The sequence below is a fragment of the Tetrao urogallus genome, assembly GCF_951394365.1.
Source record: "Tetrao urogallus genome assembly, chromosome: 9".
NCBI classification, from domain to species: domain Eukaryota; kingdom Metazoa; phylum Chordata; class Aves; order Galliformes; family Phasianidae; genus Tetrao; species Tetrao urogallus.
In genome coordinates, this window is record NC_136822.1 from 19229925 (window position 1) to 19286876 (window position 56952).

Sequence of the window (56952 nt, forward strand, 5' to 3'; positions counted from 1 at the left end):
TATATTAAAATACTGCATCTGTAATAGGGTATGAGGTAAGTGCCCTTGCCCTCAGTTGGAGATTTGAGAGAGTATGATGGGGGGAGTCATGAAAGAAACAAATGAAACCATGCAAAGTAAGTACAAGGCATGAGAGAACGGCTCTAAACTGCAAATTCCCAGCAGCTGCAGTGATAGCACAGAAGGTTGTTGTTGTACTCCCTCCCTGGATGCTTAAGGTCACCTGAAGATCCCAAACAAACCCCTGTGTTTTGTAGCAGTAGTTTTTGTTGGTTTTTTTTTGAGATTAATACACAGTGTCCTAAATAAATGTTTTATTTGAAGTAAAAATTGTGCACAAGTAAAGAGAACGATTACACAACAATGTTCAAGACTGTATTCCATACAAAACAAGAAAGTAGCAGAGACAGCATGAACGAGCAGAGCACCCATAAGAACCTAACTTGCATCCAAAAGGGTCAGCCCACAGAAATACACCACACTTCTGATGCAGAAACTTGCTTCAAAATTCAAAGCCTACTCAACTGTTCACATGCCATATCCCTTCTGAATACTTAAACAGTTGCTATCATGCTCCACAATGAAAAATAACTTACTACCATGGCACTTAGGAGAAAATTAAAGTTTAACAATGGATGTACAGTCATTACAGATATTTATCTCAGTGGCAATAGTTAGATGTGTAAATAGAAAAAGTATATTTTCTGTGACACTATCTATAAAAAGTTTTGCTTTGAGCACAAAAGGCAGTGCTCTTCTGTGATGAGCAGCAGAAATCCCTTCCCTACGTAAAGCTATTTTGCTTGATACTGTACATGAAATTAAGGAACTGTACAGAGAAGGCTTTTCTTGCTTGCTTTCAGTAACTTCAAAGCTTACTATCAATTAAGTCCCAATGTCTTAACTAGTCACATGAGTGTCAAACACATTTATAACTGGATGCAAGCAGTTTCATTTCACATGAAATAATAGTGTTAAAGTTATCAGCTGCTCTTTAAAAGTAGATTTACTCTGATATTTTACATAGGAAAGCATACAACTTGAAGCCAAGAGAACCCAACTTTCAACAGTGCAGAAGTTTAACGCTTCCCTGGAACAAAGGTCCCTCCAATTCATTCCCAGTTTTGATAAATTCAGCCTTTTTGGTTCCTACTCACCTTGCAAAGAAAAGTACACACTAAGTATCACACTGTGAGCTACTGTGCTTGTGCAGTCTCTCCCCTTGCAGCTAACATATAAGTGAAAAAAAACACACACTTGAAGATCCATGCTGTGAATTTACAGTTTTACCACACAAAGATTTTTTCACAGAGACATTGCCTAAACAGAAAGCTTACTAAAAGCTTCAGATAAGGTTTGCTAACTTGCCTTTACAGACACGTAAATCTGCTTTAAGTAACACTAAGTTGACTTATAGCTCTTATTTATATAAATACAGGTTCTTTTCTTCAATGTCTCTTAATCCCTTTTCCCCAAAAGTAAAAAAGTGGTACGTTTGGCATTTCTTCAGCCTAAGACATTCAAAGCTATTCCCCAAATATTAAAAATAAGAATTAGCTGTGCAGTATATTACACTGTTTGCTAAAATGAAATGTAATAATCATACCTCCTAAAGCCCCAGTTTGAACTGTTCTATTTTTTGTAATTGCTTTACTATTAGCTTCGAGTCTACTACCAACACTAAAGGTTTGTTTGTTATTACAAATAACTACTGTAAGTGGAAAAATTAAGGAAGTCATTGTGGACAGCACCTATTTTTTTCTAGATGTGCCTTTTCCACTGGCAACGTGGAATGCATTTCCATCAGTATGGCAGTAAGATTTCATAATAACAACAGAAAAAGGATAAATGGTAAAACAATGCCCTTACCTAGGCCATAGCTGTAACGCATGCAGTTCTGCTACAGTAAGACAGAAATTGTAAAAGCAATAAATAATAGCATGAGGTCCTACATTCGTCAGTTTTAGCTGCCCGTTCCTGCTGAATTGCACTCTGCAGATTTTAATTTTTAAAAGCATTAATTGAATTCCATTTCTACCACCCACATCCCTCATTGAAAGGGAAAGGCTCAGAAAGGCACTCTGTATCAGACTGTGTACACTTCCCCCCTGTATCACTGCAGAGTGAAGCCTGACTCTAATACTGAGTTAAACACCACCGTTAGGATGGATCAACGTACCTTATGAGAACAGCCAATCCTTGACCTATTCTGCTTCCCTCACTGTCATTTAAATCTGAAGGGCAATAATATAGCTGTAACTTCTGTATGTAAGAACAAGGAAACCATATTTAGATTTAGAACTACAAGTCATGAGATCTTACTTGTCTCGCTGGAATAGTAGAATTCCTTTAGCGATATTTCATTATGTCCTCTGATGCAATTTGTATTCTTAAAGTAGTAAAACAACTTTCCTTTATCAGAAGGCTGCACTGGCAGGTTATACAGCCAGATCCCACTGTTCAGTCAGGAACCCCAGAGACCAACTTCAAGTTTGGCAAGACTTCTTGAAAATTTACATTTTAAGTATTCTGGCAGCCCAAGGTTCAGCATAACAATTGCCCCAGGTGATAATTGATATAAGAAGAAATTTTGTGAGTCATTCACACTCGGTGGCAATGGTATGATGATTAGTTACTCATTTTATGCTAGTGCATCCAAATGAAGAGATCTTTATCCATGCAGAAAAAACAGAGTAACAACTGGCACAGTCCAGAAATGGAGAATTCAGACGCATTCCTCAGCTGACATCAAAAGAGGATTTATGTATTCAAAGCCTTCAAATTCAGACTGGTCAATCTTCTTCACAATATCGCTGTTAAGATTAAAAACAGTTGTTAGTTTAGCACAATTACAAGTCAGTAGTATCAGTGACAGTTTGTTTTTTTACCATTTACACCTGTACAATAGACTGCAGTTGAAAACATTCCCTTCTCTCTTTTGTGCCTCCCTTTCCTTACAGTTAGTACTGTTTTCTTCTAGGCCCTGTGGCAGTAACAAGCACACCACCCTGAGGAGCAGCAATTTGGCAGCTCACAAGCAGGAGTTCTCCCACAAAACACTTCGGAAGCTTTTCCAAAACATCCAGTTTTTAAAAGGAACTGAGAACACTGGGATGCGACACTGTTCTTGCATTAGTAAGTTCCCTAACTTACTTATATTATGCACCAACACAGGGATAAAGAAGGAATTTGGATTTCAGACTTAAATAAGGTGCATATGTAACATTTAACACTTGCTGTTTCTGCTTACAAATTAACTTGCACAGTACACAGAACCCAATACCAAACCTAAAGATCACGTATGGTGGTTCAGTCAGGACAGAAAGGCACTTCCTATACAATCCCAATCAGGACACTCAGTAGGCAAGATACCACAAAACCCTCTGCCAAAACCAAAACATTACCAAGCATTATATCAAGGCTTTTCAGTCAGGACATGCTCACTCGATTACTAACAACTGAAAATACCCAAACAAAGCACCTTTTCTTATCCAGAGTGTCCAAGACAAATCCAGTCTAAATCCAACATTCCAGAAATATCACCTCTTTGCATAACACAGAAATAAACCGCGTGTCAAAACCAGGTTTTTTCCTTCACACATTCAATTCCTTGCAAGTGACACCACTAAAATTTGTAAAATAGCACTTAATCATCCTTCTCCAAACTAGAATTCTTTCCCAGTGATCAGATTTTTTTACATCATGCCACAGCACTATATTTAACCCATCCACACCAAGTCTACAAGGAGGAGGCAACAGACTCTGTACTACAAATACAACCAACTGATGAATTTATCTAACCCCTTCACTCATTAAAACATCTTAATTCCTGCATTACTTACTCATCATCTGGAGTGAGCTGCACAGGTTCATTGGTGAATTGGGAATCAAAGTTATCCAGACCAAATTCTCCAGATATATTTGGCTTAAATGGAGGCACCACTTGCTTTTGTTCCATCTAAGAATAAACACACTTAGTGACATCAAGAATGAATTACAACCTACAGAATTATTTTTAAACAAGGCTAGAAGTTACTCATTCCATATGCTTTCTGAAATACTCTACTGTACTCATTGTACGTAAAAGAGGTTCTGTATTACGACTGTGGTATGCCAGTTAGCAACTTAAGGTTTGTCATGGCTTTGAAGTTTTGTGGCATCTCCCGCAGTCAAATGTTGTCACATCACTGCTGCACACAAAGAAGAGTCCAACAGGCTCACATACCAGATCCCAATCAACATTGCGAAAAAACGGATGTCCCTGGATATCTGCAAATCCTGTCTGAGGGTGGCAGCCTAACCGCTCCTTTGGATCCTGTGGAAGAAAACGTTTCTGAGTGAGTGCCATGGCAATGTTATGAATGCTGTGAGACATTGTGAATTTTCTGTTAGAGGTGCACTGAAGAACTAAGTTAGTGTTATTTATTTTGTAAAATGCTCCAATTTACTTCTGAAACAGATGCGAATATATAGAAGTCCAAACTTGAATAACATATAAACAGCCACCCCACCTTTACTCATTTTTATTCTAGTGGCTTTAAACGTTTCAAAGCAAGTGAATTTGATTCTCCCTCCTCAACAGGCAGCTTGCCTATGCCAAGTTGATTTGAGACAGTAACTGCAAGCTACTGATAAATACAGCTGAAAGATTACTATAACACTTCTCTCCACTAGGAGGCTGTAACACCACGCTCTCAGTAGAAGCAGAAAGGAGGAAATGAGTCAACTTTAAAAAGGACAGCTCTGACAAGTCTCTTAGACAAGGGAAAGAGCTTCTCTGATTGTTTATAGATGTCACACTATCACAAACTACAAGTTTGTGCTACTAAGCTACAAACATCTTTAGGTACCCAGATAATTTGCTAAGCTTGTTCAATTTTCCAAATTAAAGAAATTATTTAGAACATTTCTAAACCTTTTAGTTTGAAATTTACTTCCAACCCTAGAATAATAATCTAAAGCTTCAGATTCAAAGACAAGTATTTTAAACAAGCTTCCCAGCCCTGTTAGAATGTTACAGGATTACATATTTTGTACCTTTTTTCTACATACAGCAGCTAACGTAGATCTGCTACACATCAATTAGTCCACAACCTTCCTACCTTATTAAGGAAACTTTTCAGAACGCCCGCTGCTTTAACAGAAAGGGATCGAGGAATTCGGATCTGCTTTTCCAAAATTACTGCAAGAAACCAGTATTTACATCAGCTTTTGCATCTTTAAAGTTAGACGACAGGTAAGTAGAAACAAAGTGCTGAAGTACATGAACGCTCATGGCAGTTACCTTGAAAAAGATAGTCTTCTGTGTTCTGATCAGGATTGTCAGAACTTCCCACAATATCAAACGGCGACCTGCCTGCCATCATTTCAAACATAAGGACACCAAGCGCCCACCAGTCTACACTGAAGCCTGGAATTCACAAGAGAAGATACTGACAAAGAAGTTGTAGAGCAGAAATAAAAGCAAGTCTTGCTTTAGTCCTGAAAATGTTTAGAGAAGAATTAGCTTAAAAAAATTGAAGTATTCATAGTCTGAATATCTGGTTTCTATGGACTACCAAATAAAGGAGAGGTAACAGCTGTAAACAGACATTACTTGGTTTGTTATACGCAGGGTAGAAAGAAATTCTGTACAAAGAGGAAATGCAAAAACTTTAAAGGGTGATGCCATAACCTTAACAAAGTCTTAGATTACACACAGGCTTAGTCATTGCTAACCAGCAGCATGTTATCTGGGAAATGACAAAGAAGGAAGTACATGATTCTTAATAGTAGCAAGACAGTCCTTATTCTATTACGCAGCGCTAAAGAAAAGAATCCAGCAGCTAGACTGAGACTGTTTATTCTGTAAAACTTGCTTGTGAAAGGAAGGAAATCTTGTGGACTTCTTCAGCAAGCGTTTGCAAAGACATTTTCAATATTTAAACACCAAAATCTGTGAAAGGGACATTCCTTATCTAAGCTCTTTGCAATACCTGTATTACTATCCCTGCTGCCAAATACAAAGGTCCAAAAGTGAACACAATTCAAGGCAAGCAAGATATATCTTTAAGAGTATAAAAAATGGTTATAAACAATAATTAACTCAGAAGACCCATGCTATTCTTTCAGAGTGGCAAAAACAAGATCAGAGAGCAGAAGGTGGGATATCTTATTTGTTTGTTGTGATATTCTCAGCCTTCCCTTTGAAGGGTGCACTCACACCATGTTAACTCAGATGGTTCACGTGTCTAACAGAATTCCACCCCTGATCAACTTGAGGGAGAAGCTGAGATGAACTGAAAGTTACAGGTTACATGATAGCAGTGAAAAGCTCAAGTTACCGTAATCTTCTCCTCGAAGAATTTCAGGAGCAATATAGTTTGGAGTTCCACAGAAGGTGCTTGTCGTATCGCCAGGCCGCAGCCCTTCCTAAACAAACAAACAACAGCACTGTCAAAACAAGCTGTGTGTAACTTTCTTCCACTGCATGCTTTCTAAAACTTTTATTTGCCTCCTGTCTCAACACAAAAATCCCTTTGAATTCCAGGCTGGGACATACTTGCTACACAAAAGTAGGTTGCAGCTGACATCTCACGAGGATGGCTTGTACCCACTGACAACAGTTATTAAACCTTTTAGCTAGTCAGCTCCATAACATGCAAGTGGAAATAACTGAGATGCTGTCGAATGGTTCACACGTATAAAGAAACAGAAGTTTCACCTTTTTAAGTCTCTGCTTCTTTTAATTTATGACAATTTCTTAATTGTTGCTTTTACTACTTAGGAAGAAACTACAGCTTACCTTGCACATGCCATAATCTGTGAGTTTAATATGTCCTTCAGAATCTAGTAGCACATTATCTAGTTTTAAATCTCTGTAGATTATCCCTCGTTCATGTAAATAATTCAATGCAAGGCTGATTTCGGCAGAATAAAACCTAGAATAGTAAGATATACTGATTGCCCAAGCAGTCAAACAGACATAAAAAAACCAACAAAACACTCCAGACCACAAAAACAGTCTTGGTGGTACAATATTTTTTAAATTGAGCCCTATCTATTCTATTGTAGTTTTTAAGCAAGGAGACAGATGAGTTGTTTATGATCATACAGTCATTTCTACCCACAGTCAATTATTTTTTCTTAATAATATTCATGTCTACTGACATCAACCCTTTCAACTCATAACCTGAAACAAAACACCTGCAACAAGAACTCAGCATTTGTCTAGACAGCAGGCCATGGTGGTTCTAGGAGAAACATATTAATATCATCAGGTAAAAAATACCACAGAGCAGGTTTTCCATAAAAAAAAAATCAGAATCAGACTGCAGTCATCAAGCGTAATGCAATAATACAAGAAATTTGTTAGTGCCTCCTATTACAGCTCCTCCTTGAAACAAACATACTGCAGCTTGCAGCACTAAAATGAGAATGCAGTTTCCCATTTCTGAAATCCTTAACATCTGGAAAGGGTTTGTTAGTTCACCACCATGATCTGCACTACTGCACTGTGCCAGAAATCTACCTGCTCTGATAGGCATACCTGGCATGCTCTTCTGGCAGTTTTCTCTGTCTCTGCATGTGAAACATCAGATCTCCTCCATTTACATACTCTATAACAAAGAATAACCTGAAACACACAAGAGCGGACACAAATGATTGTATAGAGGCTGAAAAACTTTCTTATCGACTGAATATTTGCATTGTTGCAGGTGTTTCCTGGGCAAAGTCAATTTAACTTCTCCCATTTCTGCGGCAACACAACTGGCCTCACCTTGGAATGAACTCCCAAAGCTAAAAATCAAGAATACAAAGTTTCACTAGGTAGCTTGTTTATTGCTAAAGGAAAGCAAAGGAATCCTTCCCACATTCTTAGCCCATTACAACTACTACTTTGTATTTGTACATATGTGACTATATAGATAGACTAACATAGTTGCTGTGCACATGGCAGAACAGACCCTTTTTTTTCCCCCATTTTCCTTCAGGATCCTCTTAATCTCATTCGCTTATAGTTAATACTGTTATTGCTCTTCAAATACTCTTCTCACTTAACTCTATCAGTTTGCCACCTTCTCCTACTGCAAGGATACTGTTTAAGTGCACAATATTTTATTTGTACTGAAAATTATTACTATACAGAATAGTAATATTGTAATGTCTTCTACATACAGACACAAAAATCAGTTATTTTCATCTCTCTTTCACTGTTTCCCATCTTAAATTAAGGCACAATTTTCCAAATCCTGACTTGTCATCACGGAGTCAGGCAAACCTGAGATCCATTTCCTTACCTTTCTGTACTTCTGATTTCACCTCCCTTAAATCCTTTTCTTTTTTCTTTTTTTTTTTTTGCTCCCTCTCTAGATTGGTCTTTACCTCACACTCTCAAGCACATTTTTTCCCCTGCTAGTTGCTTCTCTTCCTTTCTAGCATCCTTATCTTAACACCCAATATTTCACACATTTTTCGCATCTTTCCAATCTGAAAGCTTAGACGATAAATATGACTTTTGTTCACAAAAAGCTACAGTGATTTACAGCACATTGACTTTCACTACCTACCTACCACTTAATCATTTAAATAGGCTTCAGATGTGCCTAACAGTATGAAATATTTCTTGAAGAAAAGACTATCATCATCTCCTTTACCTGCTTTCTGTCTGGAAGCAAGAGTGCAGTCCAACAAGGAAAGGATGATTTGAAGCCTGTTCAAAGACATGTTTCTCTGTCTGAACCCAATCAATATCCTATTTTAAAAAAAGCAACATTCAGATAAGCATTGTTGTACTTTGTAGGGCAAGTATTAATGACAGTTAGCATAAGGATAAACTGGTGCTGATGAATGTAAAGAAGTCGCAAGAGAGGCGGGTGAAATTAATGTCAGAACTAGAATAAAATGAAAAAGCTCTTGAATAGCAAATCAGTCAGTCAAATCTGTACAGAATACCCTACAGAACCATGAATGAAATCTTCAGCAGCTGCAATCTAACAGCTGACTGCAAACGGTAGCAAGTTTCCACAAATCACTGTGTATGCTACAACCAACCTGTAAATGTGGATGCTTGATTTAAAGAGCAAATAAAGTAACATTGTGAGGTTCTCCTCTGTGACAAAAAAGCAAAAACCCTCACAGATGTGAACATATGAAAAGTAGACTCCACCTCCTTTTTCAGCTCAGCAAGCAAAAATAATAGGAAAAATATGGAATAGTTCTCCAAAACAAGGAGGCAAGAGAAGCGTATTAAGTGCTTTCTGCACGAGTAGTGCTGTAGATGGCATCAATTACAACAGTGACACTGGTTGAATTAATGGGGCTCTTGACAAAAGCCACTAGCACAGGATGACTGCTGTAAACTACGAATCTGTCAATGAACACCTCAAAAGCAGTCATCTGTCTTGTGAACTTCTTGCAATGCATTTTCAAGTAACTGAATGTTTAATGCATAGGTTTTAATTCACGATGCAGACTCAGATGTCTGGCTTCCCCTTTGTAACAGGCATTAAAGCTGTTCAAAAGAGTTGGCTGAGTAATTAACAAAAAGCTTGCCTACCTCATCATCATTGACGAGTTCTTTCTTCACCACCTTCATTGCATAAATGCGTTCTGTTTTCTTCAATCGAACAAGCAGTACTTTAGCATAGCTGCCTCTTCCTATAACCCGGAGCAAATCAAAATCCTGGAGACCCAGACTGGAAGAAGCTTTGCCACTTTCTCTTATGCCCATTGCCTACAGACAGAGACACTTCTGAATTCACCAGCAGGCTTGTCAATTTTAACAACTGTTGTTGCTGTTCTTTAAAGAAAGTTAGCACTTCAAACAGAATAGCACAATAAACACACAAGCAATTCAATTAACACTTGTTATTCTTAAACAGCACTGCCAGGAACAGGAACAGAGGGAAAAGGAAGAAGGCAGAAGAAACATGGCAGATGAAAAACCAATCAAACTGGAAAAATTTGGAACGCTTTCTAAATCAAAGCACATCTCAACCCAAGTTTTAAAAAAATCAGCTTGAAAGACACACATGCAACCATCGAGTGAGCAATCCAAACATGCTCTACGTACTAGTTTTCATTCTGTGATGAGTCAAATTACTAAGACAATAAAATAAAGAGTGACAGAGTTGAAGATCTCTGAATACAGTTAGCATGGTTAAGAAACTTTACCTCTTTTTCTTCACCAACATGATCTAAGCTCTCGTGACTTGATGGATTATATGGAATCACTAGAGATGCAAGGAAAACAATTAGATTTATGGAACACAATACTATTTTCTTTCTCTTCAAAATTTCCACTCATTAGTTGAATCAAGAAGAAACAGTTTAAGTGTATGTATTATCAGCATTCAAAACTGGTTTTTTTTTTTGTTGTTTTTAAGCTACCAAAGTCATTTTTTTTGCAATACTGCAATAACAACTGTTATGCCTCATATAAAGTTGTGATTGTATTTGGAAAGCTATTTAGACTATTCTTGCCATACTGTATCTTGTGCAAAATAACACTTGTTGTTGTTTAACAGATCATTGTCTGTGCTAAAATGGAAATGTCAGGAAATCTTGTTTAATTTTTTTCCTCTGTAATTCTGTTTAGAGCTTTTTTGTTTGTTTAAGGAGGACACTTAAAATACACAGCTTACTGATGGAAAAATGTAAGTAATAACCTAGATTCTTCATCTTTACAACAGCATGTTAAACTGCAGGACACAGGAAATAGGAATTTTTATATTTAAACCCCCTTAGTGTTTAAAGCAGCTGTCCTCTTCTTCTTGCCCAATGAAAAGAAGTAAAACAGAATTTTTGAAGTAATTTGCTTAAAGTTACTGTGTTTCATTTTAAAACCCATGTTCATGTTTCAAAGGGAAGTACTGATCTTACCTGATTCTACGTTGTCTGGATGCACTGATGATGGATCCATAGGCATTATTGGTTCCTGCAAACATGCACAACATTTTTTGTAACAGACTGTGAAAAAGATCTCTGAGAAACATAATTTTTTTTTAGATGAATCCACATAATTACTGCTCTAGTCCATACAGTATAAAAAGAATCACTGTAGCCCTTATTTTACCTATTTTCCAGAAAAGTTCCTAGGAGCTACTGAAGAAAACTTCATACAACAGAGAGAAGGTAGTAGACTAAATGCAAAGTGAGACACAAGATTGCATGTACTTTAGCAGTTTTATTAGCCAAATAAATGTATGAAATAAAGACGTCCAGTCGTCCGCTTTTAACATTAAGCTACAAGTGGCATTCACCTGTTGTTTTTCATAGGGACTTGAGAACTAAAGATGATTGCACCACTTGGGAGAAAGTCCGAACTCTCGTGCCTCACCTTCCTTTCCTATCAAACAAAATAGTCTGATAATCTAACAGATGTTTAGAGAATTTACTTGGACTTCACTCTGAATACGTGAAATGTATTCATGCACATACATACACGTACAGATAAACACTATGTAACTACCTGTCACCTTTCCTTTCACCACCTGACACTGAAATAGACAATATATGTAAGAATTAAGACCTTATTACTGAACAGTTATTCTGCTAAGCATCTCTGGTATTTTCTTGTCACCACAAAGAGTGACAACCTTTTTAACCTTCATCTACTGTGACTGTTTGCAGAGCATATTTTGAAAGCCATTAGCAGGAAACAAGCTCTTCTGTTTCATTTATTATTGCTTTTTAAAGACAACTTTTCAGACAAACCCTACTTACTGGCTGTAGTGTATGACGACCACATTCAGAATTGACCAGTTTGTGACACTTCTTGTGCACAAGGAGTTTGCAATTGATGCATTTATAGCCCTGGCGACCCAGGCCCCATATTCGGTCGCTGCAGATGGCACAGTGAGCTCGCTAGGATAAATCAATAAAACTGATTAAAAGCAAAGGTAAGTAACAGAAACTATTCAGTCACACTTTTGTTACTGAAGAACACAGGATAGGAGATCAGAGAGACCCCTACTTAAGTTACTACTGTATCAGAAAAGTCTATGACAGAACTTTAAGATAGAACAGGCAGATACAACATAGAAAAGCCCAAGAATTACAAATGAACAATAAGCAACAACTGCTTATCAGAAAGAGCACATTTACATGGAAAGGTGCAGGCACAGTCAGCTTCTTCTGCTGCATGTGGACCCGGAGAGACGTGAGTCAACTGCAGGTCAAAAGCAGTGCAGATGAATAAGCAGGCTCCTGTGACCAAGCTAGTTTGCTAGGTCTCATTATCTTTATGTAGAGGAGTCCTTAGGCTTGAAGAGAAAAAGGCAGGAAAGCAAAAGCTTCAGCACACTTAAACCACCAGCTTACAGGAAATGGGAAGATCACCACTCGCTGAAGGACACTCATCACACTACTCAAAAGAACCATGAACACAGGGCACCTACAAAGCAAGTGGGATGGTGCCTTGACAGCCTTTGACCAGGAAGAGGTCAAGGAGGATTTCTCAGAGCATCGTGTTAAAAAAAAAAAAAAAAAAAAAAAAAGTTCAGTGAATAATGCTGAATATGAAGTTAGTGGAGGTAATTTTGAGCGTTATTGAAGCATGTGATTCACAGCTTAGAGAAGAAGGAAAGAATACCGAAGCTGTCAAGGAACCTTGCTTATTTAATTTTTATTTTATTTTTCAAATACAAGCAGCAGATAGCTTTCTTGATGCTTAATCGTCTTTGACTATTGCTTATTGAAAGTATCAAAATTGGCCTATTGTTTTCAGTTGTTTATTTGTCAACATAAGTGGATGTTAGAGAAACGTCTCAGGTTTTTTTTAAGTTATGAAGGAAAACTGTGCATCATAAGCAACTCAAAGTATTCTTAAACAACTGCAAATGCACTTTCAGTTCAGCTATCTAATGCCAGAGCTAAAGTCTGCCCTCTCTGAAGATTTTAAGGGAGCACTAGAGCATTTCTATAACAGAGAGCATAGTTAGAGTATACTGTAAAGTGAATTACAACTATTTACTTTTTTTAGGTGCCTGATTTTATATCGATAAGGTTTCCTGAAACTACAGCAACCCAACATCTAAGTACTACAGACAGTCAACAAGAATTAGAATCAGCCTGCCTTTTTTAAGGCAGTAACGTTAAAATCATAAAAGTTAGACAACCCTGTAACATGGTTTTAAGCACCCAACAAGAGTCTCACCCTGTTAAATCGTTTGGCTTGGAAAGTGTGACCATTTGCACAATAGAGCTTTCGCCACCGGCGGGCGCCACGGCGATAAATGGATTCTAAGAGGAAAAACATATGATTATATCCATAAAAAATATAAATGCACAACTGCAGTATTTTCTCATGGATGCTTCTGTGTAAAGTGATTTGCAGAGTAAAGTTTCACTCCTGCAACCTTGTAGGAACACAACGTGTTTTCTTCATTTTTCCAATTTTGGAGAAAACCTCACGCAGAACACTCAGACCATCTGAAAGTTAAGTCTGCCTTTCCAAAGTTAAAAGGAAGAGTGAGTCAAAAGGAGGAGAACAGCCCAAACAACACAAGCACTTGTTTGCAAAACATGCACATACCTTACCTAATTCAAGGAGGAGCTGTGGGAAGGAGGGAAGAAGGTGCATTTCAGGAACGTGTCCTGATTTATGGTTGCTTGCACAAATCCTCTAGTATCTTAGGTCCACAGCTGCCACCATTTTTTGACTGTTTGTCTTGTTACAGGCATGTCAGGAACCAAAATTGAAAACTAGAATATGCAAAACTATCTCAATTTGCAAAGCTATTTCAGATTTAGTCTGGAACCTTTCTTTCCCCCGTTCAGAAAAGCAGCATTACTCCAAAGTTAACATTTAAGCACACACTGACATTTGTCAAGAACTTGGATGTCAAGCTGACAGATGTGTGTGTGCACAGCATACCCATCCTCTTTTATAAGATGAACATCAACAGCATAGAAGCCTACATTGAACAGATGGAAAATCACCTCTCATGGTTAGTACACTTACTATTTACATTTATTTGTAAATAATTTACATTATTTACATTTAAGGTTTTCAGAAAATACTCCTATTACCCAAAGGTTGGTCAGAAACTGATGATTTGACACCTCATTACAAGTGGTTGCAAGCCTTTGCTCACATTAGTCAGCTAGCAATCTGGCAACTACTACAGACAGGAATAGAATAAAAAACTGCCATGAAAGAGGCAAAAGCAAGGAAAGCAGAGAAGCATGGAGAGTTAACAGAAATGCAAAAATGCCTTATTAACAATGACTCAAATGACAAACAACACTCAAGTTTAACAAAACTTTCTGTTCCTTTTTAATATTTAAGCTGTAGAGACTTGCATTATTAATAGTTATAAGCACAGGAAATCAAACAATAGAATATCAACTTTTTCTAGAATAAACTTATTTTAAGCATGCCCAAACTAAAATGCCTACTTACTATCTTCTCCTGGGCAAGGCATGCCAGGCCGTTCTGGTACACAAGGAAACACTGCAAGAAAAACATTAGCTTCCTATGAATCTGTTTCAGACAGAAGACAGTTCTTTGGGTTAAATACAACATCTGTGTAAGAAGGCAACAGAAACAGAAAGTTGCTACAATGCATTCTAACAGCAAGCAAGAAGAAAAGATGCCACAAAACTCTGTACTGCACATAACAGTGATGCAAGAAAGAAAAACAACGGGACAGCAGAGTAAGGTAAGTTATTTAAAGATGCTAGCAACTAGTATTGATGCTGGTTTCTCATGTGATCAATCACTGCAGCCAGTATTTGGAAATCTGGACTGTAAGTGAAGAACGTTACAGGACTCCAGAACAGCCAAGTATGATCTTGCCTGCATTAGTTCTTTGTTTCCAGTGTATTTAGCCACAGCAGCAGCAGGAAGGGAAAACCTGGTGCACATTTACTCAGAAGCCAACCAAGCAGAAGTAAATGGAGACAATACTGATCAAAAAGCGTAATAATAAAAAACAGAAATACACGTATAGGAGCAGATTAAATCCTTTCCCAGTTTTTATGTATTTTTCCTTTCTTAATTCCATAAAGAATACTGACGAGTGCTGACAGCTAAAGAGTGACCCGTGGTCTTTGGCATCCTTTTGACAGACTGCCACAATTGGCTTTAACTGAGAAAGATGGAGTAGTGCAAAAGACTCCGATAACATGAGGTAAAAATTCCAGGTCTCTGTAGATGCAAACATTAAAAGCAATATATTAAATTCCAGTGTACCGTGAATTAGAAGCTCTGAATCCTTGTTTAGTTCATACAACCGAAATGCCTCTTCTAACTCCAGCTGGGAAGAAACCGTACATGGGTCTCCTGAAGGAAGAAAACACCACAAAACTCAGTCTGATTGGTTTTGTGCCGTTCAACAGCCCCCTCACAGTGGTTGCTAAGATAATTATTGTAGCAAACCAAACCTCTGCGCAGTAGAGTTGCTGTCCTTTTTCATCACATCAAACGTTCCTGTCCCATTTGACAGCCTCGGCACTCAGCTGCCTACCCACTCCGTAAACACAAAGTGGAGAGCGTGGAAGGAGGAGAAGGAACATCCCTATTCATTCAGACTCACTGAGAACCGACAAACCAGTTTTTCTTCATGTGTTTTGACACCTGTGCAAACAGCTTTTTGTTTCTTTTTGACAGAAGAAAGGGAGGCTTTCAAGAGCGTAAGCAGTGCTTCAGATTGCACACAAAGTTTACAGACTAGAAAGGAACCTTCATAATTAAATCTGACTTGCACTTTTTTTAATTGGTGATCACAACTTAGCTGACTGTGGCAAAAGCATGCAACTGATCTTTCTAACACTGCCCTCAAATTCACAACTTCACTTTAAAATCTAATAGGGAATAACTAAAATCTTAATTCACAATGTATTACTAGTGACAGCTAAGTATAAAAATGATGAACTACAAACATTCTTTCAACACCGGATTAGTAATAATTTTACAGTCATCCAAAGTACACACAGATAAAATATGTCAGGAAAGTGTTTAATTTTGACTTATCTACCAAGAAGATTGAACACAAATGCCAGTTTAGTGTCCACCTTACAGTACACATCATGAGACAGAGGTAAGAAGAGATGACCAGATGTAGATAAAATCAAAGTTCATCTAAAAAGAAATCAGATTCACTCCATTTTCCAGTTGAACCTGACCATTTATTTGAAGTGACTGCATTCAAGCTAAATTCCATCTGCCTTTGTGTCATTAAACTCTATGAGAATTATTTAAACATGATGCTCTACACCTGCAACAACTCAGAAGACACATTTAGAACACGACAAACGAAAACCTCAGTGACCAGGCAAATCCAGCTGAACAGTTTAGTCGCACATACGGTCAGAAAGTAGTGAAGAAGGCCAAGATATCATACCTTGTCTTTATTCTACCAGAAGCGTGGTAAACAATTCCATCATATACACATACATGCTTCATTAAAGACAGACTTACTTCTTACTGTAAATCTCCAGACTCATCTCAGTGAAAAGTCCTTGAGATAAAACAGCCAGCTTATTGCAAAATGTCTAACTCAAACGGCACCACAATGCAGCAATTTGCTTATCACCACTGCTCCTTTCTCCTTACTGCATCTGCCTTGTGTATATAGTTTGGGAAAGCTGGTGATAAGCAGAAGAGAATCACAGAACGGCCCAGGTTGGAAGGGACCTCAAGGATCTCAGACTCTCAAGACCACAGCCTTCAACACAACTGCCCATACAGCACTTCCAAAAAGCAACTTGAGTCCCTGGTTAGCTTTGAGCTCTCAATAAACTGGCACTCATCCAATTCTGAATAAGAAACCTACAACAAGGGGAGGAAAGAGGCCTATAAGCACCGCCTATGTTAATCACTGCATACAATTACTAATCACTGCAGACAAATCACTGCCTTTTATGTACTGCATCAAGTACTTAGCTGGCTAAAATAACAACAGCTATTCCATAATTTAGATGTCTTTGGTGTGGCTCAAAACTTATGTTCAGAACACAGCTCCACAAAGAAAATAAGAGCTACAAGCAAGCTTTTCAAAACATGCCTAACATATACACACAGCTCAGAGTGGAAAAAGGGAGAGAAGACTGAACTTTTTTCATCTGATATAAAACACGACGTGGAAAAATGACATGCTGAAGATTAACAAGATTTCAGGGCCAAAATTTCTACAAAAAGTTACTGTACATCACTCAGCCAAGTATTTTCTTGAAAGTACTTCCTCTTTTAAGTTTTATTAAATAGCTTTATGTTATTAGACTCAAGGTTGCTACAGCCGATTCACTCAAAATGCATTTTTTTGTTATATATGAACAGCTATATACATTAATTTGTATCAGTACTTCAGACAAATACTGCAATAAGCATCACTTAGGGTTAGTCTGTTTCTCAAACGCTTCAGGGGAAGCATAAGCATACTTTCCATTTCCTTCCTAGTAAATCCTAGCACTGAATTCACGTTTTGATAGTCACTGAGATTTGCAAGCAAACTACAGCAACAACAACAACAGAAAAACAAAAGTAGAGCTACACATTTCAGTGATTTGAACTAACAAAACTATACTTACAAGGGCACTGGAAAGCCATTACTTTTGGAGTCTAAGTTACTATTACTAAAAACATACAGTTCATGTCACAAAGGGAAAGAAAATGAGGAAAGGGAGAGAAAAAATAGGACGCTGAGTACCATAATGATCACAAAGTTGTTGGAAAGCAGGCAGCAAGAATCGATTTACCTTCTTCATCAATCCATTTCATGGTGAAAAGCTGCTCGTTGTCAAAGGAGCACATGTCTCGAACTTCACTGCACAGTCCCTCAAACGAGATGGAAGGTTCAAAATATGTTATCATGATGTCCCTGAGTAAGAGAAAAATAATATTGAGAAAATGTCCAATGCTGTAATTACACAGCATTTCATCTTCACCTCTAATGCCTTCCATGCACTACTGATATAAAACTCACCTCTTGCCACAGCCCCTTAAAAAAGGAATCTTTAAGCAGTATTAATAAGCCATGACCACCAAGATTCCTCCCTACAGCATTCAGGCTCCATGTAATTCTTATTACTGATTATTTGACATTTATTCCTCACATTATCTGCTTTTGAAAAAATGAAGATTTAAATCCCCAAATGACTTTGAAGCTGTGCAAGTTGTAGCTTTTAAGTACACGCAGCAATGAAATACATTATTCCAGCGGACAGCAAGGAATTAAATGCTGCAATAATTTTGAAGGGCATTATTAATGTATTGCTGGTAAGAACATATACATCTTCTCCAAGTAAGTTCTAATTGTGGGGATGGTTTGAAACAGTCATGGAAATTATTAAACAGCAGATCAGAGGGGAAGAAGTTGCAAATATTTAAAGCACCTTTAAGAAGACACAGGTGATGCTTCCCCACAATGACAGGGAAGGTGAACACTGAAGCATGCTCTTAGAATTAAAGTTTACTGCTTTACTGTTATGCAGAACCGGTATTTCTGTTTTAATTATGACTGAGAGTGGTGCTTTAGAAGCATTACCACAACACGCTGACCCACTGCCCTGGTATTTGCTGGGCCTTCAAGGGGAATAGGTGACTCTGGGTCAGTCCTTTAAAAAAGAATGTCAGAGGTACAGCCCAAAGGAAGGTGGAAAGAAAGAGCTAGAAGCCAGGGCTGTTTATAGCACTACTCTCCAAACAGCTCATAAGCCCACTGTTGGAGCACCGATGTTCCCAGAAAATGCACAGAGATCCAGAGTGCAGGACAGCTGCTCTGCAAACTCCACACATCTAACAGCACGTTACTGACATGCAGCCATCAAACAAAACCCACAAGGCTCTATTAGGAGGCAAAGTCCTAACCTGTATTTCCTGTTTTTCAGGGACCTACATTTTAGGCAGGAGATAAGGCACTGCTTAGCAACTTCAGTGAGTTCCACCTAAAGTTCACCAAAAGATTTATCCATACTACAGTGAACAGCAGAAGTCAGATCTACACAATAGTAAGACGAACCAAACGACTTAGGAACACAAAGCCTTTCAGTATAGTTACAGTAAAAGCCGATACAATCTGAAGGAATACTTCCTACTTGTTACCTTCACGTGCAAAGCAGTTGCCCTATCCAGCACCATCAACAAAGGACACACCAGACAGCAGCAAAATACATCTGGAAAAGCACCCAGCTGTTAGAATGAACACAAACCTGCCTGCACACGTGGCAGAACTCTGGCCAGAGCAGCGACGTTAAACAGAAGGATGGATGTAAATACGAACAAGTGTGCAAGCAACTACAGCACACTGCCTAGAGATGAGAAGCTGGCTTTGCACGACGCAGAATGTGAACGATGCTGTCTTTCCACAAGCTAACCTGGCAATTTTAACTACACTGGTGGCATTTTCCACAGAGATCGGTCTCGTTCCCAGACTAGTTCTGCTATCACTTCTTCAGATTATATGGTGTTTTCCACACCTCCTGCACCTAGCACCACACCAGGCATGTCTTCACTAGGAAAAAGCTGTACTGACTGAACCTACCATACAAGATTAAGCTAAATGTGGTATTTTAAACAAAAATTAGTAAGCTATGTAAAAGAATGATGGGAATGTAAAGTGGGCCACAGCCTGCTGTCTCGTATAAGAAAATACAGAATGCTTTCTCTCACAATGACAAAAGAAAATCCTTTCATTCTGATAAAATCAATGAGTAAAGCTTCTGTTCAGCAGACCTGCCTGCTACAAAGCTATTCTACAGCACAATACCCTTATTTGCCTCCTCAAGACACACACAAGGAACTAGAAAGCAATCTGACTCCAGACAGCCATTTCCACATCTGGATGCTTTAGTTATCTCATCATAGGGAAGCACTGTGTTTTTTACAACTTCTTAGGGATTTTATCTCTCTCTAGAAGACTACCAGCCTCACTGCTACCTTCCCCACGACTTCTCTGCGACCAGACAGCTTTTCTCACTCTTTTTCTTTTGCACCTCACCCACCAGTCACAAGGAGCAGCCCTTCAGCAACACGAACAAAGGGAAAAATACAATGCTGACAGTTAAATGCAATTGAATACGTGTAGCTCACTTCTCAGTTCTAAAGTCAAGCTTCTGTGGGAGGCTGCCACTTGATTATCTGGAGCCTAACACAGCTATCACACATTACATTTGTGAACATACATAGATATCCAGTCACGTATTAATTACATACCCACACATTCATCATACACCTGGGTTAATCTTTTGATTATGCTTAGTGGCAGCTCACTGAAATTAACTCGTGCGAGGCTCCCGGCAAATCCTGCTGCTTGTAAGTAGTTTTTAGAAGCTCTTTAAACTGAGCACACTCCTTTACATTCACTTTACATTCCAGGGGCAACAGAAGACATCGAGCTGAAAAAACGACCAAAAAGTTTCAAGACAAAGAACAGTGTAAACAGAGGATGTGGGAAATCAAACATTCTTCAAAGAACTGTCTTCTGGAAATATCTGTGGAAGTGCATTTTGATTTCACAGTAAAAATGGCACTGTTTCCTTTTCCAACAAGTCTCACCACTCCTGTAAATGCATTAAAATTAAGAAAAGCAGCACCATTGACATGTATTCTGAGAAGACTGCTAGGGGTATTGCTCCTTTGAAACAATACAAACTGTGGGTAAAGGACTGGTATGCCTTTATCTGTACTAAAAGCCTAACCTACATTCCAGCTTACACAGTTAAACCAGTGCAAAATCTATGCCAGCCACTGCAAAGAGCAAGCAGATCTAATCATGACAGAGAGATGGATCAAGTTATGTGTGTGTGTGTGTGTATATATATATGTATATATATATATATATATGTAATCCATGATATTAGTCCTATAGGATTGGTAACGCATAGGTAGCCTATCTTTCTCACTTGCTCTCACCCACTACAACACAACCCTTCCGTGATGTAACAGCCTCTTGTACTGAACTGACAAAAAGCACCTACAACAAATGAGACAAGCCAAAAAGTAAGCTTTTAAAGCAACATTAGAGACCTAAAACGGGTGTAATTATAGATGCTGTGTAAACGCTGCGCATTTGAAACTGCTACACTTCGTCAGCGTATCAGCAAAAAAAGAATGTAAACAGAGGGAACAGTAAATTCCTAGGAGCTGCTGGGAACTCCTGCTACATGCAGGGTGTAGATTACAGGAACTCTTTAAAACAGGTGAGGCTATTTTCAGCATTTCAAGCAATTAGTTCTACAACAAGCGTGGCTTACCTGCGAAAAGGAAATATTAGGGTAAACACAACTTAGTTCCCAACTCTCTGGGAATTCCCACCTCTTATTCCCATCACCTCTGTTTGTTTTAGGAAAATTTTCCTTCCCGGTTTTACATATTTCATGAATTTAAGATAAAGAACTACCACGGCACGGCTGAACAAAACAAAGACCCTTCAAAGAGTTCCTCATGAAAGCTTTTGTCTCGGCTGAGAAAAGCAATTAGGCTCCTGGCCAGACCCGGGCTGTTCTGGGGCTGCAAGAGCAATGCTTGAACCATGCAAGGGCCTCACCACCACGTTCCTCACTTCTATTACAAGAAAATTAAGAGAGATTAACATTTCCTAATTAACAATATTTCCCATAAAATCCTCTAACCGACTGTCATCTTCATGCAGTTCATTTGATGAAAGGGTAAACATCGCCTTTGATACCTGCACTTAGATCCTCAGTCTCCAGCCATTCCCAGTGCAAGTCAACTGCTTCGCTTCGATATTGACTTTTTGACAGTGCTGGTCTGAGAAGCAGGCAATGAGACTGACAGTCAGAGGGAAGTGGAAAGGATAGCTTGTTTAGATCTCAAAACAAATAACTGCCAAGGCATTCAGCTTATCTGTTTGTTTGTTAACCAGCTGCCCATATGACTCACTGTCACGATTAAAAGCAAACCAACAACTGTGTTAACCAAGAGTCAGCAGATGAAACTCAAAAGAAACATTCCAGTGCCTGTGAAATCACTGCCTTATATCTGAAGTGCCACAAACCAGCATTCCAGCCCAGCATAGCAGTTTTCTTGCTCACTCCCACAGCTTCTTTATCTCTGTTCCTGCACCACAGCTTCTCAGTGCTAAGGCAAGAATTTGTATGACCGCATGTGGAAACGACCAAGATTAAAACTGACCCAGCAGAAGAAAAATAAATGTGTTTAATCCAAAGCACTTCCACTTCAGTTCACCGCCCAACCACACGAGCCCTCTTATCAGTTGGTAGCCACATCTTCAAGAAACGGGGGATTGATGAGACCAGAAGGCAAAGATCTGAGAGCTTCACATGTAGTTATTCTGACAGGTTCCACAGGTCCTTTACAGCCACAGACAGTGCCAGCCTGTAACGCTTTGGTCAAGAAGAGCTCCAAAGCAGACACAGGCCAGAAACTAAGTGCTTTACCATGTACTAAACGCTCAGCGTGGCTTTTGTATCTCTCCTTGAAGCCATAAAGCCAGATGTATTATACGTACAGAAAGCCAGAGATACTGTAATCAGAGCACCGACGGTCAGACAAACCTTTTCTCGTAATCCACGCAGGTAGCTGGAAAGAAGCTGCCTCAAACCAAAAACGCAACCGACATTTTTTTCGGGTTAGATCAGCTCGCATCGAACCCACGGACCCGTCGAGGCACGGACCGCCCCGCTGCCCCAGCTGTTCCTGCGGCGCGGGGTGAGCCCGAAGCGCGGCGGCTCAGCCCCATCTGCCCGCTCACAGCAGCGGCCTCCGCTCGAGCGCAGAGCCGCGGAAGGGGAGGCCAGGCTGCGCCCCCTCACCTTCATTCTCTTTCCTCGAACGACGGAGCTCCGCACGCCACCGCAAGCGCGGCGTTGAACGCGGCGCCGACAAAAACCTCAGCCCAGGAAGCGACCACCGCCTCCGCTCCCAGCGGCCTCCCCCCTGCACTCACCCCTTGTAGTAGGCTTTCACGCGGACCTGGTGGGCGCCGTCCCCGCCGAGGCCGCCCCCGCCGCCGCCCGGAGCCGCCATGGTGCTGCTGCCGTCCCGCTGCGTCGGCATCCCCCCGCGGCGGGCGGCACCGCGCAGGGCGGCGGGCGGGAGGGCGGCGGGACGAGGGGGGCGGAGGCGGCCGCGCAACCCCTCGGCTCCGCACGGCGCCGGCACAGCGCAGGCGGAACCACTTGGGGCGGGGGGGAACCGGGAAAAGGCGGAGAGAGAGCGCGGAGCTATGAAGGGTGGTGGGGGGTGAGAGCACGGCCCAGCCCCGCAGTAGGACGGAGCAGCCGCTCCGGGAGCGGGCGGCAGCTCGGTCGCTCCGGGCAGGAGGGTGAACAGCCCTGCGTTGTACCCGGTGCACCCCAACCCACACTAGGTGGGCTTTCCCTGCGGCTCTGAGAGCACACCTGTGGAGCGGAAAGCTCCACCGTGAAAGAGAAGGGGGGAAGCACCAGCAGCAACAGGGCAGCGCGGATCTCCGCGACGGAGCCGAGGCGCTCCGCGTCAGGCGGGGCAGAAACAGCACCCCCGGCCGCCCCGTCTCCCCGACACGTGGTACGGCCCGCAGCACGCCGCGTACGGGCAGCACTGCGCCTGCGCAACGCCGCCTTGGCGCCATTAAGGCGGGTGGCGGAGCGCGCTCAAAGTGGTGCTGTGAGGAGCGGCTTCCGTGGCGGCTGCTTCGCGACAGGCAGGAGCGCTCAGGGAAAGGAGCTTCTCACACACGAGTAGAGATTTCTATTTCTGAAGGCTGGTTCGGTCAGCAGTAACCTCAGCGCGTGTAGTCGCTGAGAGATGTTATAAATCTATACAGTTAATAGTTGATGGGTGGTTAAACAGCAATTAGGAATAGCCTGGCCCAAAGGTGTGCTGGCCTTGGGGGTCACTGCCCAGCACCCGCCTGTGTAGGCATGAGCTCAAAGCAAATGGCTCAAAGTGCTGATACCCAGTTTTGGGGCAGCACGAGTAGAACTTTTTGAAGAGTTCACAGCGTGCTGCTTCACCTCAAGGCCAGGGAAGACAGTATCAGCATTAGGCTGTCAATGACATACTTGGCATAGTGGAAAGCAGATAGAGAGGGAAGAAAAGGTAAACATCCTACTGCAGGTATGCCAAATATGTGCTAATGTGCTAGCGTCAACCAAAAGGAAGGAAAATAGCCTGAAAGTGATCTCTAGAGCTCAATGAGGGCTATTGACATACCAAAACTCACTCCTGCCTGTATGGAAGTGAGGCAGCAGTATCTCCACTCCAGAGCCTAAAATCTTCAGCATCACAACACCTGTGCCCAGCAAAGAGAAAACAGCAATCAATCAGAAACTGCAGATGGAAGGAGTTTTGTAAATAGCTGTGTATAGAAACTTCTGCTTCGGGGTGTGTGGATTGCCAAACACACAACTCTGCAGAGTTGAAAAAGAGGAGACCTTTGTGTGGGTTCCGGCACAGTGTGCTGATCGGAGAAGCACCTTCTAAGATCCCCATTTTGAGAGATCCAGGTGAGCCCTTAAATTAGCCTTGCCCAGTACAGCTCATTGGCACTGGCAATGGAGGGAAGAACAGAAACCAAACATCCAGGGATGGGGCAGGGGATCTGCTGAACTGGTGAGTACAGCCTCCTTAACAGTCACCTGGAGTGTAAGACTCACATGTGGATGCTGTGGTTTGCAAAAACACGTTAGCCCTTTGAGCCTGTTTATGTGACTAAAAGGTTAAAGCAGGCAGTGAGGAATAGGGGGAATGGCCGGTGCAAAATTCCCTGGGCACTCAAAGGAGTAAACCCCAACAATTTATCCAAACTTGGAATCCAAGTGAGTTCAATTGCTGGAGCCTAACTGCTGCATAACCATGCCAAAAAATTCCCCTGTAAGCCCGATGTCCCCACAGGGTGGCACTCTGACCTCTTCTCTCAGGAACAGCTCAGATGGCCCTGAAGTGCCTTCCTCTAACGGGACGTCCTCCGGCCCTTCAGATGGCTCAAACTTCATCTGATAGCTCATCATACTTTAGGACAGATAAGGCAAGTCACTCAGACTCCATTAAGGCAGGCAATGGGATCAAAGAGAAACCCTGGTTTTGTTTGTGTTCCCATTTACCACTACAGATCTGTTAAAAGCAGTCTACTGGACCCTATAGGATGATCCAACAGCAATGCACCAGGTGTTAGAAACTATGATGATGACTCATAACTCCAACAGGGGAGATGTGCAAGGACTGTTAAATGCATTCTGAGCGTGGAGGAAAGGAGGATGGTGGTCCTGTGGGCAGCGTCACTGCTTCACCAGTTCAAACTTGTCTGTAATTCTTTGGAAAGTATTTGCATTTATAAGATGCTTACTAAGATTCTTTCCGTTGTACAGTACTCATCTATCCCACTCAGTTGGTAGACGCCTTTTTTTCAATTCCCTCACATCCAATTATCCCATCTAAAGGTCTTGCTGAGCAGCTGTTTGTTACTTGTTCCTGTTGTTACTCCTGTTGCCTTCCACACGCAGAGTTATTGTTAGATACTGGGTGTCACAATCCGGCACTCCTGCACAATGCAGCAGATTTCTTCCCTGCTCTCACGGCACTGAGCTTTTTTTCTGTATGCTTGGGAACATAAGAAACTTTGAAAATAATGCTGTATGTGGAAACTCTCCATTAACATTGTGGAGCTCTAAAATGCAGAATACGTTCCTTCATCACAGAAAAGCGGTCCTGAATTTGTCCGGATGAGACTTATGTTAGCCTGGCAGGGTACAGTGGCTGTTTGTCCCTATGGAGGCTTTGCTCACCCATGCTGACAATACAGAGCAGCTGCTACTGCCTACAGACAGGAATTAACAACACAGCTGATCGCTTATGGTCAGTTCGGAGGAAGAAGCTGCCTTCCCCATGGCCGGGAGAGACTCAGAGCAGTGAAAAAGCACCGTGAGCAGATACCTTCCTCACCCCGATCACCCACCAGCCCTCTCAAAATAGCTCATCACCTTCAGCTTTCCTACCGCAGCTGAAGCTCGCTCTCGCACGCAGCGCTACAGCAGCCTCCCCGCCTCAGCACGGCGCGCTCTGACGGACGAGGCCACAAGATGGCGGCGGTGGCCATCACGTGCCCCGCGGCACCCAGTGCGCCTGCGCAGCTCCGCCCCCTGAGGGAGGCGAGAAGATGGCGGAAGCGGAGTGAGCGGCTCGTCCGAGGCGAGTGTGCCGGCGGGACGTGCGGAGGAGGGGGAGCGGCAGCGGCAGGCCCGGGCCGGGCTGTGGCGGGGCGGGGCGCGTAGGCGGGGACCCGAGCCCTGACAGCGCTCGGCCGCGGGCAGGCCCGGGATGGGGGCCTCCCCCCGCCCCTCTCTCCGCCCGCCGCTGCGGGGCTGAGAGCGGAGCGGTGGGGCCGGGCTGCGGCGCGGCGGGGCGGTTGTGCCGGGCGAGGCCGCGGCGTGCGGGGGATCGTGCCCGCCCCGCGGGGCTGCCCCGGGGCTTCGTCCGTGCTCTGGGGCCGGGCCGTGCTTCAGGGACACGCTGCCCTGGGGAGCGTGGGCTGGGTGCCACGCAGCAAAAAACAGAAATCTTATTTTTTAGTCCGTTGAAAATAAAACCAGCCCCTTGTCGCTCCAGGTTTGGCACTCCGAGGTTTGGCCGAGGGTGGTTTGTGGTGTAGCTGAAGTGTGGAACAGAAGAGATTGTATTCCAGTGTCTCCCAGGTTCAGGTAGAATTGCTCCTAGAGATTGTGTTTATAGGGAATTGTCACTTTTCTTCTGTGTTCCATGTGGGTGGGAGTTCTAGGGAGAGGTGATGAATGAAATGAGTAAATATTTTAAACGTGAAAAAGCATACTGTTTTCCCCATAGTAACTGCAGAACGTCAACAGTGTTGGCTTTTACTGTGTTGCTTACAGAAAGCTGAAGTTTCTCAGGTGGGAGCTGTGCCATGTGCATGCGCTGTGCTGGTGGCTTCGTGGTGTGCAGCAGCAGATGCTTTCTGACCTTTTTTTGGGTATTTGGTCTTCAAGTCTCAGAACAGGGAGAGAACAAAAACTTTCGAATGTTTCCATTGTGTGTGGTGTAACTTGAAGTTACGTGCTGTTTAATATGGTCGCTATTTGAATAAATACTTCTAAATGCAGTTTTCTGTTGTGCTTTATATATTAGACTTGCTTTTATATGCACAGTGATTGTTCAAAGCCAGAGTTGTGCTAAAGCTCATCCCTCAGCGAGGACCTTTGAGATGCAGTTGCACACAGTGTTGTGAACAGTCCTCGCTCATTTATCAGACTCTGTAAGCTGGGAGTTTTGCCTTTTTGACGTTTTTGAGGAGTTAATGAACAATTTCAGAAGATTGTATTTAATTCTGTCTGAGAACTGGCTACGGTTACCAATACAGCATTGTCTTGATGTACTTTTCGTTGCTGGAAAGGTAGCCTGAGAATTCCATAATGGTTTTCGTGCTTTCTGTTATAAAAGATCTGTCTGTTGAATTGTTAATGGATGCTGGGTTTTATTACTTGAAGTGTGTTTTATCGATTTCCTTAAGCACCTGCCTTTCACTTTATGTGGGGAGAAGCTTTGAACGGTGTCAGTACTGAGGCAGCTGAGTGTTGTTTCAGCCTACAGAGGGCAGGACGTCCCCATGCCAGGGCTGCCAGCTGCAGCTCGTTGTTTGCCATGCTGAGGTGGGACCCGAGGGGTGCCAGTTGGTGCCTGAGGAGGACTGCATGTGCACCTCGGTGCCAGGCCACACCACTGTATGTTTTAAAATAAGACACTTTCGCGCAAAAGGTTACCAGCTTGTATGGGGTGAGCATCTGATTCAGCTACTGCAGAGAGATACGTTGCTCATCTCAATAATAAGTTTTAAATGTGGCTAAGAGGTAAGGAAATTAAACATCCAATGTTGTTAGGCTAGTTTAAACAGTTGTGTAACTGCTGAAACAAGCTAGGCAAGTTGTAGGTGTAAATATTTTGATGTGCCTTTAATGCCCTCTGGAGGAGACAGAATTTTTTTTCAAGGCACTTTTCATCAGCATTGTGTGAAATTCATTTGAAGTGGTTTCAAAAGTGATGTTGTTCTTGTTACGACTGAAGCAGTTAATTTGTCTCTGCTAGCTTGTGCTCTCCTGCAGGTGGATAAGTGGCATCTGGAATACACAACAGGTCTGATTGTTTTACAACGAAGCCGTTCTTTCCTTCACTTCTAGTGGTAGGTTCTGTGCTTTGAAAGCAAACTTCATTGCCACAAGTGTTCATTGTCAAAAGAGAGCAGATATCCATACAGCGATGGGCATGAGGTCTGCTGGGGACCATGCATCCATTGAAGTTTGGCATTTTGTGTAACTGGCAATATGTGCAGTGTGAGTCAGTATGGAGAACTTTTTGGGGAGGAGGATGTTTTCTCTAAGTGTCTGTAAGACGTTTTTGGAGGGGCAGCTCTGTGTTCTGTTTTCAGCAGTGTGAGGTGGAACTCCCAAGTGTGCTCCTGGTAGATGAAGCACCCGGTAGGCCTTTCGTTAAGCACTTGGCAGTGCTGCTTTTTTGTTTCCTAGTGCATTGCAACTCTCTAAATGATTATTTATCCGAGCTCTTCTTTGTTGTAAAAAGGAAATATTTCTCCCTGCCTGCTTCTTTTTAAGCATCCTTTAAAAAGCAATAAACTGTAACTAAGCTATTTCCTGTTAATCGTAATACTGAAAGTGGAAAATAAAGCTAAGATAAACAACCCTTATACATTGAGATATGAGATTCATTTTGGTTCTAATGAGAAAATTTTGGGGGAGAGACTGTATTCTGCAACAGAAAGCAGTTAGGAAAAAGTTGTCAGAGATGCTTTTAGGTATTTTTTTCTGTGACTATTGCTGTATTTTGGGAGGCATTGCTGTAGGAAATCCTCTTTTCAGTACAGTCTCATTCTATTTCCAATTAGAGCGTGTCACCAGTGATTTTAGCCAAGGAATTGTTTTGCTAAAGGCACACAACAGGCAGCTAGTGGCTTCTGCACTGTGCTCTGGGGAAGCAGGACATGGCAGTCCACCTGTGCAGTGTGCTGGAAGTCCTGTGTGTGTTCCTGAATTGGTCTCCTATTGCTCCCTGTGATGCAACTTAGAAGTTCTTCATAGAATGGCCTGGGTTGAAAGGGGCCACAATGATCATCTAGTTTTAACCCCCCTGCTGTGTGCAGGGTTGCCAGCCACTAGACCACATCTGTCTATAAATTCCATCAAGTAATAGCTGACACTGAGTTAATCCATTTGCAAATTATCTGTTGTTCTTCCCCAGTGAGGCTTAGATTTCCTCCTTCAAAATCAGTATGTAATGGCTTTTGTTTGTGAACTGCTTCCATTTCAATTCTAGCAGGCTGGACAAACACTGCTCAGCTATGGAGAATGAGCCAAGCATGACAACATGCTCTGCATCCACAACCACCATTACTACCACCTCCACGTCCCGGACACAGCTTCCACAGATATCTGTCTACAGTGGCTCTGACAGGCATGCTGTCCAGGTACTGGGATGCCAGATGTTGTTTCCTGTCCTGTACAATGCTCTCAAAATTTTGCACAATACTTTACACAAAACTAGTGCACAAAATTAACTTTCCATTCTTAATTGCCATCTTCTTTCTCAATGTCTGGCTTAATGTTTTCATGCTGTTTCATTACTGTTCACTAAATGACATCAGATCACGTAAGGATAGGACAGGGTACAGGCCTGTCTTCTCAAATAATGAGAGAAAAATCTTACGTGGAAGTTTGGTTTTATCAGTATCCCATAAAGGCAGAGATTATTAACATAAAATTTTACAAAGTAATAGTACAGTATAAATTAAAGGTTTTCACTTCACTTATGTTGACTACAGGGATCCAGAGGTCTCCTTGTGTGTGTAACTCTGCTTCTTGGATCCACCCCCATTTTATTGTTCTTTAATTAAGATCACCTGGAATTTTGTATAGCCTGTTCTGCTGGGTTTGATAATGAATCTCACAAACTATACTCATCTTCCAGAAGATGGAACACTGTGTGGGATGTGATCTGAGAGTGTAAGATGTGTACAATATCATTTGTGACACAACAACGCATTGCCCAGGCTTTATTTGTGAACCTGGGTGTATTTATAGTGACTGTGTTTGGTAACTTTGTTGAGAAAAGTGGTGATGGAGCAAACTCAGTATTGTCTAATTGGTGTGGAGAGGCATTATTTGGCTTTACTTCCTCACACAGGTGAATTTCAGCATCGTGTTAGCACAGTGTGTACTTTATAATTGTAATAATTACCTACTGATTCATCACAGGTTATTCAGCAGGCCTTGCATCGTCCTCCTAGCTCAGCTGCTCAGTACCTCCAGCAGATGTATGCAGCCCAGCAGCAGCATCTGATGCTGCAGACTGCTGCTTTGCAGCAGCAGCACTTAAGCAGTACCCAATTTCAGAGTCTGGCAACTGTACCACAGGTGAGAGTGAAGATTGCTGAAAAATAGTGGTTTGCTACTTTCTGGAGTAGGACTGCAATTCTAGAGCATTGTCAAACATAATAACAGGTTAAGTGCCTGAGCTTTTAATGTCTCACAATAATTCAGTGTTATATTTTAATAATTTTGTTCTTTTGAATTGTATCTTCCTCCAAACTATTTGGTGGATTTAGTCAGCCTTGTAGGTGCTCCAGTAGGCGTCCATTCCATGCTTTACTGCATACATTATAATGCATCATGTAAATCATCAAACAGGAAAAGATATGTATATTAAAAATAGACTGCTTCAGTCTTCATCCCATGATTTTTTTCTGAAAGTTAATGGGGAAAGCAGTGAATAGCCATGTGCTTTAGTAGAGTCTGATTCAAGTGGTGAACATCTGGTGTTTCTTGCCACACATCTGGCTGTGTTTCAAGTAAAGGCAAAATTCAATTTTAACTCCAAGAGTGGAAATATAGGTAGTAAATGACAATGGTACATTGCATTTCTGAAGCAAAGCTTTTAATAGCCACGGAACATTGGATTAGATCTGTTCTGAAAACTCAAGCAGTGGAAGGCTTCCTTTGACCTCAGCTGACCGTGGGCTGACAATACTGTCTTGCAGAGATAGGTGGCTGGTAATTATTTTGTGTGAGGAAGCACTAATGCAGGTAAAAACTTCAGGGATACAGCTGTTCACTGGCAGAAGTAGGATGGACTATTCTGTCTTCTTGGCTTCTACTTACATACCTTCTCCAGTAGGTCAAGATAATATATTGATTTATTTTTTGGGATAGATTTATACATGTGCTATTATGGAGATACAGTGAAGAGGTTTAGACTGGGGAAGGCTAAGAAGTTTTGGTATGCAGTCTATTAAAATATCTATATCTAAATCACTGTCTCTGTATTCAGCTGAAGGTCAGGAATAGTGTACTGCTATAGATACTTGTTGTGTGTCCATTAACTATAATTCCAGAAGATATGAGGATGTTCCTTGCAGCATTTATAAAACTTATTTTAATTTTAGAGGCTTATAATAAAAATTACAACATGAATTTTAAAAACAACAGTTTGTAATGATGTCGTATTATAAGTTCTGAACAGCATAGGTGATGAGCTGATCTGTTGGCTCCATTGTTAGCAGTTTGATAAACTTCACCTCTGGTAGTTTTTGTTCAGGTCTTGATCTGTGAGTCTGCCTGAAAGCTGGGAGGAGTTCAAGGCAGTTGACACCCTGCAGATAGCAGCTCACAGTGTGGAGTTCACTTTGAAAACCAGTCCCTCTGAGCAGTATTCCTGCTGCTAGCTCAGAGAAAGTTAGTGGTAGAGAGGAGTTTTTCTGACCGTTTATGCAATATTGTGAACATCACTTGAACATTTTTTGATTTCAGTATTTGACGCCTATTCTTGCTATCTAGGCAAGCCTGTCAGGTGGGAGGCAATGTACTTCCCCCACTGGGAGTGTCACTCAGCAGTCAAGCATGTCGCAGACCTCGGTACGTAACTGAACAAAGCCCTCCATCCATTCTCAACCCCTGTTGGTTATTCTATAACTATCTGGCAGCACAGAAAATACTTCAGTATTTAAGTTTGTGTGGTTAAACAGAGTACGACGGGATCGCCAAATAGCAGAATGATGACTGCAGTAAGTGTTGGCTGCACTTCCAGTGTCTGCCGCTAAGCCTGGTGTGAGCAGTTGTTGCTGGTTGGTGTTGGAGGCTTCCCTGGTCCCAGCCCGCTCTCAAGGGGCGGCTGCGCACTCGACTGTTCAGACTGCTGCAGGAATCCCTCCCTGAGCTCTCATTTCTTGCTGGATTTTTTTCACATTAGTTTCTTTGGTCGGGGCACAGCTGTAGATTGAAATCACAGCAGTGTATGCCACCGATTACAGAGCACTGAATCTAATGAATCCAAGTCATTTCTCACTTATTTATATGAAACTGGTTAAAGTGTTTGTAGCTTTCATTCTTTTATTATCATCGTTTATCATGCATCTTTTATGCACTTTAACTTACTTTGTCCATATTCTAATCATGTGCTCGGGTTTGTTGTTAGCAGCTCTGTGTTCAGTTCATGCTGCATTTATTTAAATAACATCTTCAGATGTGTAATTTGCACAGTCTCCATGTGCAGTTCTACAGCTGTCCTGAGTAGGACTTTGTTAGTCCTACAGACATCCTGCTTATTAATCATGCCCTCAAGCTGTTCATGGCTTCAGTGCATAGCTTCTGTGATGTAATTGTACAGCTTTTTTAAGCTCTCATAGCATTGCTTTGGCTTACAATTGTTAGAAGTCAAATTATTCATTCGTTAAATTTGGGAGAAAGTTTTAAAAGATGTCTGATGTTAAGCTAACAGAATAATTGGGCTTGGATTTTCAAGGAAATCTTAAAATGATCTAAAAGAGCTGGGCACTTAACTCTGTTAGATGTGTTAGAAAAACAAACCAGCTTTTGCCTGATGCCAAAAAGAAATTTTCTATGAGCCTTTAATATGAGATTATAAAGAGCTGTAGTTTCCAGTCATTTTTTAAATGTGTATATGAGGAATCAGTCTGTGTTTGTCAGCACAAGTAGGCATCCTGGTCAAGTTTAATAACAAGCATCTCAGTAGCTGTCAGTCCAGGCAGATAACACAAGATATTTTAATAATAAAATTCAAATGTTTTTCTTAAAAAATGACAAGCTTATGCTGTGTGTTGTATGAATATGTATTTCTATGAGGTGTATTTTTTTTTCAGATTTTGTAACATCATCATTTATGTTTGTTAGTGCTTGTTATCATGTACTGCTAAATATTCCTTTTAGTTTGAGAATGAAAATGTACGGTCTTGCCAGAAACCAGTTTTTTGATGTTTGGCTGAATATGTTCTTGGTATCTTTACAGTTCAGAGCTTTCAACTGACCCTGCCATTTTTGTCAAAGGCTTTCTGGCTTTAAATCCTAAGATGATTGAATTTCCATGACAGAAGCAATATTTTTGTTTCCTTAGATTAACCTCTCCACCTCTCCTACACCTGCACAGATAATAAGCCGTTCACAGACCTCCAACACCACCAGCAGCAGCATTACCCAGCAGACTATGTTGCTAGGGAGCACCTCTCCTACCCTGAGTGCAAGCCAGGCTCAGATGTATCTCCGAGCACAAATGGTAGGTTTTGGCTACAGTCCTTAGGCTTGATGGATGGCTTGGGCTGTTTTTTCTCCCAAAACGATGCTGTTCTTGTTTTGTTTCTGGGAATTGCTTTGGTATTTTTCTTCAGTTTCAGGTGGCGTTAAGAGTTTAGTTACTAATATATGAATATCAAACTTTGGAACACTTCTGAAGTCAGAGAAACAAAAGGTTGCTATAGCTTAGTTCTCCATTTGAAGTCTGCTCATGTAGCCTGGTTTTATATGATTGTTAAATGGATCAAGCATAGGAAAAATAGCAACAGAGCATGCCTCTTTTCTGGCTGTGTGAGAGGGGCGTGCTGGAGTCTATTCATTTTCAGGACATGGCTTTTTCCGATACGCTGGTAACATCAAGAGTTCACTTTCTTGAATTTAACTGAGATTCTCTCTAGAATTTGGGTTGAATGCATAGCTTTGATTCTCTTTAGATCTCTCCTTTTCTTATGAAAATCGTTAGTTCTTCTCATTTCCTATCAGTGTAGTGTTTCTATTAAAGGGCAACATTGAGAAATCTGTGTAGTGATTCTGTTTTTTTTATTGACTACTATCTGTAGGGAATCTGGTACCAACTGATCCCCACCTGCAGTGTGTGAAATTTCATAGGAATGTCCAGCGTTCTACACGAGGCCTTCCATAAGTCTGGTCTTTGTTGTACTGTGGCCAAAGAAATCAGTGGCAATTAGCCCTATTGATATACTGAAATTAGTAACTTGAGGTTGGTTGATTCTTGCAGTGTAACTTAATTAGCATAGTTAAAGTTGATAACTGTTAAATCACATTTTGAGAGATTGGAAGATATTCAAAGCTTTCTTGTATTTGTATACAATACAATTGTATTGTAGGAATTCGGCTACTTTTGACTTTTTTTTTTTTTGCCTTTTTTCACTCACTTGTAGAATTGGAAGGAAAATCTTTTAAAAAATTCTTATATAAAAGCTGAAAATGTGTATTTGTTCTACTTTTCTGAATCCGTAGAACAAATATTTTTACCTTATTCATTTTAAGTTATATTTACTTAACATAGCGCAGCAAATAAAGTTCATCTAAAGAGAAAAGAAAAAAAAAAGTAACTCTTAGAAGTTATACATCATGATGTGTAACACGTGTTTCTCTTCAAAAGTACAGCACTGCTTTTCTTTAAGGTATCTTAGAAGTTTTATTCTGTTACCTGGTATTTTTTCTTGCTTAACAGCTGATTTTTACCCCTGCTACCACTGTGGCTGCTGTTCAGTCTGACATTCCTGTTGTCTCATCATCTTCCTCATCTTCCTGTCAGTCTGCAGCTACTCAGGTGAGCTTGTGTAAATTTCTTAAGGTTGTGTCCAAACTGAGTGTGCCAAAACTGGGAAGTAGGGAAACTTTATGGTCAAGTTTTACTGAACTACAAAAATTAGTAATTATTCTATTTCTGTACATTTACAGTGTGCTCTCTTTTCTGTCATTGTGCATTTAGAGGTGATTGTATTATATGTAAGATTGGGATTCTGGGTATAAAATTTCAGCTTGAGGTAATAAGGGTGAGAGGTAATTATGATGAATAACTTGATGCTTTCAGCTAAACTAGTATTGTTGTTTCAAATTATACACGATCTGGAAAAACATGTGGTACAGCACAGCTCCTCACAGGATGTTAGTCACTGTCTCTTGCTGTGAAAAGCAAACATTTGTCCAATTAACTTTTGTTTTCATGAAAGATCTTCCCTTCTTTCTTAGCAGTTTCTTTTGAAGCTATTAGCAATGGATTTTGTTTGAATCCTTTTGGAAATCCAAGTAAATGACACTGGTTTGAATGTTCTCTTGTTGGCTGTTTTCATCACAGATGTTAACCTGTGCTTGTCTTCATGATTTACTAATTTCTCAGGTTCAGAACTTGACGTTGCGCAGTCAGAAGTTGGGTGTATTGTCAAGTTCACAGAACGGTCCACCAAAAAGCAGCAGTCAAACTCAGTCGTTGTCTTTGTGTGCTAACAAACCTGTAACCAGCACCAAGGGCATCCAACCAGAATCCTCAGACAGCAATAGAAAAGGTGACAGCCCAGTGCCGGAGTGTCGGAGTGCCCCAGTGACACGGACATCAAGCATACATCAGTTGATAACACCAGGTAAGTTGAGAGCAAACTATAGAACTGAAGTAGTTTGGATGTTGTGGTTATGTCTGAATCTAATGCTTTCTGTCCAGGTTCTTTCAGTGTTCTGCAGTCACAGTACAAATGCAACATAGCAATGGCAATATACAGCTGAATCTCCGTGCAAGCATAGTTCTTGTTACTGGTCACCGTGCGTGCACACTTAAGATGAAGCAGTGAAAGCATATTGTTTGTTTTCCCCAAAGTACCTTTTCTTGGTCATCTTTTATGTCGTCAGAGTGTTTTTGTTCTGTTGTTTTGTTTTTTTTTTTATTTTAGATTTCAGATAATTTTATAAATCCATAGGTAATAGTTCCCCAGAAACTTAATTAAGCAATAAATCGAGAAAAGCATGCAGTTGGTCAGTTGTGCATTTGCAGTGCAGGCCTTATGTTTGCTTTTTAGTATTCTTACTTTGAAAGAGTAAGGGTTGCATAGAGAATTGGTTTTAAATGTGGGGATTTAGCTTGTCTTAGTAGCAGCTTTTAGAGAAATAAGACATGCTTCATTTACTGATCCCTAATACTTACAGAACTTGTTTCTGGATGGAATGAAGTCCATTTTTAGTAGCAGAATAAATAATAATTACTGGTGAGTCAGTGGTTCACTTAAATGTGATGCCATGTCTCTGTAAGTTGCGCTGGTTTTAGACTTCTACATTTCAGTTTGTGATTCAAGTTCAGGAAGTATTTTGGTTTTGATTCATGCTGAGCTCTCACCATTTTGTATAGAGTGCCTTAATATCATTACCTAAATTTTAACTTGGCAGTTATGAACAAATCCTTTTGATTGTGTCTCTTCCATTTCAGTCTCTACTGAAACAGTGTTTAAATCCATTTAAAATTGGGTGAAATTCTTACGTAAAAGACTGGATCAGCAATAATCTCAGAACTAGAGCCAAAAAAGTGTAGATACTTTATATGCATACATACAACATACTTTCATATATATGTAAAAAACGTGGCTGTAATTGCTGCAGTTTGCTTTCGAAATTGTTATATTCCTGTAAGTTCTTGTGTACTATATGCTGTCAAATAAGGTATTACCAAACTTGGATGTGAAAAAGTTGTGCTGGGCGTACTTGAAAGTAAAACCTTCCTTTCTTTCATTTTTTTTTAATAATGTCCTCTGCACCCAAGGAAGTGAATGCTAATTGTCACTTTTTTTTCCCCCCTCACAGCTTCGTATTCTCCACTACAACCCCATTCTCTAGTAAAACATCAGCAGATCCCACTTCATTCACCGCCTTCCAAAATTTCCCATCATCAGCTGATACTGCAACAGCAGCAGCAAGTCCAGCCGATCGCACTTCAGGCTCCGTCTGGCCAGGAGCCCCCTCTATCACAGCACTGTCTACCACTCCCAAGCCATAGTCTTCCTCCAGCTCCTAGCAGTGTGCAGCCTCATTGCTCACCTATTCACATCCATCCTCCACCTCTGACGCTATCTCCCACTCCATCCCAGGCAGCTCAGCAGTCAGTAGTGGTATCTCCTCCACCTTCTCACTCCCCTAGTCAGTCACCCACAATAATTATTCATCCTCAAGCACTTATCCAGTCACAGGCAAACTCCCTTTTGCCAGCAGCTCTTCAGGCAGAGCAGTCTGCCCCTCAGCAAGCTGCTACCAGTCCAGTGCGGCCAATTGCACAGCCACTCAACCTCCCGTCGCACCTCCCGCTTCCACCTTCCCCTGCTGTACACATAGGGTCAGTGGATCAGCCCAGCTTGGTTTCCCCGGGCCAGCAGATCATGTCCTCCACACCACACCAGCAGTATTCAGCCTTGCAGTCCACGCCTATCCCTCTTGCGGCTCCTCCGCAGCTGTCGACATCTTCAACCCAGATACAACAACTGCCGTTGCAATCTGTACAGTCTTTACAAGTGCAGCCTGAAATTCTATCTCAGGGCCAAGTTTTGGTTCAAAACACTTTGGTTTCTGAGGAAGAACTTCCTGCTGCAGAAGCTTTGGTCCAGCTGCCGTTTCAAACTCTTCCACCACCACAGACTGTTGCAGTAAATCTTCAAGTTCAGCCATCAGTACCAATTGAAACTCCAGTGGTAAGTGCTCAGAAACCATCTTCTGTTTGATTACTCTTCTGTGTAAGATGGAGAACAATTTGCAGGCTTATTAAATTACAAAGCTTGCATTTTGCAGAAGTCTTTAAGTAGCTACAAGGGTGTGTGCAAATCAAACTACAGGGAGCTATAAATACCTGCTGTTGGAAAAAGTCGAATTCTCTGATCTGTTTGATAGGAGAACCTGTGCCTCTCTTAAAATTCTGTTCTTTTTAACAAAATAATTTTTCTTTCCATTGTCATCACAATGCCCACAGAGTTTGTGGTCTCATAGGCAGGTGAAAACTTGTATCTATTAAATGAGCATATTTTAGTACTTCAACTAGTAATTAAAAAAAAAAAAAACTATTTTGATATGACTCTAAGTATTAAGGTAGACTGGAAATATCTCTAAAGTGATAGTCTGTTTGAATATAGATTTACCAAGTGGAGAATGTATGTGAAGAAGAGATGCCTGAAGAGTCTGATTGTGTCAATATGGTTAGAACACCTACGCCACCGACTTTGTCTCCACCATCAATAGCCTTGGGGAATGGAGTTGCACTTAATTCAGAAGAGCCTTTGTCGGGTGAGAACAAACATAAAACTAAGGTAGCTGTTTTGCTTAGAACTTAAAGTAAAATGATGTGTTCCTGAGAACAGTTGGGTTGTGGACTAGTCAGTCAAGGAAAATCAGGTTTTGAGGGTAACTATAAACTTTAGAGATAAGTCTGTGTTACAGGACTCTGGGTACGGGGCTGGGTGTGTTTATCTCTCTTCTTTGTACAACTCTGAGTGTATGCGTAGACCTACGTCTCAAAAATAGCACATACTTTGTTTTTCAGATCACGCAGGACTGCCCTCAGTGACATCATCAGTCAGTGCCTCAGTAATTAAATCTCCATCTGATCCTTCGCATGCCTCTATTCCGCCACCACCTCTTTTGCTTCCAGCTGCAACAACAAGGAGTAGCAGCACGTCAATGCCCAATAGCATTCCTAGTCTAGAAAATAAACCTCCACAGGCTATTGTTAAACCACAGATCCTGACTCATGTTATTGAAGGCTTTGTGATTCAGGAGGGCTTGGAACCATTTCCTGTAAGTGTAAAAGTTGCTTTGAATTTTTTACTACTAATTCTTGAAATGAGCTATTTTTAAAGGTGGTTTTCTAGATGTTTACGTCATTAAACTGTGAATATTTTTTCCAAATGTTGGCATGGACCTTTTTTCTGCTTGGTAACCTGTTTCTTACAGCACTTCAGTAGACTTGTCTTACATATTTAATCAGAAATTGTGCTACTGTTTGCCTTGCTGGTATCACTGGATGGCAAGGTACTAAGTGAAACGGGCTATCCAGGGATAACTACAGAGGGTGATTCTAGGCTAACATTTACAGTAACTTTGTATTATGCTTGTCTGTCTCCTGCACACCTCAATTTAAGTGATAAATTAAACCTCTGAGATGATTCCTTGTATAAAGCACCCCTTCATCAAGTAGTAATGTGTCTGGTAAGAATTAGTGGTGAAAACTTTAAATCCCCTAATGGCCAATTTTAAAGCACTGAGCCTTCACTTTTAAAGGATCTTCTGCCTCGTTAACAAATGTAATCTATCTTTTTTTTTTTCCTGTTCCTCCTTCTCTCTAGATCTAATATTTCTTCCTTTGTTGAATGTAATTGCAAACTCTGCAGGCCAGTCTTTGTATTTGTTTGAGAAAAGATGTGTAGAACTTTGATGCTGTGTATTGATGACTCGTTGATAAAAGTAGAAATGATAGTGCTGATCTCAATTACAACTGCTAACTCACAAATACTATTTCCAGTTATTCATTCTTCAGTTAACCATTGTTGCTTTGCTTTTATTGCAATAGGTAAGTCGTTCATCTTTGCTGGTAGAACAGCCTGCAGAAAAAAGATTGCTAGTGGAGGGTCAAATCATGAGTGTTATGTGTGTTGAATCAGACTTGCAGAATACAAAGCATGCAGACAACTCATCGGACACAGAGATAGAGGATATGATTGCAGAAGGTTTGTAGTTTTTGTTTAAATATCCATTTTTTTCCCTTAGGTCTGTATCTATTACAGAAACCCCTCTTGTCTTTACATCTGGAGTCTTCCTCTGGCCCTTTACACCATCTCTAATACAAACTGTTTAAAAATGTTTATAACTAGCTACACAGAGCTAACAACAGTTGCTGTGGATACACAGGAACATCAGGAAGCTGTGCCCTTGTCCTGCCTGGAATACAGTGGCCTCTAGCACACACGGCTCATGTGCTTAAAGCACCCGAGTTCCCCATGCAATACCTGGGGTGCTCATCATTGTGGATTTCTTTAGATCTCAGTAATTAAGTATTTTAAGTGTTATATCACTATTAGTGCTCAAGCCCAAGTGTAAGCAGCCTCATAAATGATAGTGAACAGAAATTAAAGCATGGACTGTCCCAGAAAAGCCAAGTAATTCTTTACTTCACTGTTTAAATTCTTCCAAGACTAGAAAGTCCAGAATTTTTCTGCAAGCTCTGTATCTTCTCTTCCATATCTTGAGAGTTTGCACAGGGGCTGATTTTGGTGACCTGCTAAAAATGTGTTGTAATTTATTAATACAGCTCCTAGTTTCATTGTCTCAAAATAGTTATTTTTCTTTTTCTATATCAAAACCACAGTGAGCAGAGTAAGAAGGAATTGATCCAGAGCCTGCTGTGCCCATAGCTGTGCTTCAGCTGCCACCTACAGCATGCGTTATTCATTCTCACCTAATTGAAACAGTTTTTCTTATGGGAGCTTTCAAGATAGGCATACCTGTGACCTTTTGTTAGCTACTGTGGTTCTTGCCTTGGTAAATGGTACTGAAACATGGTGAAGAAATTAATGACTTTTGTTATATGCCTCAGCAAACAGATCAGCTCAACACTCAGTCTTTCAGATCATTGGATTCTGGTCAATTATTTTCTAATGGTTTATATCTCTTACACCTTTCTGAGCAAGGACTGAAAACGAGTCAAAAACTTTGCTTTACAATGGATTCTAAATCTGAGAAGAATGTTTACTGTGAAGTTAAATAAGCACTGTTGGACTTTTGCTTGAGGATGCTTTGTTTCACAGCTCTGGCAATGTGTGTTTCTGCTTGAAATGAAGAGCATTGTTTGTAGCACTGATTTTAATAAGAGCTGGTTTAGCTTGAAAGTTCATCACTGAAAAAGTGATGGGTTGCAGTCTTCCCGTGCGTTCATATCTGTGCAAGAAGTAAGAAACAGTGGAGACAGTGCCTGAAAAGAGATCATTAATTTCCTAGATTGTGTGATTGCATTTACTGGTGTAGACTGCAGCCCTCGATATTTTGCACTAACAGCCTAATTTAGGTAAAGGATATTTGAAGTGCTCTGCTCTGTAACTTTTGATTGTGTTGTAATTAAGATGTCTGCATAGAAAAATGAAGAAACAATTAAGGCAGTGTTCATTTCTTAATATCAGAAATTCAGAATTTGAGGCCCATACTTCATTTTTACATAGGCATGGCAGGTGAAGTCTCAGAAAGTAAGCATCTGGCATACTAACAGCAGAAGGATGCAGTGTGACTAAATTTTTTCTAAACTTTTGTTTCATTTAATTCAAAATTTGTTATTTTTTCTCTGAACCTGAATGGTGGCCTGCTTTCCTAATGAGGGCTTCCATTTAATTAGTTCTATGGGAGTCAAGTCCAGTGATGTGAAACCATCAAGCACAAGAGGTTTGGGGAGGGCAGGGGAAGTCATCAGATGAATTGCATGACCTCATGTGATGTTTTTGGTTGTGTTACAGCACAGTGGGTTTGTACTGTTCTAGACAACATGAGACTTGCCAATCTTAGCTCACGTAGCTTAGTAAATTCTTAGTAAGTACTTATTGTTGATTGATTATCACTTGATTATTGTTCATTTTGCTTCATCCTATGTGGAGCAAGGGAAATTGGGGGTGTTCTTCAGTATCTTTTAGAATGCTCCTACCTTTATTGCAGTAGCTGATTTGCCTTTAGTACAGTAGATATTAATTCAGTTTTGCTTTTAGTGGTTCTGAAGAACCTGTCAGGGTTAATGCTGCATTGTCTCAGCTTGTGTGTTGTTTTATGGAATTATTCAAGCACTCATGTTTCTGTTATCAGTTCTCACTCCTGGTAGTTGATGTTAGATTTATGTACCCAATTTGCAGTTACTCATTAGATGGGCTAGGAGATATCCAGTATTGGGAGGTACCTACATTTGCAGAAGACAAGCAGAGGAGATTTTCCGATGCTAAACAAAGATTTAGATTGTGTGTATATGGTAGGAACTCCTAATATAGAAAAGGCTTTTAGCATCAGTTATTGCTTTGAAGTGTTGTTGCTGTTTTCCTACATTATATAGTTTGTGGGGTTTTTTTTTGGACAGAGCAATTAATTTGAAGGATAAATCTGGCCTTTATTTAGCTTCGGCTGCAAACTTGGTCAGATTTGACATGTTCCCAATTCTAACTTGGGGCACGAGGTGGAGACTTGCAGTGTGATAATCCTCAGTCTGACACTGCTGGTGGAATTTTTTTTACTTCATTTATGCTTTTGAATCCTGGTACATCAGATAGGTTATTCAGATAATCACTTCAACCTTTTAAACTTCGTTGCATTATTGTGCTTTTTGATTTGTCACCTTGTCAGCTCAGTAGTTAGTGAGCCACTGTTGCCATAGCAATGCTATGAATTCATAGTTAACATCTTTTGTTTAAACCTTGTTATGTGCGTCTGCATTAGCTGACCCCAGTGCTGATGAACGAGTTTTGAACAAAAAATAGTTTGCATTTTTGTATCTCATTATGTAAAATTAAAAATAAAAATGCAGAAAATGCGTAGCGAAAGGCAAAGTAGGTGAAATTGGTGAAGGTAAATGAGAAATGGGGAAGAAATCTGTTTGCTTTGCTCACTGAATTTGTGAACAAATGTATTTTGTCCATGATTGCATCCATGTGGCCCACTGCTCCCTTGCTAAATGTTACATTTTGTACCAGTTTTGCTCCTGACAATGTATTTCATTGACTTATAGCGTAGGTACAAGTTTGTGGTATTTGATTTTTTTTTTATTTTTTTTTTTTTCTCTTGCCAAAAATCAAATCATTTTGCAGAGATGGTGGCATCCTTCTAAAGCAGGTATCAGCTGTGCTCTCGCAGTGGAGGAGGCTGTAGGCATTCAGCATGTCAGTGCAAGGCAGCCCGTGCCTCACTTCAGGGCTTTCCTAGGTCTCCTTTTACTAATGCTTCTCTCAGCAGTTTGAGTGCTTCCCAGGGAGCAGAAGCACTTGCTCATCTCACCAGTATAATAAAAAATACCCTGTCACAGATTTTAGCAGATTGTAGCAGATCTTAAACTGGTGTAGATGCTATCATCCTTTTCTTTCTTGTATGCACATTATCTTTTGTAATGGATAAAACTGAGTGCATTATTTGCTTTTGTAAATGCTCCTTTTGCTTGTAGATGTTGCTTATGCAAATAAAGTATTTACAGGTTTAATACAGCATTTCATTACAGGAGAGCTTGAATTTGGAGTGCTGGTTCTCCTAACGAACGCCTTTAAAACAATTTGTAAGGATTGCAATATGTTGGATCTTTCTAATTGATGGATGAGGGCATACTTGTTCATGGGTGGTTTGAAATTTAACGAACAGTGCTGACTAACTTCACTGAATAATTTAATCTATGGTTCAATTTACTTGAGTCCTCTTTTGTGGAGAGTGAAATTCATGATTTTTGTAGTTTGGCATAATTTTCTGTTAATCAAAGTTCTTAGTTATTAGATGTATTTTTAGACCTTCTGCATTTCTGAAAATAAGAAATAAAAGAAAAATTTGAACACAGCTTTGTCATTAAATCTGATCTGTTTCTGCATCACTCCTTCCTTAGAGGGCCTGGATGAAATTGAAAATGAACTCCTGAAATGTGAATTTTGTGGAAAAATGGGATATCCCAACAAGTTTCTACGATCGAAACGATTCTGTTCTACGTCCTGTGCTAAAAGGTATTCTACCTGTTATTTATTGTTATCTGATGAATGGAGTAGCACTCAAATAGTGTCTTATGTAGAAAAAATTAAGAAGCAGACTACGTGGGATACAAATGACCATGGTAGTGTCATGTGTTTACCTGTAAGATCAACTTACAGGTAAATTGTGGAGCTCTTTCAGAGGATGTAGTGAATGCAGATGGGCTTGTAGGAATGCTGATGGATGTTTGTGAAGGGTTGGTTAGGTCTGGGGACTTACACAGTGGTTTGTGGGCCACAAGTCACTGTGTCTTTGTGATGTATTTTGCTTGCTGGGCAGTGTCAGGGACAGAACACTACTCTGTGGGCTTTCTTATGGTTTTATGCAATGTGGGGAGAAAAACACTGAACTTCGTGTGATTGAAATGCATTTGTCAGTAATGTTCTTAAATGTTTATGGTAACGGTGTAAAATTCATTGTGTAGAGCAGAAAAGTAATCGTTATAAATGTAAATAATTTAATGTTTTCGAAGGCTTCTCCTTTCTAGAAAATGATGCTGCCCTGTGCTTTTATGTCATTGGCAAAGGCAAATGAATGTTGGTTTCTCTTTCTCTTTGAGTTACTGTACTTTTTTATTATGTGTAGATCAAGTGAGAAACAAGTTATAATCAGGATCTGAAAGTAAATCCTTCCATCACTGTAGATGGAAAATTGGTATTTAATCCCAGGCGTTTTAGAAATGGGGAATAGTTCTCTGAGGAACAGATTTAAGTTGCCTCTTAATTCTGTACTGATGTGCCTGGAAACCACCTTTCTCTTATGTCAGCTGCTCTTTTCGTACTCTCCCTCAGGCGTTCCCATTTTAAGCACTGGAAATGTGTATATTTTCTTTGGTAGTTGTTGGGACTGGTATTGAAATTCTGTTCAGGAGGGAGCTGGGCTTTTTTCCTCTGTCTTCACTTGACTGGCCATCAGCTAGGTAGAGAAAATGAAAGCAAAAGATGTAACGTGGCGTTAAGCTCTCAGGGGATGTGTTGGAGAAGTAGAATTTGAGTATGTGATAAAATGCAAAACTGTTTTTATCATGGAATTTTTTTAGAACAGGAAGGATGGGTGTCTGCCGGGGGTGATGTGGAAGTATATGCTCTTGTTTCAAGACAAGGGGTTAGAGTACAGGGCCTTTTCTTTCTTACGTTCGTGACACCTGCTGTTGTCTGGAATCAGGCAGCATTTCTGTAGACAACTGTGTCATTTTCTTGCTAAGTTGATTGAATTCAGTCCAGAAAACGATTAGTGCATTATTGAATATATCTTACTCCTTTAGGCACAGCCTTAGTTGCACTAAGAAATTTGGGCTGTTTGCATCAGACAAGACCAATCGTTGGAATCGGAAATCAGATAGCCAAAGTCTTGGGCGACGCGGGCGTCGACCGAGTGGCCCTGATGGGGCACCACGAGATCATTTTCTTAGACAGGTCTGTGGAATATTTGCTTAAAACTACGGCATTGTTTGGGGAATTGCAAATAAAATATAATAGTGTAGTGTATCTGTACTGTACTTTCCAGCTTCCGATTACTTATCCGTCTGCAGAAGAAGACCTGGCTTCTCACGAAGATGCTGTTCCAACTGCGATGACCACCCGTCTGAGAAGACAGAGTGAGAGGGAGAGAGAACGTGAACTAAGGGAGCTAAGAATTAGGAAAATGCCCGAGAGCATGAACTTGTTACCAGTGGTGCAGTCAGACCCTTCGGTATGGACTGTTGATGAAGTTTGGGCCTTTATACATTCTTTGCCTGGTATGTAATGTGCAGTTACTTGTTGCAGATTTTTAACGGCAAATCTCCTGGTTTTTAGCATCGCTGTGAGGAGGAAGGTGGTATGGTAACAGCACGAGTGTACTCGTTGGTTGTGATAGAGACTGGAATGTGATTTGTTTCCTCTTGCTTGTTCCTTCAGCACAAATCCCGTGTTGATAGAACTAGTCCCACTTCTGCTGTTGCACCCCAGCTGATGGAGACTAGAGGTGTTCTTCCCTTCAGTCTGATTTCTCTCAAGAGGTCAGTAGAGAGATCAGACACGCTTCTTCCCCTTTACATTTATTTCTTCACTTCCCTCCTTACTGCTTATTCAGTAGAAGAAGCAAGAAGGAAGTCCTTTCCTTTTATGCGAGTGAAAAATTTGAAAGGCTTATCACAATATAAATCACTAAAAAAGAATAACCAGGTTTCTTCGGTAAAGCTAAATTTTGTTTTGTTTTGCTGAAATGGAGAGTTGCTTATGTAGGTTATATACTCCTAGGATAGAAGACAGAAAAGTAGTGTCCGAGACTCAGAAAAACATCTTGTTTCTCCTTATTTGCACACGTTTCCCTTAGCTCAGTATTCATGCTTGTCTTTATCATCTTCAGGTTATTTGGCATTTGTTTCCTGATTATCATAAGCCTTAAAGTTTTACACCCCACCCTTTCCCAGGAATGCCATTCCATCTGATCACATCTGGTAACCCTTCCAGAAGACAAGACAGGTCTCCATAATAACAGTCATCTGAGAATCTTTGTTGTTTACCCATATAACTCGCATGTCTAAACATTGAAACCTAGCTTAGACTTTTTCCTAATTTTCTCCTATTTTCTGGAATGCTGAACCATTTTGCTGTGTATCCCATTAGGCTAGTAACCTGTAAGAAGTGTATCCTTATTTGCTGAAACACTTGCATGTGTATGGCCAGCTAATTTTTTTCTAATACAGGTCACACAAAAAATTGAATTAGGGATGTTTTAAATCAACCTTTCTTCTGATGGTTTATAAATTACAGTTAAGGTATGTTATCTGCATCTGGGGACTTCTGTGATGTCTGTAGAAACAAGTGGAGTTGCTTAGGTTTAAGGCAATGTATTTCTGTGTTTTATTGGTGTTACTGGAACATGATGACATTACTGCTGTCTGTGTTTTACTGGCTTTATACTTCAGAAGCTCCAGTTAACTCCAGAACCCCCTGATCCCAGGTTCTACAAAAGAATAAAGGATTGTTTGTGTCTTAAAAATGTAACATGTTATAAACACAATTCACTTGCAAGCATAACAAAAACATTATCCTTAAAGTGTGGTTTCTATTTGGAAACAGTTACTTACAGAATGTTTGGTCAGCTGCTAAATCTCTTCTATTTGTTCTGCAAATGAATTAATCATTGAATTTTACCACTTGATTATTTTTTATGTATGCAATGAAAAATTATTACAGTTACTAATTTCCATCCACATTAAGACCAAGTTCCTCTTTAAAAAAAAAAAAAAAATCTTTAAAATATTCACAGCCTGCCAGAATTGTTTGTTACATTTTGGCCCTTTGGAATTTTATTCTGTCAGCTTCTCTATTTCAGAAATGTTAGGGACATCCATTTTAATTCCCTGCTTGTTTTCAGTCTGTAAGCTGAGTTCTAGCTGGAGCATCGAGTGTCCTCATCAGAATTCTGAATGCCTCTGGAGTCTTGGAAGAATGTAGATAGCAGGACGGTTCTACTGTTACTTCCTCCCAGTGAAAGAGCCAGCAGCAGTTTAAGCCCCAGCAGAGCAGCTCCTTCCTTCATTCTGTAGTTGCAAGGTCTATGTTCTCTTGTGTGTCTCCTCTTTCTTATTAAGTAACTGCACAGCTAATTGCAAAGACACCCAGGTCAGCTTGGAGGGGGTACTGAAGTGCATTCAACTTCCATCTTTTGTTTTTCCGAAGTGACTTTGAGGAAAGGTTGTGGGTTTTTAAAGAAGAGCAAGTGCATAAAGCAAGTCCTGTTTAAAAAGAAAAAAAAGGCCTCAAAACAAAAAAAAAGAGAATATTCTGTTTTTTAGGACCACTTTTGTTTCTAAATATAAAAGCTTCTCTTGTAAATGGTGTGCCCTGGCAATCGCTGTGTTCTAGTCTCATGTTAGACAAAACACAGTGCCTGTCACAGGAAATACTTAGCCTACAGAGGCCTTGTGGATTGTCAGCAAACCTTTATAATGATTGCTCTTGTCTGGGGTGGAAAAGTTCTTCCAAAAAATGCCGAAGAAAAAACCCAAAAAACAACAAAGAAAACCAAAACGCCTTTGAGGAATAACTGAAAACAGGAATGGGAAGTAGAGCCTAAACTGAAGTGTATGAAAGGCTTCAGACGTATGGAAGAACCATTCATTGGACTGAGCAACATGAAGGTATTGAAACCAGGAAATGTGCGGCTGTGGCGAACGAAGCTTCAGATAAACAGTGGGCGATGAGAGCTCTTACCCACGTTATTTAGACGTTTGTCTGTTTAACAGAGGTGCAGGCAAGGCAGCTCTTGAGCAACTTTTTGTTTCCATAGTGTTGTTCAATGGAAAGGGGCCTTCAGCTCCTTTGAGCAGTCCATCTGGCTCCATTTATTATGTTGCAGGCCTCAGTGGTCTGAGCCCACGGTACTTTGTGTTCAGGAGTTTACCATTTAAAGGAAAAATCCAACCGACTTAAAGTTGTGCTTGATGATAAATGAACTATTGATAAATGCACTAGTGAGATAGTTGTGCTAAAGCCTGCTAATCAGAATTGTTTGTTTATCTCAATGGAGTTAGCATCTTTTGGAAGATGTAGGTAAGTGAATTTTCTCTTAGAGGTGTAGCTAACAGTAGTAGGAGCACATCTTTCTATTGTTTGAACAAATCCGTGTGAATGGTGGCTGTTCTTGTGATATCGTCTGTTTCTTCTGATTGCAAGACCATAGCAACTGTTTTTATTAATGAAATGAGAAAATTGTCTGTGCTAGGACTTGAACTTTCCAATAAGTAATTCATAAGTAGTTATGGTGTAATTAGATACTGTAGTACTTTCATGTTATCTTAGAAGTTCTTGTTGTTACTGAACTCTTTCATATACCCTGGGTTCCACAAGGTAAAGAAGTAAGCTCTTGGAATTGTGTACCTGCAGAGCTCAAGTATGGACAGTCACTGTGCCTAGGAATGCACGTTTCTGACCTAGCAATTTTTTTTTCTGTTCCCTTTAGGTTGTCAAGATATTGCGGATGAATTTAGAGCACAAGAAATTGATGGACAAGCTCTCCTCTTGTTGAAGGAGGATCACCTTATGAGTGCAATGAATATTAAGCTTGGACCTGCGTTAAAAATCTGTGCACGTATCAATTCATTGAAAGAATCATAGGGGGTGAACATGGAGGTTTAAGCAACGGTTACTCTGTGACTAAACTAGCAGTAATATGCCAACGACTTCAGCATGGCATGAGTGTTACTGTAATGTTTTGTTGAACGTCCGGGCTTTTCCCCCAACAGACTTGGAAAAAAAGAAAATATTCTGCTGATGATATCACGTAGTCCTTTGCAGGTTCCAGCAATTAATAAGTTCGTGGTAAAGCCCAAATAATGCATTGAGTTAAACTGGGAGTTCATGGGAAAACATGAAGTGAAATATTCTGTTAATATTCTTTTAAATATTCCCCAGTATGTACTTGGAAGTTTAAGATCAACACCGCAGCACCCTCATAACCTAAACACCAGTTACATTTTCTTGCTGTATTGTCTGTTACGACTTTTCCCACATACAGCAGTTTTTGGACTGAAATAAGAGAAGAGTCCACAGACCCTGTGGAAGCACTAATAGTGGTAAAATGCTATGCATTTAGTTGTGCTCTCTGAATTTCTTTTAGTCTTGGGCAAATTATTTCTATGGAGTAGGTTGGCAGCCTGTTTTCCTTGTACAGACTTACCTTCATCTCTGCCACTGTAGTATTTTCTTTGTTTGGGAATACTATAAGCCATGTAGGCTCTCATTAAAGTCCTAATTACCAGGCTACTGAAATGCAATGGCATCACACTCTTGCCGGAGCTAACTGAAGCACATATATTACTTTACTTCTTGTATGCTGCTGTGCACTAAGAGGGCATTAAGATGTTCTAGTCTGCAGAAGAAGAAGAAGAAGAAGAAGAAGAAGAATTAAGAAGGCTTCTAGTTCTGCATGCTGCTAGTTAAACTAGACCAGCAGTTCTCAAATGCAGATCCTGGTGTGAGAACACTCAGGTTCCCAGTGCCTAGACATGAGTGGTTTAGTTAGTTCAGGCTGCAACTTATGCTGAGAGAAGTCTACCCTGAAGACTGGAGGTAGAGAGAAGGGTCAGCATAGCTCACAGCCTCTTTTGCCTGTTACCATTTCGTCTTCTAACTTGTCTTTCCTTGTAGTGCATTCCCATTGCCTCACTGGAAGCTTCCAAGCACCTCTTTGTCCACTGACTAGTGTGAGCTGGGCTTGCTGTAGCCTGAGGAAGGAACATGATGAGGAACTCTGTGTAGGAGCAGCTGCCATGGCAGTGGAAGAAGCCTAGAGCTGTAGGTGAGCAGGAGGAATGTGCCCCTTCTAGGCAGCTCTGGAAGAAATCTCTAAGGCCTTGTTTGTGCTTCTGGCAGGAGATTTTTGCTTGAATGCTGCAGACCCAGGCAGTGGGATCAGTGTGTCTCTTTCTTCACTCTCTTGTGTTTTAGGTGGAACAAATGTTTCCCCGTTTACTGACACCCTCAGAGATGGGCTCTGAGGCAGCAGCACCTTCTCAATCTTTGCTTCCCCATTACCTGTGTGAAGAAGCTCTTAGAGAAACTTTGCACCTTGTGTTCCTTTCCTCTTGCAGCTCCACTCCCCTTACGTACATGCCTAGCTCCCTAAGCTCTCCTAGAGGGCAGGAAGGGCGTGTGTGCTGACAGAATTACTGTGTATATATTGGAATATGTGTATGTGTCTGCAAATTATGTATTTTATATTTTATGCAAATTGATGCATAATACACGAGTGTGTTGGGTCTGCCTAAATATTTCCCTAAGTATTCCTGAAGAAAAGAAAAAAATTGATCTAAAATTTGAGAACTGCTGACCTAGATCAAAAGGGGTAAATGCACTTACACTGGCTGAAAGGAAGGTTTGTGGCAGTTAGACTAGTACGTGTAGTATGGAACTGATGACCTTAAAGAGTCAGGATTGCAGAATAAGTTGTGCTTTGTTTTCCTTTAATCAGATATTTTTTCATTCTTTTAGGAGACCTCCTACCATTGTGTTTCAGAGATCAACATTAGAGTTGATCCTTTTAATTACAACCCCTGGAGCTTTCTGATAGTGGATGTTATTAATTTTTATCAACCACTGAAACTCCAAGTTAGGACAGCCCATTGCTGTTACATGTTAATTTATGGTGAGAGCCCTAATCCAAATGGCACTGAAGGCTTTGGAGAATTAATTGATGTCTGGGTTTGTTTTGGAGGGAAGTTGCTAATTTGTCTGAGGTTTTTTTCTGTCTTCAGTTACTGTTGTCAAATAAACTTAATTGTGAAGGCTCAGTGTTTGGCAATGTTCATTTGAAAGATTCTCAAAGGATGGAGGCAGGAGGTTCCCATTTGTAGCATTTCTGTAAGATACATCATGTAGCATATTTGTAATATAAGTCTTAAAGAATATGTTCTGTTTTAATGAGCTAATTGAAGACTGAAGGTATCTTAGATATTTATCTTTTGGCTTCTGTCTAAAAGTTTTATTATTTTTATATAAAAATGTCACTGGCTAACTTTTAACCTGTCTTCTGATTGTGCTGTTATTTGGCGGTGTATAAAGTAGGTGTCCCTCAGTGTGAACTGACAATAGCTTCAGGCATATTTAAAAATGTGGACTTATGTTGTGAGTCTTACTTAAACCTGCAGTTAATCAGTGTTATGTGCATGAGAATTCCATGATTGTTTTAATTTTTGTTTTATGAGACAGCTTCCAGAGCTGCAGCTAGTGCTTATGCACAACTCTTGCTGATCGCTGACAGATGCCAGCAGCCCATTGCAGACATGATGAACGCACGCCTGCTCTGGTTCTTCTGGTGCAATACGTTTTCTGTGGTTTTGGGAGAGCCATGGATAATGAGTTATGCTTTAAGTATTCATGAATGCAGCTAAGGATGTGGGCCTAATGCATATGGGAAGGTTTTTCGTTCAACTGTTTTCACATTACTTAGGACTTCAAGTCAGATACAGCTGTAATAACCTACCCTGATAGAGCAGCACCCATGTTAGAGTTTGCCAGTATTGCTGTGCCGTTAAAATCTGTTTTTAAAAAATCATGACTGTGCACAAAAACTTTCAAGTGCAACTGAAGTCTGTTTCAGAAACTTTGGACTTTTACTCAAAAGGGCAATAAAATACTTGGAACGATATTCCTCTAGAACAACTTTGCACACCAATTGCTTCTGTTTCTGTTTAGGTCAGAGGGATTTTCCCAGGCTTGTGATACCATTTTGCATAGCTTTCCTCACAAATGAAGTTCAACCCACTTTCAGAAGAGCAAGTCTTGCTGATTTTAATTGATTTATTAAGGTGCTCCCATCACACCGGATGTGGATGCTGTAAATCCTTTTCATTTGTTGTACTTCATGGGATTTTGTATTCTGCGTTCAGATTCTGTGTGCTGTGTCTCACAGTAATCCCTGCTACATTTCAGTTCCTGTAGAAATGAATGCAGATTGCTGTAGGATCTTAGCTTGAAATGGAGATGTGTTGGGTGGCTTTTTCCCTTTTTCTCCATCAGCTTCCATCCTACTTTAGTTGGTAATTGAAAGTGCAGCATTAGCTCAGGGCAGCCTTCTCAGAGCACTGAACTGAACCCGACTATCAAGATTTCTTCCAATAGAATTACAGCAATTACTTGTCTCAGATTCAAAATGTATTTTGTGTTTTGCAGAAATGCACCTGGATGGTTGAAGTGGGTGTGCAGATTGCCCCACACCCTCTGGCTCCTATCACTCAGCAGCCCTGCTTTGTAGTAGGAACAAAGTGCTGAGGAAGCTCAGTCACTTCCAGTGGCTGAGTGCTCTGGGAGCTTAAGGCTGCTGCTTACTGAGGCTTGCCAATGAACTGCCAATTTCTCCCAGCAAATGTGGCCCATGCCTCACGTTTTGGCATACTTGTAAGATCTTATCACCTTGCTTATAAAGAGAATAAAAAAAAAAAATCATCTTGTCAATTTAAACTCGGTTGGATTGGATCACAAGAATGAGAGTTTTTAAACAGACTACGTTGTAAATCCATTATATTCGTTAATCCTTGTCATTTTTTCAGAAAAGGTGGAGGATAAAACCTTTGTTACACTTCAGTCAGTATGACTACTCAAGCTGACGTCCTGCAAGCATCCATTTCCTCATTGCTTCTCTGCAAACATAGTTTTTTTTTTTTTCCTCTAATAACTTCTTGAATAAGCCAAATTCAGAATCCAGCCTTTTGGATAGCACAGGAAACCTTCATAACAGCACATGTGGCAACAAGAGAAAAAAAATGTGAACAAATAAGTATTTGAGCAGATTTATAATAGCCTTGGATCACTTCTTTATCTTGATCTTGGCTGTAAGGAAATGTTCAGATGTTGCTTAACTGCAGTTGAAGTATGGAGACTCAGTAGCGTGCTGCTGCATGGCTTACTGTTCCAAGTGCTGCCTGATGCAGATGACTGCTCTCATCACAATCACAGTGCAGAAACTTATGGCTCAATAAAAGATTAAGAGGTTTCTTGTACGTTAACAACTGTATAGCTCTAGGCCATCAAAGAATGCAGTGACAGCTGAGCTGTGAGTCTGAGTTTTACAAATAAATAAGCAGATAATTTATAATACAAGTAGTTCTGCTGATTTGATTGTGGCTATTCATGTTAAAATCATGTACATAAAAGCTTGCAGGGTTATTTTCTCTTACCAGTATGGCATAGAGAGTTAGCATACATTTAGATACAGAGTTATCTAACCAGATTTCTGATTCTTGTCAGTTGTTCTAGGATGCAGTCTAATTGTCTAGTTGTTCTAGGTAATGACTCTGCAAAAGAATCCTTCTAGGATGCTTTTATTTTTTTTCCCAGCTTTTCCCAAACTTAGTTTACCAGAGATGGACAGAAACGATCGCATTCGCGTGTTTTGTTTTAAATACACTGCTGTTAGTGCTGGGTGGAACAGGGATGGACACAGCTGAACATGGAGCTCTTTCATGTGCCATTTCTTCTCCATTCATAGATTTGTGAATGTGCTTTTTGCACTTTTGGTCTCAGCTGTGTTGGCTGGAGGATTTTGTGTCATGCTTGTTTCCTGGGTCTCATGGTCAGCACTTTCACATGTAGTGAAGGCCCCACCCTAGGCTGCTGTGTAGGTTTGTGTAACCTCTGTTATACCTTATGCTTATACAGATGCTTGTCCACTTGGAGGTTATATCTATTGCTAACTGGTCTCTTACAGCGAAGGACAGGAAAAAAAAATCAAAGGTATGAATATTCTTGTGATAGGAGATACGTAGTAGGCTTACAGTGTGACTTTTGCAGCCGTTGATCTAAGGTAAGGGTCTAGATAGATGCTCTCGGAGCTTTCTCCATCTTACTATAACTTGAGCACAAATGTACATTTGTAGAGTGGTGATCAGAAATACTGCTTTGAATGCAATATCTGAATTGAATGTAATATTGAAGGGGTACTTTCGTTTTGTGTAAAAAGCACTTTTTACATAGGGTTGTTGAGAGGCTTGAAGTTGTTGACCGTGGATTCTGAAGAAGGGTGTCCTTACTGATAATGGAACTGCACTGGAAGCACAAATACAACTAATTTATGACACAGCTGTTCTGTGGGTGAAGTCCTGTCTGTGTGTGGGAGCACTTGTGCTGTCCTCCACTACCTGGTCAGTAGTTAGCAGCTGGAATGTTGACATCCTCTGGTAGTTGTTTATTTTTTTTTTGCAAAGTGTGTGGTTGAAAAAGCAGTGAAACGTTCTGCAAAGCCAGCTTTCCTTTCAAGTATTCTCTGTGTTTTGTAGTCTTAGCAAACCAGTGCTGATCAGGAGAAACGTGTAAAGATGGTTTTGTTGATAAGTGCCAAATAATTTCATTAAAGAGATAGAGCTGCTCACTAAAATCAGTGTTGATTTTTAAGGGACTCTGGTATGAGGACAGTGCAGAAGTTCCTCATCAAGTGTTAATACTTTACCCATTGTTCTCACTGATATTATATAATCCTATAAGAATTGAAGGAGTATAAAACATTTGTGTGGTATAAAGTCATTAGTTGCTGTCACGACACAAGTAGTGACGTATAGAGTTTAGTGGTTGTCTATCATTCATATTGTTTCAGGTCTTACCACCTTCCTGACATTGCTTCTCCTCTTTCAGGCTTGCAGTGAAACTGTAATCCTGTTCTGCAGAGTAATGGTGTTTGGTTATATTGCTTGACTCAAAGTCCGGTGTTCAGACTTCCCAGAAGCACCAGATAAAAGGAAGTGCACCAAGAGTGGCAAAGAGGCTGTTAGGAGGATGATAGGATGAGATCACAACTGGATCAGGTATTTCCCTGCATAAAATGTCAAAGATAAAAATGGGCTTAAAATGAGATGCTGTTCATCAGTTACTCGTCAGGAAGCTTAGACACCACAGTTGGGCTCTATGCGTAGACCTGCAGTGCTGCTGTTACCTACGTGGTGGCTATAAATGGCAGCCTGCAGGTTGACCCTCTTTTTCCTCTCAAAGAGTATGAAAGAGTTCTTTGGTAACTCATTTATGTAACACCAGTACATTAATAACCGATTTGCCTGCGTGTTGTGGTTTCCCTGTAAAAATACAGTCTTAAAAACTTTGAATGGCTTTAGAAGCAGTGCAGCAACTGAGGGGATTCTGCAGCATCAGAGTAGATGAAGACGTGTAAACGTTAATTACAAGTTGAGAATCTGATAAACACGTCTGAACCTTACCCAGCTTCTTGCAATTCCAGTTCTGTCTGCATTGGTGAATCAGAAGGGTGAGACTAACCACACAAAAGGATCTGAAATGCACGTTACTGAAATAATCTTGCCTTCGTCTGGCTTTAAGTGAATCTAAAATGAGATATTTTCCCTTGCTGGCTGAGTTGGTACAAATAAGTTACTTCATGACCTTCTGAAATGCCTGGTGCATAACTACATTTGGAACTGGGTTTTGTTGGTACTTTGTCAAGTCCCTCTCAGTGGGTGTCCAGGTGATGTAAAACCTGGAAGATACCTTTAGACATACTTTATCTATCCTACAGCACGTCAAACGCTGCCTAGAAGCGACTGGGAACTGGGGGCAGGGAATGATTCCTTAAGGCTGTTTCATTTTACATGCTTCCCTACTTCTAAGGTGGAAATAGAATTTCCTCCAAATGCATCATCCTGCATAAGTGATGAAACACTTTGTAATGCCAAACTCCTCAAACTTTGCTGCAAACATTGCTGCCTCTTATTACACACAGTAATAAGTTTAGTTTTAAAACTTAGGTTTTTATCCTTTACTTTTTTTTTTTTTTTTTTTTTTTTATGGCCTTTTTAATGGATTTTCCAGAAACCATTTTCTGCTGCTTTAAAAATGCTGTCCTTTTGGTTACTGAAACCTCAAAGAAGCTGAGCCCTAGAGAATGGTGCAAGAAGCACTGTGTGGGGTAAAGCAGTAAAATGAAAATTGGACTTTGATACATTGCAGAAATATAAGCTTTAATAGATGATATTTGATTGTGAATTCCTATCATGGAGTGATATACTAGAATATTGTTTTATAATGATTTCTAGCACATGTATTGCTGATGTATCACTAAATCTTGCAATTAAATCCTGTCTATAATTAATACATAATAGTGTAACTGGTAGCCCCAAAATTAAATTCTACAGTTGAAGAGCACAGTGAACTATGGAAAACAGATGATCTTCACCTTGTGAATCATTTTTAAAGCACTTTCTTATTAGCAGTTAGCACGTGAATGAATTTTAGATTCTCCCATTTGTTATCATCAGTAGAAGTGAGATTTCTTTAATCTGTCAATGTTTAAACTGACTATACAAATGCTGAAACAAAGCACCTTATACTTGCTGCTTAAATTTGCTTGTAATTGCACCTTTGGTTATCTGCAGATTTTTCTTTAGTATTCTTATGTGATACCATTGTTCCCTGTGGGTCTGAGTGAATGATTAACCAACCTACAACATAATTTACTTATAGTTTCTACTTCAATACAATATTGTACTGTGAGTTCAGTGCTTCAGAAATAAATACTACTTCCATTTGTCTGCTTGGGTTGTGGATTACTTATTTATCAATCCCCTGTAAATTTGAGAGCTTCCTCAAGCTGTAAGAACTTGAAAATTATTGAAGTAGTTTGGAAGTCTGAGCAGGTTTTCCTTTACTGCATTAGGCACGCTTCAGCAAATTGAACTACTTTAATGTCAGTGTGACTTTGGCTCCAACACAGATTCTATTCTAGTCCAACCCATCCTTTGGCACG

At 40.4% G+C, this 56952-nt stretch overlaps 2 protein-coding genes across 2 annotated transcripts; one reads left to right on the top strand and one right to left on the bottom strand.

Annotated features, from left to right (window-relative positions):
• Window positions 1-2725: 2725 nt before the first annotated feature.
• On the bottom strand, window positions 2726-22963 carry PRKCI (protein kinase C iota; the record flags this gene model as incomplete). Its single annotated transcript, XM_079539599.1, has 18 exons — window positions 2726-2813; window positions 3843-3958; window positions 4226-4315; window positions 5103-5182; window positions 5285-5410; window positions 6324-6411; window positions 6785-6920; window positions 7529-7615; window positions 8637-8734; window positions 9539-9715; window positions 10156-10214; window positions 10864-10918; window positions 11707-11847; window positions 13139-13224; window positions 14387-14437; window positions 15179-15268; window positions 17683-17804; window positions 22854-22963. 18 exons carry the CDS (start codon window positions 22961-22963, stop codon window positions 2726-2728), a joined length of 1800 nt encoding a protein of 599 aa, XP_079395725.1.
• A 6280-nt stretch (window positions 22964-29243) lies between these two features.
• PHC3 (polyhomeotic homolog 3) lies at window positions 29244-48827 on the top strand (the record flags this gene model as incomplete). Its single annotated transcript, XM_079539677.1, has 14 exons — window positions 29244-29375; window positions 30163-30321; window positions 31741-31818; window positions 33314-33472; window positions 34688-34786; window positions 35357-35597; window positions 36802-37679; window positions 38115-38265; window positions 38522-38775; window positions 39548-39704; window positions 43583-43697; window positions 44987-45137; window positions 45229-45460; window positions 48673-48827. The coding sequence occupies exons 1-14, from the start codon at window positions 29250-29252 to the stop codon at window positions 48825-48827; spliced, it is 2955 nt and encodes a 984-aa protein (XP_079395803.1). The 5' UTR covers window positions 29244-29249.
• Window positions 48828-56952: the final 8125 nt, after the last annotated feature.